Below are 70,809 nucleotides of genomic sequence, written 5' to 3'. Positions count from 1 at the left end.
TTGAGGATGAAATTAGTGCTCCTAGGTTGTGGATAATATTTAAATTTTGAAGCATTAGTGGATATGAAATTATGAGAAATTTTAGTTACATGCCAAAGCTTTTGATATAATTTTCTTTTACTAAGTAAAGATAATGGATTATTATTCTTGAGGTAAATTGAAGCATAAAGGTAAGAGTTGAAAGACAATATGATACAGTGATATAATATAGTGACATGATCCAAATTCAGATTCGGCCAACAACCTCAGTGTTGGAACTGTGGCAAGACTGGCCACTACAAGAAGAATTGCAGGGAACTGCGGAAGGAGACTGAGAATGATTATGCAAACGTAGTGACAGAAGAAGTATATGATGCCCTACTTCTATCTGTTGACAGTCCCCTTGATTCTTGGGTCTTAGACTCAGGAGTATCTTTTCATACGACAGGGATCCGTGAAATTCTCGAGAACTATGTTGGTGGAGGTTTCGGAAAGGTGTATTTGGCTGACGGAACGGCGCTGGATGTTGTGGGCTTAGGCGATGTTCGCATTAGAGTTCACAGTGACTCGGTATGGAAGCTACAGAAAGGTCAGGCATGTTCAGGAGTTGAAGAAGAATCTGATTTCAGTGGGACAGCTTGATGAGGAAGGGCATTCAATTCATTTCCACGATGGAAAGTGGAAGGTCAGCAAGGGAGCTAGGATTTTGACTCGTGGTCATAAGACAGGTACTCTCTATATGACCACAAACAGCAAGGATACAGATGTTGTTGTAGATACGACTGCTGACTCAAAACTATGGCACCTAAGGCTTGGGCACATGAGCGAGAAAGAGATTAAGGTACTTATGTCAAAAGGGAAACTACCGGTGTTAAAGTCAGTTAAGTCTGATTTGTGTGAAGGTTGCACCCTAGGGAAGAAGAAGAATGTGAGTTTCGCGGAAGTTGGCAAAGCATCTAAGCTTGGAAAGCTGGAGCTGGTATACACGGATTTGTGGTGTCCCGCACCAGTGGCATCTCTTGGAGGCTCGCAGTATTACATCACATTTATTGATGACTCAAGCAGGAAGGTATGGGTTTATTTCTTAAAAAGTAAATCTGATGTATTTGAGGCTTTTAAGAAATAGAAGACCATGGTTGAGACTAAAACGGGCTTGAAGCTCAAGTGTTTGAGATCAGACAATGGAGGAGAATACGAAGACAGGGGGTTTAAACAATTTTGCGCAGTGAATGGGATTAGAATGGAGAAAACAATCCCAGGAATGCCGCAGCAGAATGGCATGGCTAAGTGCATGAACAGAACTCTCAATGAGCGTGCTAGAAGTATGATGTTGCATGCTGGGTTACCAAATACTTTCTGGGCTGATGCAATTAGCACTGCTGCATACCTGATAAATAGGGGGTTTTCCGTTCCCCTGAGCCATAGACTACCAGAAGAAGTCTAGAGTGGAAAAGAGGTAAATCTTTCACATTTGAAAGTTTTTGGTTGTGCTTCATATGTCCATGTTGAGTCTGATGCTATGAGTAAACTAGATGGTAAATCTAGTAAGTGTTTCTTCATTGGATATGGAGATGAGGCCTTCGGTTATCGATTTTGGGATGATCAAAATCAAAAGATCATTAGAAGTAGAAATGTGACTTTTAATAAGTGTGCTATGTACATGGATGGGTCAAGTGCAGAACCTGAAGTTACAGAGCATGAACTGAAGAAGCCTGAGTTTGTTAACTTAGATAAGCTTTCTAAGAGTACAGTGCAGAAAGAGAAACAATTCGTAGAGGTGGAGCTTGATAAACAATGTTCACTCACGGATGAATGTGATGACAGAGAATCTTCAAGAGACTTACAGCACCAGGAAAAGTCTTATTCTTTAACAAGAGGCAAAGAGAAATGTAATCGAAAAGCAACCAAGAGGTATGGTGTTGAGGATATGGTTTCTTTTGCTCTGACAGCTAGTAGTGGAGATCCATCGTCTGTTCAGGATGGTATGCCGAAAAAGGTGGAGTCACTACGGAGTGGTAAAGCTTGGGAATCGGTAAAATTACCCAAGCGAAAGAAGGCTAAAGAATGCAGATGGGTCTACAGGAAGAAAGAGTCATCAGATAAAGCTGTACGGTCGACGAGATAGATAGGGAGGCATGTTGTTATGTCTAAATCAGGTCATATGCTCAAGTTCAAGAAGCGCTTGGACTTGAAGGACACTTGTGGAGTGTGAGTGCCTTTGGGGGCTGAGGCGGAGACATCCGGAGGAGACACGTTTTGTTAGACTTGATGGGATTCAAGTCAAGGTGGAAATTGTTAAGTATGACTTGAATTAAAAGTCTTGGTGGGACCTAGTGGTTTGTCTCCTTCTTCAAGTAGGAGAGGTTCTTGGTTCAACCGGTTTGCTCCTTTACATGTGGGTTTTGGAGTCCTTTTCCTATGTGTAATTGGACTCCTTGTTTGACTTATAGTAGAAGTCCTAGACCAACATGTAAAAGAAGAGTTAAGCTTCTATATAAGGAACAAAGCACAAGGTGAATGGGTGTGTGCCAAAAACGTGAAGCACCAAAGGGAGGAGAAAAAAAAGAGAATTTGAGAGGAGGTACAAGGGCAGCAAGGGTGTTTTCTTCTTGGTGGTTTTTGGAGGAGCCAAAAACAAGTTATTAGAAGAAAAAAGGTGTTGCAGAGTGAGAGAAGAAAATAGAGATCAGCCACCATCCGTTCCAGCAAAAGAAGAGTTTGTACATCTGTCTTTTGTATTCTATTTTGGGACTAATCTTTCTTGTGTGATAGTGAGATTTAGGTGTATTGGGGCTTTGGGATCTGAGTGATTTTCTTTCTACTAATTTTGTACTCAATCTTTTGATAGTGAATTTTCTCCGGGTCGTCTCCGCCAGTGGATGTAGGCTTGTTAAGCCGAACTACTTAAATCTTTGTGTCGTGTGTGATTTGATTGCCTAATCTTTATTATTCCGCATTCTTCTTCTTTTTCGCATCTCACGGGTCTTGGGAAATAGGATTAATTTCCTAACACATCACTAATACACACCAAAGTTTCATGTCTTCAGGTTTTTCCAATGATATGTTTACAAGTCGCTTTGGCCAAGCCATGGGGGCCTATTAGCCTCACGACACACATGGTTGTAGTTCTAGTTTGAGAAACACCGAAACACAGTTCTCGTATCAGTCACAAGATGTCCATACCCGTGGGTGAATATCCATATTCCGCATGTAAAGTACTGTGAAATTAACCCACGCATTTTTAAGTTTAAGCAATAATGAATTATCTGGGCATTGTTTCTTCGATGCCTTGCGGGAATCCATATTCAAATGACAAGGCAAGCTAGCATTCCACAAGATATAATCAGCTAATTTAGTATTTAAAATCTCAATTTATATGTTCAAAACTTATGATAGTTTATTAGAATCCGTGGTCTTGATAACTTGGATCGATCAGGCTTATTTATCACATATATATGCTGACGCTTATTTATTCCATCAAGTTGTGGCTAAAGCAACGTACAGTAGTAATTGTGGGAATTATAACGCCACCAATTATTGTAGAAAACAGAAAGAACAATAGCATATATCCTCTTAAGTAAGTTCAATCCACAAATATTTTGCCATTCGATCGTCACCAATATTCATTGTCAGATCGAGGGGCCAGCAGGCAACAGCTTCGATCAACACGGTGGCATGTCCGGTGGTGGGGGGATGATATGCGCCTTTGGGCCTTTCCCATTTTTCACTACGAACGCCATGTCCATGCCCCATGTCATGTGCCTATCAAAATGGCAGTGCATAAACCAAACTCCTATATATTCACACAAAGCATAAACATTAATTAGCGTCATTCATGTAATTGTAATAATAGGTCCCCAAGAGATAGCTTAATCGGCTAGAGACCACGCCTTATGAAGCGAAGGTCACTAGTTCGAATCCCCCCTCCCCCCATCTTGTGTGGACATGTCAAAAAAAAATAAAATAATAATAATAATAATAGGTTTAAGTTATAGAAAGAGTAAGGTAACTTCACTTTAGACTTCTGAATTACTATATGATTTAAGAAGCCCCTTAATTAAACTTCAAAATCTCTTAATTTAGACTCTGAACTTTCAATTGCAGTCAATTTGAATCCCTCTGTCAGATCTAGCCGTTAACTTCCCTGATCTACCCCTAAAAAGACCAAAATATCCCTGATTATTTATTTATTTATTTGAAATTAAGGGTAAATTTAAAATTTTATAAAAAAAATCATAGGTATAAACGTCATTGTCTCACTTTTAACTTCTAAAATCTGACGGAAGAGTTCAAATTGATTGCAATTGAAAGTCCAGGGTTCCAAATTCAGAGGTTTTGAAGTTTGGGAACTTCTCAAATCACTTGGTAATTGAGGGGCGTAAAGTGAAGTTACCCCCAACGAGTAATATTATTTAGTAGATTATTATAATTTATATATTTTATGATGTAAGCGAAAAAAATTAACATATATATATATAGTAATTGTAGTGCGACTAACCAGGATTGCTGGCCTTGAATCTAATGGTAGTCCAGCCGTTTAAAGGGACAGCAATGGTGTTCTGAAGAGGAGGGTCAACAAGATTATATCCCAAAGGGTCCTTGTCCTTGTCAAAGTTTCCAAGACCCGATCCAACAACGAAGAAACTAAATCCATGGAGATGCATTGGATGATCATTCCCACCCACCAAATTCGTGCCTTGAAAAACAATCTCTACGGTCGCGTTATAATCCAATATCTTCACCTTCGTCCCACGTTTCGGTGTCTCTAGGTACAACGGCAAGTCCTCCGCCGTGAAATTGAATATCAACGGCGGGAAGTCTGGAAAACGAGTCCCAAACACTCCATTGATGTGGTAATAATAAGCTTGCAATATATCGATAGAGGGGTTCACAAAGCTTATGTTGTTGATGCTAGTAGCTAATCGTGTCCTATTAGGCCCTTCACATGAATTGTTTGGACACGGGAACGTGTTGACAGAAATCGTGAAAAACATTTTTTTGGTTATGTTTGTTGGGACCTTAATGGGATGATTTTTGTCGGCTAAGCTTCGAAGGCTTCTGGTGAAACTAAGTTCGGCGTTGGTGTCGTTGTAGTAAGGAAGATAAGGTAAGGAAGGAGGTGAAGATGGTGTATAGTTTCCACTGTAATGAACAACAGCAGTGGTGGTTGTGTTATCGAAGGCAACCGCAGAGGGACCGGAGTAAACTCTAGCAGCCATGTAGTAGTGGTCAGGCTGCTCATTAGCTTTCAACAAAACGTCGAAGGTCTGGCCGGGGGATATTGCGACGTAGGATGTTTCTAATGGCTTGGTGTAGCTGCCATCTGTCCCGACCACAATAAGGTTGTGTTTGGCGACAGCGAAAAAGAGAATTTCTTGCACGGCAGCATTTACTAGGCGGAGTAGATATGTCTTGCCGACATCAACCTTAAGCTTGAATGTGTCTGCAAAAGGTGAATTACAATTTTAGAAGTGAGGATTGACTTCATTTCTTTTCTTTTTCGTATGGTTATCGAAATGGTGACTTTAATATTATTATTCTCATGATGGATCAAAGATTCAAACTTGAGCTACACGTGCGCTAGCAAATTAAACTGGACCAAACCATGTGTACGTTTGACCTATGACATTCATTGCCAATTGTAAATTCTTTCAGAAAAATTGTCTCATTTATGGGTGCTACTACTTACTAATTTAATTCATAGATCAATCATATCCTCTATAGAAAAATCTAAACTCTCAAGTAAACATTATTTGACGTGACAATAAAAATTATTAACAAAATTACTAAAAAACCCATTATTCTCTTTTTTTTTTTTCAACTTAATTAAAACAATATTAAAAAAAAAATTAAATTAAATGGGTGGCCAACCACCCACTGGGTGGGTGGTCGACCATCCATTTAATTTTTTATATTTTGTTTGTTTAGTCTGGGGTGGCTGCGGCCACCCCAGAAGCCAAATCTAGGGTGGCCAGGCCACCCCTAAAAAGCATCAATTGGGAGTGGCCTTAGCCACCCCGAAACTCCACGGGGTGGTCGCACCACCCCCGGAGCGCCTAGGAGACCACCACGATGGGATCTGGGGGTGGTAACGCCACCCCTCCACCCACTTTATTTTTCATTTTTTTTTTATTATTATTTCTTTTATAAGATTGGAATAAAAAGGAAAAAAAAAAGGATATTGTTTTGGAAAATGCAATCAATTCCTTAGGAATAACTATTCCTCTCATTTTTTAGAGGAATGGCTATTCATGTGTGAAAGGGATTAGTGATTCCCATGGAATAATTATTTCTAGGAATAGGCCCTTACCAAACAAAGGAATGCATGGCTATTCCATAGGAATAACTTTTTCATTCCAAGGGTCTATTTCGCAAATCAAACGGGCCTTACTTTTTGTATTTTTATAAATACAAATAAATCTGTGAATTTTGTTTTTAACATTTTATTCATATATTTTATAGTTGACAAATCAATCCATTTACTTGATAAAGATCACCTTTAACTATAGAACAAAGAGGTGAGAGCTGGCTAATTAAGGACAATTTATAGTGCTTGAAAAAATCTCATGATTATTGATGTCTGAAGACGAGGAAATAATTAAATAAAAGAAATCTAGCTAGTTAGCTCAAGGACAATGGTATAAGCTTATGAAAAATTAATAAACCAAACTTGAATATATATAGTCTTCTTCTTTTTTCTTCCGGGAAATTTATAAGCATTGTTTCCCGCGCGATTAGCAATCTACCTATCTCCTTCCTTCACTGGCAATATTTTTCCCATCTTTTCATTTTAGTTACTAATTAACTTCAATATTAATACTAATTTGTACAAAATATTAAAGAAATACTTAATTATAAATACGTTTGACCTGGTTTTGAGCAGGGATAAAGATCACCAGGTTGGCCATTGATACTAAAAGCATCAGAAACATTGGGGGCTCCTCCCGTTTGAAGAGCTTCATCATAAATCTCCAGTATATCTTTCTTCCACCATTCTCCTACAATACCAAATTAAATTGCCATTAATTATTTCTATTAAATTTGTATAGATTTCCATTGAGATCGAAGACTTTTTTATTATACCTAAGATGATGGGAACCTCTGCATGAGGAAGGGGGAAAGGATAGCTGGTTCCATGCTTAGGATATATGATTATAGCACCGTGAACGGTATCTCTCCACCACTTACTGTGGGCGTGCCACCATAGAGTCCCTTCCTCTATGGAAAATATAATCTTTTGGCGAAATCTACCGCCCGGTTGAATTGGGCATTGTGTGATATATTCAGGACCGTCTGACCACGGATACCTTGGCTGCCTTACTCCATGCCTGCAAAATTATTACTTACAAATAATATTGTCATATTATAATAAATTAACCAATTAATATAAGAAATGAATCATTACCAATGAATAGTTATGTTATGATTGCCCTTGTTATAAACATCAACAATGATTGTGTCTCCTTTGTGGACATGTAGTGTTGGTCCAGGAAACAGGCCATTAACTGTCAAGATGTTCTTTGTGCTGCACAGTCTCACGTATGGAGTTTCTTCTACCTACAATATTATAGATAACTCATAACCAAACATATCCATAGATTAATATGTGTACACGCAATTAAGACATATATATATATATATAATCATAAGTAATAGTTCATCTTGTGTCCAAAAAATTCGATGACTTTTAAAATCATCATTTAATCAAAACTTAATAGTGATCAATCATTATAAGTTTAGTAGTGATTTTAAGAGCCACACAAGAAAGACTTCCAGCTAGCATTATTCGGGTTTTTTACACCCCATTAATTCATCTCGATCCTGAGGAAATTAGTAGCATATATATATATGGATATTAGTTAATTACCACAAAGGTATGATGAACCGAAGCTTGGGATTGGATCGCTCCGACAAAGAGGATCCCTAAGACTTGGAAGATGAAAAGCTTGAGGATGAACCACATTTTTTCTTGTATGAATATTTGTAGTACTGAGTGTGAATTCTGGATGTGATGAGAGCTAGTGGTGTACCATTTATTAGATGCATGCATGCTTAAATACATTGGCAACACCAGGAAAGCACGCATCTTCCCCTAAATTCAACTTTAATTACAATTTATAATTACCATATATATATATATATATATAAGTCTTTTTCGTCGACCCAAGTGGCCAAGTGTCTTGTTTCTAGCTATTTCAATTTACTAATTGTGCAGCTTTCATGTCAAACACGTTACACGTGTTCGTAAAAGTCGACATGCATTTAGTGCCATAAATCAATCTCGTAATCTCTAAGACAACTAATTGAAAATTGATTAGTAGGTATATATCTTTTCTTCTAAAAGCATCAATTGACGGTTGTTTATGTTTGAACTTATTATAGATTGGAATTATATAGACCATGGCCTCTAAATAATTTAGCATGTTGACCAACCGTGACACAATAAAGGTTGGGGTAGATGACACGTATAATATTCCTAAAGGTCACCATTTCTCTACAAGACCAAAATTGCGATAAATTTATTGACAAAAACAAATAAATGAATTTTATTTTATGTCGGAAAAGTTGATGATAGAAGGAAGCTTTTGATTGGTGGTTTTCTTAAGTTGAAATGTGCACTCAAAGGACTTGACCAGCTAGTCTTTTTATTATTATTATTTATTTTTTAAAATAAGGGTGCCATTTTATGTACTTTTTAAGAAGCAAACAACACAAAAGACAATTCATGATAAAAGGTTTGTTTGTTCTCTTAGTTTTTTTTTTTTTTTTTTTTAATTAAACAATGACGAGTGGGATCCCTGAGTGTTCCTACTTCCTACGAATTGGTCAATTGATCCCATCGTCGAGGGTATTAATAATACGACGTTGTTTCTTTTTGTTTTCTTGGTTTTCTTAGATGGGTTTATTTCCGTTTTAGTACACGCAATTAGGAAGTCAATACATATCTCTTATGTGGTCCAATAAATGCACATTTTTTCCTGAAATAAAACCCATACACGCATACATATATCAGACAAAGTTTTTCTCCAAATTGGGTCGGAGGAGTTTCCTTCAATGTAGTCTATAAAAGTGACATATGTTACTTTTTTAATAACAAATGAGATACACATGAGTTTACATATATGGTAGTCATATACATAAATTTCCAACTGATTTGTAATTTTTTTTTAACAAACCAAACATGTATCCAATATCAACATGCGAGAATCACATTTGTTTTAATAGCATGTGTTTTCACATGCCTAAAAGACAACATGTCATTTTTAAAGGATGATTTGTAGGCTCTACAAATCCACAAATCATTATAGACGTGAATTTTCTCCAAATTAGGCGAAAGAAAATAATCTTGCAACCCATTTAAAATAGCTCAAAGTATCTATAAACATTTAAAATTCACATGAAATTCTTAACGCGTCATTAATAATAGTTTACTAACTTAGACTAAATTTGATGAGGGATGATAGACACCCAACTATTTTGTTCTACTTGTGTCCAACTTTTGCCTTCTTTTTTTAATTTTCGTTTTTTTTAAAAAATCAAAACTGAAAAAAATGTCTGAAGCAATAATATCCATTTTTGGCCCTTCTACTATTTGGTATTTAAAAAAAAAATAAAAAATGGTATTTTTCTTCATAATAATGACATTTTTTATTTTTTTTAAAATAATTTTTCTTCATAATAATGACATTTTTTTAATAATTTGGGCCTTTAACATTTCTCAAATTTAATGTGCATTTTAAATGTTTATAGACATTTTGCACTATTTTAAATAGGTTAAAAAATATTTCCTCCAAACTGGTTTAGAAAAAAATTATGTCCAATCATTATTGCTTGAAATTAAAAATTGCTATCACACTTCACGTGCCAAATATAAAAAGAATAAAAATACAAATAAAAAATTGTAATAATCATTAAAATACTAATTACTAATTAAATGAGACCTTTCTTCCTTGCATGGTTAGATGATCCAAGGCGAAAGTCGTAAGTAGTTGTGGCGAAAGTCATGATTAGTTGTTTGATTACGACACATGGTTGATTTCCTTGTTGATGTGTCGTAATCAAACAGTTTATTAGATATTATAGCACACAATTTGTCAGTCAAATCATACTTGTTTTTCTTGGTTACCACCACAAGAATAATTATCAGCATTGCACGTTAACTACTTCTAAAGGAGGGCCATTCCCCATTCCAACACGAAATCATGAAAAGGGTCGTAGCCCATCAGATTAACTTCCAACCATTTGGACAGGAATTTCATTCATTGATTCCTCCCCCCCCCTGCTCCTAGTTTAATGTATTTTTAGTAACAAATATAAAGCTGTCTAGAAACAAGTAAAAATATCACAAAAGGAAGAAAGAAGAAATGAAAAGTCTGCATCTAACAACCTGAGGTAATCTTTATTCTTCTGTCTGCGAAATTCTAACTCAAGAGGCCATGAAAGATCAACTTCAAGCAGGAAGCTTAAGCTTCTCACGGTTCTTCCAGCTGAACACAAACCAGACAAAGTTAGCTATTTGGAAAGCAAGCAACCTACAAAAAGCCAGTTTTTAGGTGTTTGTTTCTATCAAGTGTCATTTTCCAGCAGGGGGGAAATCACATTTAACCTTTTTACTGAAGTTGCTACATTTTTCTCTGGACAGAAGGAAAACATGTCATGTTGTTGTAGCTTTTGATACTCATTCCAACAAACTTTTTTTTCCCATAGGGAAACAAAGCCAATGGTTACTGTAAAAACAAGTGAAGTGGGAAGGAGAGGAAAGGGAAAAAGTGGAATGTTGGCAAGTACCTCTTGATATAGTAGTAGAAAAAGTCAGCATAAAGAGCCGTCTGAACCAAGCCCGATATCCAAGCTGTGTATTTGACAAAAGCTCATTAAAAAATATTACTGTAAAATGAGCTGGTAATTAAAGTGCAAGCAAAGGCAAACTTACGTATCCAGCGATATTTGTGATTCTCCATGAAGAAACGGTAAACCCAATTGAGGATATACAGAGCTCGATAAGCGCTACAAGATTATCAGACAGGAATGTCACCACACAAAACCAGATTTCATGGCAACAACCAAAAAAAGCGTCAAGTGAACCATATCAATACACTCAAATCCTAGATGATTTCAGCCAATATTTGACGTATAAGTTAGATGAAAGCTGCAAAGCATCATTAATTTAAAAAACAAATAGTAAAAACGAAAAAGGTTGTCCTTAACAAAAAAAAAAGAAACTACATTAATGGACATCTGGAAATTCCTCAAAAGAGAGAGTCAGTCCTCAAGCTTTGTACAAATATAGAGTATCGAAGGTAGGAGAACTAAAATTGCCCTCATTTCACCTTTTCTATAGTGGTCTCCCCATACTTCAATTAAAGGAAAAAAAGATGCTCACATATACTTGAGTATTATGTAGTGGTCTCTCCATACTTCAAAAACAATATGTTAACATGTGGCACAGAACATGTTGGATTAGTTCAGTTATCCATATTAGTGTGCACAAACTATGCAAAACATGATTTATTAGTTTAAAAAATCCATTTTATACTACCAAATTGTGTCGAAATACTAAGAAAAGTGCAAAATCATTTCCTGTGAAAATGGTAGTTACCAACCCCAGAGTGAAGTCATGACATATGAGGACAATGTAATGTACCACGTTGAGATTCTTAAAATGCATTTAATAGCTCTCTCTATTTCCCTATAAAAATTAAGAAGTCTACTACTGCTTCATCAATGGAAATAGGATTTTCTCTATTTCAAATAAAATGGAGATGAGTCATTTCATGGTCAATATTTGCGACAAAATCTCACAATGAAAGAGGTGAACAACAAACTCCCCACTTTTGTTACACATACACCACCAATTCACCACAACATCCTTCTTTTGTAAATTATCAAAAGTTAAATTTTCCCTAAGCGGAACACAAATATACTACTCAAACTATTTATGAAACTTGAGATACTATAAATTTCACCAATATAATCTTAATTTTTTGGGCAAAATCTCATGGTTTTTCAAATGCCCTGGAATTCTACGTAACCACAAAAAGCACAGCAACCTCCCCCATAATGATTGTTGGCCATAACATTCAATTGATGTTCCCATAGGCTCATGAAAAATGAAGATGAGCCCATCTCATGTGACCAACATGAACATTGAGTGGTGGGCCAATCAAGAATTCTTTCACACTTTGGCCCAAATTCCTTCAGTCCTAAAGGGGATAGATATTTTGTCATTCATGATAAACCTTTCATTAGGCCATTGGAACTTGACTTAGTCCGTAAAAGAGCGGGGAAAGATATTAGGCACATGTAATCAAAATTCTCAAGTTCTACCTAAGGGCCATAGAAAAAGAACACCAGCCTACAGTCAACCTAACCAGAAAATTTATCTTTTAATTCCTCACTATATGTTTGGTCGACAAATGCATAGCTCAAAATCCTACCATTTTCCTTTTTGGAAAGATCTACATGCATAGCTTATTTGGTTACATCATGATCTCCCAATCCTTATTATGGAGAATAACTGTGTGTATGCAGAACCATTTGTGTAGGCACACCCTAAAGTTGGAGATCTACATATGTGTTGACACACACTAAAGTTGGAGACATGCCCCTTACGGTACAGTCAGACAATATGAAACATAGAGAGCACCAAAAACATGAAAAAAGAAAAAAAAAAATTTATAAGTAACATGAAAAAAGAAAAAATTGCTTTATGTACAATGAATAAATCCAAAGCAAAACGAAGAATAAATATAATTAAACTAAATTCCCTATGCATTAAGATCACTAGGACAGAAAGAATATATCCCAGCTTCTGCTAAAGAAAATAGGTGACATACCCAAGAAGAAATACATAGTCTCCAGTTAAGGTGTCAATGTTCCTTGACTTTTGTAGTAATACCAATTGCGGTAAGATTGCTACTGCTTCAAGGTATAGTGAAAATGTCCACAGAACCTTCAAATTGGGTCAACATTCCATTAGAAATTATATCCAATTGCAAATAAGTACAACATTACTTATCAAAAAAAAAAAAAAAACTGATAGTTTCCTTTAATCAAGCACCAGAAAAGATTTCTAAAAAATAGAAATATCATTAATGATTAGTGTTAGGGAGAGAGAATGCTATGCCATGTTATATTCTTCTAGAAGATAACTATGGTGAGGTGTCCCTGTACAGCTGTCCCTACCAGCCATCTCTTTCCTGAATATTCTGTCATATTGTCATATTGTAAATGTATGATTCTCCTATATATATGGAATGACTGGAATGAGGGCCATGACACAAAAAAAGTTCTTCCTTTTCATAGAATTGTTTCCTATTGCATTAATAATTAGTAAAGACATGATAGACGTGTGATTATTATTAGTCTTTCATAAAATAATTGCTTGTGGCACTAAAACCAAACCCAACTTTGTGAAAGATGATTGTAAGTATCTTCCCTCCCTTGATGTGGTTGCAAAAGCTGGTTTTCACCTCTTATAAGGGCAAAGATCACAGCCCTTTACAAGTGAGTAATTTCCACTCAAGTTCATAACAGTACAAGGATTCCTACTGAATTTTATTAACACCTGCTTCCTTCCTATCTCTGTTTGCATCAGTAATTGTTCATTACCCTGAAATTGTAACATTCTTTATGTTACCTCATGGAACCTGACTTATTTGTTGATATTTTTTAACTCGATATTAATATTCATTTTTTCAAGGATATTCCACAGACTAGAGATGAGCCATTCCAAGAAAAGATTCACACACACACACACACACACACACACACACATTTTTGTATGTATTTGTACTTTCCTCAGTGTGTGTGCGTGTGTAATATGCATATGTACACTCATTCCAAGTATGTATGCATATATGTATGTAAATGAATGGAAACATATTAGCCATTGTAATTCACATAACGGATCTTGTGCTTTCATCAAATTTTTATGGCATGCCTTGAAACTACAATTATATTGGTTGCTTTCTTTTAAACTATGTATGTGTGCTAAAATGAAATCAATTTGATCATTCCAATATATAAATTTGAACAAAATTTCTGAGGAGACACTTTTACTGACTGGAAAATATTATCCTCATGCTGGATGTCCTCCCCATAGCACTAAATCATTTGTATCAGTAAAATGTCTTTTCTGGCAACTTCTATAGATGCTGTGAATAAAGTTATTCTCTGACTTTCCAATGAAATCTCTAAAATTGTAAAGCAAATACTATGTTGCTCCAAGAAAAATTATCACTGCAATTTTTTAGTCGCTACAAGAAGAACTATAAAACTAAAATGCCATATTTCCAAAAACATGAAAGGTCAAACCCAAATTGTTGTCAGAGCACCATGTTTGACCTTAGTTCAAGGGTAGATTAAGTCTTGAACAATTATTTGTAGCACTTGTATCGAGTAATAATTTAATATGATTCTCTTTGGATGCGTTTATCTATAAAAAAATATAGTTAAGTAAAACAAAGACCAAAGTATTCCTTACCTCAATTACATCAAAAGAACGGTGGATCAAAAGAGCCAGTAGAACAGATAGCAGTATAAGAAAGTAATGCCTAAAGGTATCTTCACCCTTGCTGTATGTTTGCTTCACTACTTTGTGGTACCTCATATACCAGACAATACCAATCGAAGTTCCGAGAAAGACTAGCTTCATAGCCGTGTTATAGACAGAGTAGTACTTCGTGAACAAGTCTAGGTATCGAGTAAGAAAGACTATGACATACAGTTCTTGAGTCTTAAGCGAAATTCCTGGGGCAAGTAAAACTAATGTTAGCCTTACGAAAGGGTTAAAAATATTCATATGGTTACAGGCCAAAAAATTGATAAACTATGGATAAAAGAAGTATATGCATTGTTGCCTCTTGCTTGCTTTAAGGTACCACCCACTCTTGGAATCCCTTAACTGGGTTCCTCTAATTGAAGTACAAAATGCAGCAGTGTAAGTTGCAAGTTGCTCATCTATTCCAAATCTTGTTTTCAGAAAGATTTACAACTATGCAACCTTATCTTCCACTCATTCATATACTAATCTCAATCCTGTTCCAAAAGGTTACCCAGATGCCAGATGATTTTCACCCAGCATAACATCCAAAGATTCACTGTATTATTCGTAACTCTGGGTGTTTAGTCAATAGGGAAAAAATCTATATAATTGTTACATTTTTATTCCAACACAAGAATAGTAAATATACTTGTGTGTCTGTCTGTCTGTCTGCGTGTCTGAAAAGTGCATTACTTATTGAAGAACTTTGCTTAAAAAAAGAAGGGTATTTAGAAATACAAAATTTCCTCTATCATTATTCAATTGAAACAGTATTTCATTGAGAAAAATAAGCAGTAATAAATACTAATAGCATAGAAAAACAGGAAGAACAATATGGAAATCAGGGAAAAGGGGATTTTATATGCAGTTTCAAAAATTAACATCTGCAAAACTAGCGACACACTACCAATTAGAACAACAAAATGCTTTAGCCAAATTGTTACTTAGATCAAAGTTCCAAAAACACGTTAACAAACTGTTCTTTCTACAATCAGAAACACTGTTTAGGAAAGAAAAGAAAAAAAACCCCATTTTGAGAAATGAAAATTTAGAGAATTTGAGAAATAACTTTCTTTTATCAATATTGCAAATGAAAAGCTTTTTAAATGAACAACCATCAACTATCTATCACTTGTTCTAGCTAAAATTAAAACTATATAAGCACCAAACAACAACAATATTGTTAATGAGAAAAAATAAAATAAAAATTGGTGGGTGAATAAATTTCACCAACCCAAAATTAAGTAAACAGCTCAACACAGAAATTATACAATGAAACAACAAGAAGCAACTCAGCCGCTCACAAATGCAAGCAAACGACTTGGGAGGAATAGGAAATTAAGCTGAAACATATATAGCATGAAGAGTATACCAGCACAAGATTTCATGGTGCGGATCTTAAGGAGCAGGACCACAATGCTGAGGAGGTGGGTCATGTCCCCTAACAATCTGAAAAGGTTCATGATTACTACAGCCGCAACTCTTTCTTTCCCCTTCCTTTCTCTTCTTCTCCTTTATCTTGATTTCTTGTCTTTCCGTTTCTTTCTTCTTCGTCTTTGTGGGGTTTTGAGTCTGCACGCGTGTCGTTGACACACCCTTCTTCCAAGTCGCGAAGTCTATTCCGTACTATTATTATATTATCCGAGTCCAAAAACATGGATATGGATTATGGAAGACTACGACGTGAACGGGTTATGACCCGTTTAACCAGAACCAAGACAAACATATGTTGTGTTTCTTTTGCCCAAACAAAGATTATGTTTTTTTTTTTTTTTGGCCAGACAGACAAAGATTATGTTAAGTACGTGTGAATGCTATTTTAGTAATGTAAATTTGTTAGGATTGGTTTACTGCAGCGAGAATGTGCATGACAAACCGGACTCGGATATGATGTAATACTTTTTGTTGTCCTTGCTTCCTTCATTTTAAATGAAGGGTCCAAATAATAACATTAAGATATTAAACAAAAAATGAAAATGCTATATCAAACGATGGTTGCAGCCTCTCATCATTCTCATTGCTTTTAACTCGGTTTTTAAACTAATATGTGTCCATTTTAAAATGGAGTACTAGACTTCCAACTATTTTACGATTTTTAATACGTGTTAGTATTTGATTCAAATATGTTAAAATTATTATTTTAATGGTTGAGATTTAGAAGTGTGTGTGACAATCTTGTAAATGTTGGATGCATGTCATTTTAACATATAGTAGAGGGTATTCAATAACGTATGTGTTTGCTAAGATCATGCAGGATTTAACATATTAAAAGTAACGTAAAGTCAGCATCTTATTATTTATTTAGAGAAGTCGTTAAGCCTGTCATATATAGTGTTTGAATTGAGAAAATTTTCAATTATAACTATGATATTGTAATTAGTGAGCAAATAGCCCTCGGTTCATCCCTTTATTCATAAGAATATATTTGTTAAAAAAGAAAAAAAAAAATTGTTGGTGTACATTGACAAAAGATTGTAGGAACATGACACTAAGGCCAATAAAAAATTGCAGGAAAGTTTTGGTATTGGTCTTTTTTTTTTGGGTGGGGTTGAAATCTCAACATCCCCGTGAAAACTAACTAGCCACTTAAATGTTCACCATTTGACAAGTAATATTAATTATTGGCATTGTAACCCCCGAGTTTAATAAATACGAGACAAATAGAAACTTAGAATTTAATAAATAAAAAGCCGAGCTAAGCAAAAATTTGGTTGAGCACGCGGAGGGTCGTAGGCATTTGATAAAATACAGGCAAAAGAATTAATTAAAAAACACTATAATAATTTTCGCTACAAAGGTGTGGCGTTCGAACACGGAGGATTTGTGACAAGTCAATTAGGGGAGCGTGCGAGAAAACAAATGACCGTGATCGGTCAGGAACGAATCTTGATTGACCACTTTCGAACGGTATATTGCTTTTTAAATTTTTAAAGAAAACTACAAGAAACAAAGAAATAAGAGCAGAACATAAAGCTAAAAGGGGTGGATCTTTTTCACTACAAATGGGAAAAGAAGGAAGATGGGGTAGGTAGGTGAGTAAGAATTCAACCGAAGAAAACTCTTGTTGTAGCCCAATAAATCACATGGTAAGCGCAAAAGTTAGCACTTTTGTTAACTTTCCTTACCTTCCAGGAAGAGGAGAAAATAATGGAGGAAATGGAGACCGAGATGATATTCGCAATTTTCCAATTTGAGACCATGGAAGGGTGGAGAAGAGCTGTAATAATCACCTAAGAATCACCTTCCAAAGAGAACACTGGGAGCTTCAGAGATGTAGACTGAGAAATTGCAAGAGAAGCTGCCAAGGCTTCCCCATATGTTGGATTAAATAAGGGGTTGATTTGAGAAATAGCCTTTATAATTCTCCCATTCGAGTCTCGGTAAACAGCACTTTGAGTAGAGAAGGACTCACGAATTGCTGTATCAAAATTTATCTTGAAAGTATTAGGCTTTGGAGGGGACCAAAGTTCAGCAGGGGAACACCTTTTCCAAGCCTCAAAATGATCATAAAAAACTTTTTGACAGAGTAAGAGAGGGACTTTGCATCTGGGACTACGCCATTATGAATTGCTCGGTTTCTGCTGAACCACATTAGATCACAAAAAACATAAGCAAATATTTGAAATAAATGAGCATCTTTTTTAGGGATGCCCAGACCAAAACAAGGATTGATAATACAATTTAACCAATCTAACATATTTAAGTTAGACCAAACTAGAGAATCAAGAGGCCAAAAAGAGTCCATGTGTCGTTGATGGTGTGGGTTGGGTGAAACACGAAACAATATAACGCGTATCAAATGCGTCTAACCTTATCGCATCCAAACAGTATAACATGCCACTCAAGCGTACAAGGCACCTTGTCAAATGGCGTCAACCAAATTGAATGAGTTAAAAGCTGCAACTGCAATAACTATTGGACAAGAGTTTCATCCACTCAAATGTATCACTATGGGGAGCCCTAATACTCTTTGTGTTAAGAAGAATGACAAGTCTATGCGAATGTACGTAAACTACTAGGAGTATTTACTCGTGAACATACTCTGGTTCAGCTCGACTAAGCTAAACTCTACAATTAAATGGGCTGATCGTGAACACGTATTCCACAAAGGACATAAATTTCTTGTAATACAGTCTATCAAACTGTCATGTATCACAATATGCGGCAAACATATGATTTGAAAAACATATATTATTTTTATAAAATTGTTAAAAACATTGTAAAAAAGAATACTTGCCATTTTATGTAGATATACAAGTCGGTATCAGTTATCACTGTACCAGTACCATCCCTGGCCTAATCCCATTCTACCAAGCCCATGCTTCGTGTAGTTTTTCGTAGACGGCTTACAGCTACTATGCTATATAAATAAATCCCACAATTGCACGACAACCCGGGCCGACCAATAAAAGCCCATCTAAATCACAAAGACCCCATAATGCCCCTTTAAATCCCACATTTCCCCCCTCTCTCCCTGCCCCCACCCCCACTCCCACGCCCAATTTTTGATATTCTGGCCTTCTAGGGGGCCCGAAACGCGCTCTCTCCAAAACGGCAAAACCTCAAGTCATCACTGATTAGAGTGAATACTCACACTCCCCCACCTATAAAAACAGGAGGGAAGGCGAACGATCAAAAAAAAAAAAAAAAACAAAGAAGAAAAAAACAAAAATCGCATTTCCAATTGAATCCCCTCTCCCTAAAACTCTGCTTCATTTTCAAGCTATCTTTTATATATAAAACCCCGGCCTCTCTTTTTTCTCTCTCTTTAAGTAAATCCTCTAGAACATCTCTCGCTCCTCCTCTCCGTCTCTTTCTAGAACCTTTCTCTCTCTTAGGGTTTTCGGTTCGGGTGTTTGGCTCAGTGCGGTGCGTACGGCTCGCTAGGGTTTATCAGTGGGGGTGTGTGTGTTGTGTGGCGATGGCGGCCGAGAAGCTCAGGGATTTGAGCCAGCCGATCGACGTGGCCTTGCTCGATGCCACCGTGGCGGCCTTCTATGGCACCGGATCTAAGGAAGAGGTGAGAGATTGTTCCTCTTTTCTCGCTCTCGTTTCCGTTTGGTTCTCGAGAAAGTGCGGGGAAATTTGGGGGGAAGTTGAAGCTCTAGAGTCCTAGGGTTTAAACCATGTTAGAGTTTACTTGTAAGGTGCTATTTGACTACTTACCTTTATGTACTCTCTCTATCTTGTTCTCTACTTTCTGTATGGCTCCTTAGAGTGAGGAAAAATGGAGGGAAATTGACACTTTTCAATTTTTTAGGGTTTAGTACTTATAAGCCTTTGGTCGTGGCTTATACGTGTTTATGTTTCGCATGTTTTCTCAGTAAACAAATCAGGGTTTTAGGTTGGAGTCGGCATTCGATCTGGGTTTTCATGTTCATTTTCTACAGATACTTGTTTCGTTGTTTTGGTTTACAAATTGATAAACATTGACTAGAGTAGAGCCTTTCATCTGGTGCAGTTTTAATATTTGTGCCTGCATATGAAGAGTTCTTACTTTTTAAATTGAGTAATGCTATTTAGTAGACTAAATTGATGATGTGGCAGTGAAAATTAATCTTTGGATTATAGTTCTTTTTTGACAACCAAACAGGCTTCAACATAACAAATGATAACTAATATGTATAATGTTGGGCTTTGTTTTAATGGTTTTAATTGTTGAGAATCCCTATTTTAGTAGGCAGATATTCACAGATTTCTTATAAACGAAATAGAAGAATTATTTTTTGACTGAAAGTTACCTTTGGTGGGACATGTTGTGACTCATGAGCACGTGATTTTGGCATCCTGTTTTTGATAAATGATGTGATACCTTGATAACTTATATTATTCTTTTAATATTTTTTTATATTTTCCTTCTAAATAAAGTTACCATTTGGGAGCATGATTTCTCAAGTGGCAATTGTTGTAGAACCATCATTTAAGTCAATCTTGACTATTATTTCTCCTAGTATATAGGTCTTTAATTTGGGTGCTTTGTTTTTTGATAAGTGGATACATCAGTAAAATGCAGGCTTAATTTTGGTATCTGTACTGTTTTGGTCAATTGCATATCTATTTGTCTCAATATGTTTTTTTTCCTGTTTGCACTGTATGCCGGTGACTCAGAGGACAGCCGCAGACCAGATTTTGCGGGATTTGCAAAACAATCCAGATATGTGGCTCCAAGTTATGCACATTCTACAAAATACAAAGAACCTAAACACCAAGTTCTTTGCCTTGCAGGTTAGTTGTCTTTTTTCATGAAACACTATACTAGTGTGTCAATTATGTTTTTAGCACCTTACTGATATAAGAAAGTGCTTTTAATTCACCTGTCATGAAGGTAAAAAAATTATCTGTCTCCCTAAAATTTGAATATTTTCAATCACCAGCAGTATCATTGTTTGTTAAGGGCCTTCTAAAGGATGCCACATGGTTGTGGGTGAGATTAAGTTTGATATATCTACCAACATAGTTTGCTGGTATGACTGTCTGCCTTGTAGAAACAATTGATCATGTTTTTATAATGAGTAATGCTATTTAGTAGGCTGTTATACGATTGCCATAAATCTTGAGGATATGACGGTGAAAATCAGCTCTTGGATAAGAACTTATAAAAAAAATCAAAGGGTGATTTTACTATTATATCATTCAAGTTGTATGACAGTTGTATAATTGTCTACTAATAGCATTACTCTTTTGTAATATATGTGACTTAGGAAGGGCCTTTTTGAATTTGCGATTTCAAAAAGTGTGATTTTAAAATATCGATTTAAAAATGTGTGATTGGAAAAAACGATTTTGAAAACTTAGTTTAAGAGTTATTAAAATTGTAGTTTGGCCTTTAAAATTGCAGTTTAATCTTTAAAATTGTGTGTTTTTTAAAAGCACTCCCGCCTATCGTAATATTTTTAAAACGCATTTCCAAACAATACATTTTTTGTGATTTGGTTTAAAATCACATTTTTGGTCTACAAAATGGTAGTGCCAAATGCACTCGAAGTATTGGATGCTCTGGGATAATAATGATTGATTAGCCGTGAGTGTCTCTTATGTATGTGCTATGTTACACTTCTAGCCTTAATCTTAGATGAAATGAGTCCTTTGGTTAATTTACATGTCATTTGTTATATATATTTTTTTTCTTTGGGTTTGTGTGGTCTTTGGATAGTACTCTAGCTCCTTTTTGATTGTCCTGCTGAGATCATAGCAAAAATTGTCAAATCTTTAGGGTCGTATGTTAGCCTCATTGTTCCGAAAATGATGGCAGGATGCGAACTTTGTTGGACTTGTAGAGCTATCTTAGTGCAACTAAGAGTATTTATTGGTGGAACTATTCGTGTTACTGTTAGAAAGATGACCATGTGGCTCCAGGATAATTTACAAGAATGGTGGCAGTATTCACAACCTGGCTACCACCACCAAAGGAACTTTAGTAGTAATTCGTTAAGTCCCCCGGCTTTGTTTAATGTCATCATCTCAAAATTTTAGATTTATTGAATGGAAAGCTTGGATGTTGTAATGTTGGCTTCTAGAAAATTTTATGAATTGCTGTTGACCATTGGATTTTGCAAATTGTTGGTCAGGAACAATCTTCTTATTTTTAATTTAAGATGAACAATCTTCTTCTTGTCTTTGATGAAGGCCAAAATTTAGATGAACCAGGAAAGATGCATTCTTTTTAGACTTTGATGTTGGATATGTGATGGGAAGGGATTGGCTCATGTGAGATGGTCAAGATGCTTTTATTTCTTGCGTTTTTTGTAAACACAATTTGTCTTTTTTGACTAACATGCTATTGTTCAAATCTTGTTGGCCTGCTGCTTGGTGCTATGTTATACTTGAATTTGTGCAAAGATGGGGGGTGCTGTGAGACCCTTTCAGTTGATTTTTTATTTTTTTATTTTTTTTCTATTGATTTTTTAATTTGCCCGATGGGAAGGGATTGGTTCATTAGAGGGCGAAGATACTTTAATTTCTTACGTTTTTTGTAAACATAGTTTGCCTTTTTTTGCCTAATTTTAGTTTCACAGAAGAATGATTCTGCTTTTTTTTTTTTTAATTTTATTCTTATTTTTATTTTGTTTGAACCAGCCAAATAGGGAAGAGCATCTTCCTTGTTGGATAGGAAAATCACAATCGGTATAGTGGACCCAAAGTGGAACTTGGGTGTGGGTCCTTTCTGGAAATATAATGCCCTTATTTATTGTTGTTTTTTGAGCTAGAGATTTTAAGCATGATGAATGCACTAGTAATGGATATAATATCGATATTGAATGCATGGCGATGAATGACAGAAGTTTTGTGGTTTCTTTTTGTCGGTGAAAGATAATGCATGGAAATGTAATGGCCTTAGAATGCTGTTGTGTGAAATAGCGTCTTTGTGTTTTTTGTGGTGTCTATAGAGGGAAATGAATGACATAAGTTTTGAGGACCATGAATGGACATTGGTAGAGATTAAGTTTTTATTCTTCAATACTCTTTATCTTTTTCGATAGCTGCTTTTGCTTCTCCTTTAGTGATTAGTTATCATAATTTTCTTGTTATTTTTTCTTCTTATAGTTCGGTGTTTTTTCTTGTATACTTCATGTGTATTTTTTATTGATTTGTTATGTCATGGAGGCTTGAGTTGGACAGCCGATTGCTTTTATTTGTACTACCATAAAATGCCTTAACAATATCTTATAAAAAAAATAGACAGTCAAACTAATTTCTCAATGTGTACGTGCTTCTATTGCTCAAGATTGGAATTGGGTTCAAGCTTTCCCCATCAATGGCATACAATCGCATATAATGGAGTGTGGTTTGTAATGTTTTTCTTGGATCTGATTGGTAGTATTGTTGACATTTTTTTTTTCTCTATAACTTTGTCTTCCAAGTTTACTATGAATTGGACTTTATGGCCTACACTAACTTTTATGTGATGGGGCCAATCATCCTTGGACCACATGGCATCTCACTTCTCAATTAAGGGTGTGAAGATGAGATCATGGATCATCCATAAACTTTCATTATCTTATGTCCTAAAAATAAAATAAGAGTATTCATTTGATGGATTAGTTGCAAAATAATTGATGCCTGCCAATTTTACTGGCATGACAGTTTTTGCTGGAAAGAAATTACTATTAGGTTTCAATTCTATGCTTGTGAATTTCAGATGTAGTGTATGTAGCTAAAATGAAATGACTCAAATTCTTGCATGAATAAGAGACCTTGTGCGTGAATCTTAACAAGCATTTTAGATTTTCACAATGCTTCCCCGGGATTGCAAGATGATTCTTCTTGACACGTTGTCCAGATTAGTCTTGCGGGCCTACCTGTTGCAAAAAGATATTGTAGAAATTCCTCTGTAGAGCCTATACAGGCATAGTAGTTCATGTTGATTACTTTAGGAGCAATAGTCTTTTCATATTAAGGTTATCAATTAGGGACTCCTGCCACAGTTTTGTTAATGTTTTTAATTTGTTACATATGCATTCAACTGGCTAATTAATGTGTATATTTATGTTTCTGAAAAATGGAGGTTTTTCTTTTTTGCTAATTTGGCTCTCTTGTATACTCTTCGTGTACAAGGGATTTGCCTCTTTTTTTTTTCTTCAATATTATTATTATTATTCCTAAAAAAAGGAGTTTTTTATTGACATTTCAAATCATAATTGTGAATGCTGATCAGCATGTGCTTTCTGTGCTTCCATTATAGGTTCTAGAGGGTGTCATTAAGTATCGGTGGAATGCATTGCCTGTTGAACAGCGAGACGGAATGAAAAATTACATTTCTGAAGTTATTGTGCAGGTATAACTTATGTAGTAAATTTTTTAGGAGATGAATTTGGCTTGTGTCACCTCTTTTTGGTTGGCATTGCATGCTTTCAAAACTGTCTTGATACCTCTTTTATTTTTGCATAGCTCTCAAGTAACGAGGCCTCTTTTCGAGTGGAAAGGCTGTATGTCAACAAACTCAATGTTATATTAGTTCAGGTATATTCTGGTCTATCTTCCCAAATTATTGTCAAAAGGAGTTGATTACTACTCTTTGGTAATTCCTAATCTCTTGTAGTGTGCATGAGGATTATGATCTCCAGGGGATGCTTTTTGTTTTTATTTTTTTGTTGGATGGGTTTTATCTTTTGCATGTTTGTAGCTGTAGCTGAAAAATAGTAACAGTGGCTCCTTTGCAGTTATTCTTCTAATTGAGTTGTAGATGTTGTGACCTTCTTGCCTCTAGTTCTAGTTTTATTTTATTTGGATACATGTTGGCTTTAGTTATGTTCTAATCATAATCAGTACTCAATATACAGATATTGAAGCATGAGTGGCCAGTCAGATGGCGAAGCTTTATTCCTGATCTTGTAGCAGCAGCTAAAACTAGTGAAACAATTTGTGAGAATTGCATGGCTATATTGAAAGTAAGTTTATCATTGTATCCCTGTTCATTTAATTTGGTTGTGGAATATGCGTGTAACGTAATATGTTGTCTTTCAGCTTCTAAGTGAAGAGGTTTTTGATTTCTCAAGGGGAGAGATGACTCAACAGAAGATCAAAGATCTCAAACAGTCATTGAACAGGTAATTGCTGGATGGCTTTTGGATCAGTAGGGATAATGTTTCGTTAACTGCTACTCTAGGTTGTTGTTCACTGGGTTTTGCTTGGGCTGCATCTACTTGGACTGGTTTTACCTTGGGAGCATTACGGGTTTTACATTGGGAGTTACTCAAGTATAAAAATATTTTTTTGTCGCTCAGCTTTTTTGCTGAACCTGTTCTGAATGTTTGAATGCCTCTATTTGAGCTGCCAGAAAATAAAAAAATTATGTCAGTAAAAGATGTAGGATCTGTATTTTCTTTATCTGTTATATGAGCAGAAAACCAAACTTTTAGCATCCTTTTCTCCCTGCACCTCAGGGTTGAGTGCAGGATGCACTACGGCTCAGTTGCATCATGAAGTGATGTTTCTGAAATTCAACGGTGAGGGTGTTTTGGAAGATTAGTTTTTTCTTTTATTATGCTATGCGGGCAAGATACCAAACCTTTTAGCATCCTTTTCTCCTGCAGCTCATGCTTGAGCATAGTACTCAGTTGCATCATAAAGCAATCTTCTGAAACTTAACTGTGAAGATTGTTTCAAAGCAGAAATATTATTTTGACGCAAGTGCTACAGGGTTATTAAGAAGGCCCAACACTGTTCCATTGGTCATTTGAACAGAATTGTGGCATGAAGCAAATCTATTACACATTTGTTGATGCTGAACTCACAAATGTGAACTAAATGATCTCCTGAAGTTCCTAAAAGTTATTCAAATGTGACGCCAAATGTTATCTTTTATTTTGAAGATACAATTGAGAACATCTTGAATTCTTTGCCTGTCTGACATATTCACGTGTTTGCAGATTATTTTCCTTTCTTTTCAAATCAAATTAATATCAAGTAAAATCAGCGTTTAGTGCCTCGGGTGGTTTTGGGATTTGTTGTATTTGTAGGTTTTGTGTTTGAGGGCTTGTCGGGGTTTGGGTTGTGAGGGCTTGGGTTTCTTGCTCGTTTGGAGCCTCGTGTATACTACTTAGGGGTGCCTTACGCTTTTTAATAAAATACATTACTTATAAAAAAAAGATGATTTTTAATTGAAGTGTTCTTTATGTGTATCCACTGATGTTATTGTTCCTTGTTGTTGACATGTGAATTTTTAGATTTTTTTGTGCCCATATTTATAGTTGATATATAACCTTTAGATCTGCAACTCACCATACTTGGCTATCAATCTTTTTCTGACAAATGTGTTTTGGTTACTTGCAGCGAGTTTCAACTCATTCATGAGTTATGCTTATATGTACTATCAGCATCTCAAAGAGCTGAGCTTATACGTGCTACGTTGTCTACATTGCATGCTTTCCTTTCATGGATTCCCTTGGGTTATATTTTTGAGTCCCCATTGGTATGTACAAGATCGTGCATAGTTGAGTTTTGTCCTATGTTAGAAATTATATTTACTAACATCCAATATCATCTTTGTCTTAGCTTGAGACACTCCTAAAACTTTTTCCTGTTCCATCATATCGGAATCTTATCCTTCAATGTTTGACAGAGGTACATCGGTCTTCCATTGTTCTTGAGTAATTCTAGTTTTTAATCTTTAATTGTTCAATGGTCACTGTTTATTTTGGTTTTTGCAGGTTGCAGCCCTAAATTTTGGGGACTTTTACAATGTGCAATATGTTAAGATGTATAACATATTTATGGTGCAGTTACAGGTCTGTCAGAATATAATTACTTTTCAAATTTTAGCTGCAATTGAATTTTTGACTGTTGAGTTTTGTAGATATATTCTTGAGATTATTCCTAATCATTTTTAATTTCCTTTAATTGAAGTTTTATTTTCTTGGGATTTAAAAAAAAAAATTATATAGGCCATTCTCCCCCCTACTACAAACATCCCCGAGGCGTATGCACATGGATCTAGTGAGGAACAAGTGAGTGTTTCTAATGCTCATTAGGACTTGAAGCCTATTGTTTCTCTGTGCTCTTAACTAAGTTTGCTCTTTTGTTTTTACTTCAGGTATTTATTCAGAACTTGGCACTGTTTTTCACCTCATTTTACAAGGCAAGTTTCTTTTTCCTAGTCACATGGAGCAATACTATACAATAAATTTTAAGCCAGATAGATACGAGCTTCGTTGATATGAAAAAATGGTGGTGATAATGGATAAGGTTTGTTTTGGGTCGGAACTTGGATGTTCTTACCTTATGGTGGGGCAGAGTAAGTTTTATGTAATTTGGAGAGGTAGAGGGCCACACACAAGACTACCTTTACGCATGAAAAATAAATACTTATGATATTCATAATTATTTTCAACTGTACATCGAGTCAGGAAAAAAGTTAAAGGTGCTTTTCCAGGAAGTATGGAAGTTAAGTACATAAAGATATGGTTATATATTTATACTCACACGTGTGTGTGGACGTATGTACGTAAAATTGTGTGCTTGCACACACACAAATATATGTGTTTGTGCGTGTGAATGCTAGTGTCAATTAATTTTATATGGAGCATGTCTTTTGTGTTTCTTTATTCTCTCTCTCTCCCTCTTTAATACCGTTGTTCTGGTATTACATTTATCCATATGTATCTCTTAGTTGACTTGAACTGTGTAATGAGTGCATCATCTTTCCGTTCTTATTATTGAATTGAACTTATAAAAAAAATTGTTCTGATTATTGAATTGCTGAAATTTTATAGTTGTTAGATTGACTTGAATACATAGTCATAGTGCATAGGATGTGCCTTGAATCTTCCTTTACCCCAATTGCACCTTGAGCCTTTGATATTATATTGCTGAAGAGCGCCTTTGTCTTTGATAACTATGTTCTAATTATTGAATTGCTGAAATTTTCTAGTTCTTAGATTGACTTGAATACATAGGCTTGTTGCATAGGATATTCCGTGTATCTTCCACTACCCCAATTGCACTTGAGCTTTTGATATTATGTTGCTGAAGAGCTCTGTTGTCTTTGATAACTATGTTTCTGATGACCTCATTTTGTGCAGTTTCATATTCGAGTGCTGGAAGCCACTCAAGAGAATATAGCTACCTTGCTAATGGGTCTTGAGTATCTTCTTAACATCTCATATGTGGATGACACAGAGGTCTTTAAGGTCTCTCTCTCTCTCTCTCTCTCACTCATTGCCACACACACACACACACAAAAACAGAGTTTCCAAAGCTATGATATTACTTCTACTTTGCTGCATGATTGAACAGGTTTGCTTGGACTACTGGAATTCCTTAGTTTTGGAGCTGTTTGAGGCACACCATAATCTTGAAAATCCTGCAGTAGCAACTGCAAATTTGATGGGTCTGCAGGTATCAAATATATGTTCAGACGACTTTTTTGTCCCTTTGGCATAGGAAGAACTACTTTCTTGAAGTTCCATCTTAGTTTCTCTTATAATACTTGTAGCGTGTTTACCGATTTTTCATGAGCAGATCTCCTATTTTCTATTATGGAGCCCTTGTTTTGTTTGATTCCCAGCCTTTCTTTTAGATTTTAAATGAGAAATCATGGGTCCATGTGGTGTGTTATGTTGAAGATATACTGTGACCTATTTCTGTTCTCAAGAAGATTTGTTCAAAGAAATACTGTTTTAGTATCTTAGAAATCTTTTTGTTCTTGGACGTGATGCAAAGAATTGTGTATCTTTTTTGTTTTTTTATGTCAAAATTACACGCTGATTTGTTGTACATTGTGTATACGTTATGCCTAATTAAATTTTGATGGCCTGAATTGGGTTAGGAGAAGTGTGTTCCTGGTTTTGTTGCCTGTAAGAGGTTCCATGGTCTTTTTTCTGTGTAAACGTTCATGCAAAGAATTGTTGGCATAGTATGTGCACACTCAAAAGTTATATGGCTAGAAATGGGATAAATGAGTTTAATTTCATTATCATATGTCACTCTTAGCTGTAGGATGAATTTTATAGGCCGAGTAGCTGCTGCTGATCCAAAAGAGTTTGAATTTCTTAGTTTTTATGGGGCTAGAAAAGAATTCTTGAATTGGAAAAAGTTTAGAGAACCAAAAATAAGTATTTTTGAATACCATGAAGCATTCGAAATTCTTTTGTTTTAATTTTTTTTTGGGGAAACTACATTTACCCCCCTCTAGCTACCAATTCTTTTTTACCTATATAAAAAAAAAACTACATATTCTTTTTCAATGATCCCCAATGTTTCAAATTTTGTAGTGTCCCTCCCAATCTATCATTGGGGTTGCAATGTTTCCCTATTGTAAGGAAGGTATTTTTGTCATTTTGGGTTGTGAAAGCTACCAATTCTTTTTTACCTATAAAAAAAAAAAACTACATTCTTTTTCAATGATCCCCCAATGTTTCAAAATTTGTAGTGTCCCTCCCAATCTATCATTGGGGTTGCAATGTTTCCCTATTGTAAGGAAGGTATTTTTGTCATTTTGGGTCGTGGAAGGTGGGCATTGAAACCCCAATGGTAGGTTGGAAAATTGAAACATTGGGTAAAAAAATGGTAGTTAGAGGGGGATAATTGTAGTTGGCCCTTTTTTTTTGGTATTAACTACATTCACGTTTGCAGTTTCTATCATACTATTTCTATGTTGTATATGCTGTGCACTTGCTTTTTTGTTGGACCTCTTTTTGCTCGTTATTCCTTTATTTTCCCTTTGTCAGTATTATCGAATTGTTACTTATGTTGGCATTCGTTGCTGTAATAAATCAAGCAGTTGCCATTGCTTCCTGGTATGGTTGATGGCCTTGGTTCGCAACTTCTGCAGAGGCGGCAGCTATATTCTAGTCCAATGTCAAAATTGAGAATGCTTATGATCTGTAGAATGGCTAAGCCTGAAGAGGTTCTCATAGTTGAAGATGAAAATGGGAATATTGTTCGTGAAACCATGAAGGACAATGACGTTCTTGTTCAATATAAGGTAATTGACTTGTTTTTGCTGATATCTGAATATAGTCTCTAAATTCTTGAATATGGATGAGTATTTTCTTTCATGTGAATTTCATGCCTCATAGAGCTTACATGCTGGTCCTCTCCTCCCCCATTGCTGTGTTCAAAAAAGAAAAAAGAAAAAAAAGAAACCATATTTCTTATGCAAAGTCCATTTAGCAGAATATAGAGTATAGTTTTTATTAGCTAGCCACAAAAAAGTGTTTTGCATCTTATTTATGAAAAAAAGAAGCGTATTGCATCTTAAGATATCTCTTGATATGAGCTAAACATAAGTTCTAGGACTTGGAACTATATCCAATCATATGGGGTATCACCATGTCTTATTTGTTGGCTTTTTCAGGGGTCAAGGGATTGATATTAAATCTGTTCAACATGAGAATATTAATTGTTGAATAGAATTTTTATTTTACTTGACATTTTAAAGTTATAGCGGGTTCTGCATTGGAGTAATCACTATGCATTTTAAAGTGTCTTTCTTTTTACCAGTTTCTATGGTTAATCAAAGTTCACTGGTGCAGATCATGAGGGAAACACTTATCTATTTGTCACATCTTGATCATGAGGACACTGAAAAGCAGGTAAAGTATTTAATGGCAATTGGTACTTTTTATGTTTCTCGGAATCATAATAAGCAAATACTATCATGATGTGCCCTCTTTAGATACTTTTTGACACATATCTATATTTTTGTGGTACCAACAGCTCTGTGTGCTCAAATAGTTGTGATTATTATCATTTTGTGGCACAATGATAAGTACGAACAATGTTCAAGCTTCTCCTTTTTTTTTGGGATAGGTCTTTGTTTGCAATCTGTCTGAGAAAAAAAATTGCATTGACAAGAAACTGAATGTATATTGTATTTGAAAAAAATGGGAGTAGAACGTTCTATAGAATGTTTCTTATTTCTCTTGCTGAACCAGGCAGAAATTATTGGCCCCCTCCCCCCTCCCCCCCCCGAAAGACCCACTTCCAATAAAGGAATCCGACATGTAAGAGGTGTGGGGAGACCATTAATCGCCTTCTCCTCCACGGTGAAGTGGTTAGAGATTTGTTGGTTGACTTGATCTTTTGGCTTGGTGTAGAGTGAGTCATGCCTTGTAGGGTGGTGGAGTTGTTGGTTAGCTAGAGAGGTCAATTGGGCGGTTAGAAGTTTCGTAGCTCCTATGTTTAATGTTTAATGTGGTGCATTTGAAGAGAGCGGAATATGAGGAGCTTTGAAGATTGTGAGAGATTGGTGTTAGAGTTAAAAGCCATTATGTTCAAATTTCTTTATGCTTGGATGGTGGTGTACAATAGCCCTCACTTTCTAGCTTTGTGGACTATCTAGACTAGTGTCTTTGTTTTTCTTAACTGGGGGTCTCTCTTGTATACTTAATATGTACTTGGGGTTGCACCCCTTTTCCGTTTCTAATGAAATTGATTTACTTATCAAAAAAATATTTGTTCTTCTTTATGTTTTGTTGTATAAGCAGATGTTGAAGAAATTAAGTAAACAACTGAGTGGTGAGGATTGGACTTGGAACAACCTGAACACATTATGTTGGGCAATAGGATCTATATCTGGCTCCATGATGGAAGAACAGGTATACTTCATCTTCCTAAAAAAGGGGAGATTAACTCTGTGTTCGTTGTGATTTATGAGAATTGTCTGTCTGAAACAAACTCTTCTCTCCTTCCTAATTATATGAATGTGTGTGTTGCATCTTTGATGTTGTATCAAATTTCAAATGGTATAGAGCTTCAAATAGATATATGCCGTAGTACCTAAGTTGCCTAAAACATTGATCATTATGGTTGTACATGATGTGTCACTCACACTGAATGTGGTAGACTTGCATAGAATAGAAAAATTCATATATAAACATGTTCATCATACACATGGAAACACATGCATATATTGTTTGGTTAGAAGTATAAATATGGTAAGTTTGTCTTCAAGTCAAAGTTTCAAATCACTTATCAAAAAAAAGTCTAAAGTGTCATAATTATTGCCCAATGTTGCTAAAAGACTTGATAAAAGTTTAAGTATTACCATATATATATATATATATATATATATATGATCCTTTGCTTGGTTCTTTTGGGTGGTAATGTATTGTAGTAACCCTGCCCATTACCTTTCTATGCGACCTTTGATTTGTCAGCACCACAATTAGATTAGTTGTATTCATACCCGTTATGCATTGGGTTTGTCATTGATAAGTTTCAGGTAATTTTTCAAACCATAATCGCATATTTTTATTTTCTTAAAAGGTATTAGGTACTGGGATAACATTTTATGGCAGGGATATCTCCTTGTATCTGGTCAAGTCGACTTTTGATGAGTGTGGCATGAGTAAACATATAGTTTAACTTTTGCTTGACAACATATAGCAAATAAGCTTGTTATAATATCATTTATGTTTCAAATTTTCCTGTGTACTTTGCGCTTTTCAATGAATTACTTATTTACCAAAAAAAAAAAATGCATGCAAACGCTTATGTTTTTTAGGCTCAGCTGTATCCATTTTTGAAGATTCATTAATTCACCAAATATGGTCATTCACATCTTCTATTTTTTATTGGTTCTATAAATATTTGTCTTAAATTCCTTACCTTCACTTTCTGGCAGGAAAACAGATTCTTGGTGATGGTGATTCGCGATTTACTGAACTTATGTGAAATCACAAAAGGGAAAGATAATAAAGCTGTTATTGCTAGTAATATTATGTAAGTTATTGGGCATCTGCAACCGGCTCTCGCCCATTCCTATAGTTACCAACCAGGCATACCACATTTTGGCACTTTCATTGTTTCAGTAGAATGTTTTAGATAATAGAATTTCTTAAGTACTTGTCTTTTCATTAGAGCAATGTTGCAGTATCTGTGTGCAATGACATGGTATGCCTCAATTGGAAACCATGGGACTTGCTTGGTATATGAAGTTCCTAATTTTCAATTTTGTATTTGTTGGTTTTGTTGGCAGGTATGTTGTTGGACAATACCCTCGGTTCTTAAGGGCCCATTGGAAATTCTTGAAAACTGTTGTTAATAAATTGTTTGAGTTCATGCATGAGACACATCCAGGAGTTCAGGTTCGTTTTGCTTTTATGTATTTTTATGCAGCATCTAGATGTTATTGCGCCTAATAGGACGAGAGTTGTATTATATCCAGCTCAAATGTCTCAAAAGAAGCCTTTTGTTTTATCTTTAGTTTTAAGCAGAAATTTTGGTTTAATATTTAATCCATTCTGCAACTTTAGTTTAATATTCTTTGAAAGTTATGTACTTGCTGAGTTCCTCAAAAGTTGTGCTCTGTGTTAAAATCATAGTATTAGGAAATTTTGTGGCTGTCAAGGTATGTTATGATTTATTAGTATGTCTGATTTGTTATTTGTTAAACAAAAAACTTGAATGATGGTCAAGTCCAGTCTAAAAGTAAAGAAGTTCATATTGTCATGGAAAATGCTCATCTCCAGTACGTACTGCAGTTAGACTATGTGGGCATATATATATGTGTTTTATTGTTGTCCCTGATGCATCTGTGTAAATGTTGTAGATAAGGTGTAATGTCTTTGTGCATGATCATATTTTGCAAAACCTTCATTCTACTTCTAGTAGGGAAAGAAGAGTTTTCTTATTACTTGTTGGGGGAAAGCACTATACCCTTGATTTGACTTATAGTCGTGGAAGGAGATATGCGTTGTTTGAGAGTCCTATCCTAAAGGATAAGGAGGAGTAGGAGCTGGATTTAATTAAAGTAAAGATGGAAAGTATCACATAACCTTGGATCTGCTCGAGGTTATTCCTTCTGACAGTTCTGATGTAGTTTGGATTCCGTTTTGAATCAAGACGTGAGTAATAATAAATTCATATGTCCGATTTCTGATTTATTCAACAGCATAGAACATGATTGTTGAATTCCTGTTGGAGAGTAGTTTGATATGTATTATATAGTTACCCTTAACCTTTACAATATACCAATAAAGGCACTGCTTTCTAAATCAAAAAATTATGCTTAATTTCGATGTCTGCTACTCTGTCCAGGCCGTCCCCCCTGAAGTGTCTATAAGATAACACTTTGATATTAACGATGAATTTATTTTACACAAGTACAAAATAGGACATGTCAAAGGTGTGTCCAATATGTATTCTGTTTTATTAAGTCATATATACTTTATTTTATTATGTGTTCAATTTTGCATGGTTATGTTTTATTTGAACCTAGATATTTAATTTGTTTCAGGATATGGCCTGTGACACATTCTTGAAAATTGTTCAGAAGTGCAAGCGTAAATTTGTTATTGTGCAGGTACTCTTTTGATTCATAAGTTTCCATATTTCACTTACCACAAAGAATTTTGTATTGTTTTTGTATAATGATTAATTTATTTTAATGAGGGTTTATGCTTCCCCTCCCCCGGGTGAAGAGGAGGAGGGGAGTAGATATATTTCCATGTTATCTGCACATTGATGGTGTGCTTCTCTTATTCTCAGGTGGGAGAGAATGAACCATTTGTATCTGAGCTTTTAACAGGCCTTGCGACAACCATTGCTGATCTTGAGCCGCACCAGTATCATACGTTTTATGAATCTGTATGTATTTTACATGCCCCTCCTAACTCTACAGTGAATTTATTCTAGCTCTTAACCATTTTTGTTTCTTATTTCAGGTTGCTCACATGATACAAGCGGAATCCGATCCCCAGAAACGGGATGAATACCTACAGAGGTTAATGGAGCTTCCAAATCAGGTTTTTTTTTTTTTGGAATTGGAATTATCTTGTTCAGTAACAATCTGTATCTCACTCACCCACTCTATTTTACACATGCAAGCACTGATACATACACATTTTGTACTAGTTGTCTTCATAGCTTGTGGCTTATGGTATTGCCATCCTTGTTTGGTGTAGAAATGGGGTGAGATCATTGGGCAGGCACGCCAAAGCGTTGATTACCTGAAGGATCAAGAAGTAATCCGCACGGTGCTTAATATTTTGCAGGTATTCTTTCTAATCAATTGCATATACGTATAGACTAATGTCTGAATTCCTTTACTGGCTTTATGAGGCTTAGTGGTGATTCAGTTATAATCTATTAATGGCAATTCCACCTGTTTTACTGTGAGTCTTGGTTTTGGAATGGGGGCAGTTTTAATGGCTACCAGCTCGGCCCCACCCTAATTATACTATTTCCCTTGGTTGTGTTTATATTTCGTTCATACTGTCACACACATTCTATTGCTTGTATTTTGGTTCAATTGGGATGACATCATTGATAAGTTAGAGCGCCATTTGGCTGTGGAAAATGATGTACTTGTCAAAGAGTGGGAGAGTTACTCTGAATTAAAAGCACTTTATTTAATTTGCCTACCTTCTTAATGTCTCTTTATCCCCTCTCGGTTGGTGTTGCCAATCACTTTGAGAAGTTGCAGCGAGATTTTTTTTGAGGTGGCATGGGTGAAGAATTCAAATATCACTTGGTTAGCTAGACCAGTTATTTATTTATTTATTTTTTTCACCTTGTTATATTCCTTTAGAGTGAAAGGGGGTGGTGAAGACAAGCTTTGTTGGGTACCCTTTCTTAGAGAGTTTGATGTCAGATCATACTATAATGTTCTCATTCCTCATGATAGTACTCCTTTTCCTTGGAAGGGTATTTGGAGGAATGAGGTTCCCTTGAGAGTGACGTTCTTTGCTTCGATGGCAGCATTAGGGAAGATCCTCACCATGGACACCCTAAAGAAATGACATGTCATTGTGTTGAATGATGTTGCATGTGTAAGAAGAATACTGTCTTCAGCAGTGTGGGGTTGGCTTGGGTTATACCTAGTCGGGTGGTAGGCTTCAGCTTGATGCAATTTGGAAGATGATTTCATCTTACCTTATGTGGTGTCTTCGAAGATAAAGAAACGATCAAAGCTTTGAGGACCTTGAGAGGACTTTGGTAGAATTAAAGGATTTATTTGTTAAGACCATTTTTCGTTGGGCTGCAGCACTTGATTCTAATACTACGAACTTTCGTATCTTTTTAGATCTTATTTCTACCACTTGTTAGGTGTCTCTTTTGTATATTTACTCTTTACTTGGGTTGTGCCTTTGCACTTTCCAATAAAATTGCGATTACTTATCGAAAAAATAATTGTTACATTGTAGACAAATACCAGCGTTGCCACTTCACTTGGAACACATTTCTTATCTCAAATATCTCTGATCTTCTTGGACATGCTTAATGTGTACAGGTATTGTTCCCTACACATAAGTTTATGTTTAGTTCTGTTGCATTTGTTCTCAGCTAGTATGAGTTATCCCACGGGTTGTGCCTTAGCACTTTTTAATGAAATTCAATGTCCCGGGTCCTTGTCTTTTTGTAACAGAATGTACAGTGAGCTTATATCAAGTAGCATTGCAGAAGGAGGACCGTTTGCATCTAAAACATCCTATGTGAAACTTTTACGGTAAATGTCAATAATATGTAGATTATCCTTCATTATGATATATATTTATGATATTATATGTCCCATCTTCAATTTGCTCCATGAATCAGGTCAGTTAAAAGGGAGACTCTTAAGCTCATTGAGACATTCTTGGACAAGGCCGAAGATCAACCACAAATTGGAAAGCAATTTGTGCCCCCGATGATGGATCCGGTTCTTGGTGACTATGCTAGGAATTTGCCCGATGCTAGAGAATCAGAAGTTCTGTCACTCTTTGCAACAATTATAAATAAGTATGCCATTATTTTCTCATTTGTTGTTTTGCACTTGTTTCTTATTTTATTTTTAATTTTTTAATTTTTTTTATATAAGGGAGAAGCAATTTTTTGTGGCTGCAAATGGAAATGTATTACTGTATTAGACGTGCAGCATGTGATGCCATTATCCATTTTTTTGTTTCAAGTGAGAAAAACAACACTAGATGAATTTATCCCCCTCCCCCACATTTTTTCTTTCCCTTTCTAAAAGAACGAGGTAATATAATTGAATAACATTTTTGGGAATGCTGTAACACTTAATGCTGTTGTACATTTAAATTCCTTTTTCCTCTTGTTATTGTCCTTTGTTTATGTTTTTTTTTTCCTTAAAAATATTGTGTGCTTGTTACTTTGATAAAGTAAAAGGCCCTCACCCTTGGAACCATGTCACTTTATACTAATCCCTTGTTGCCTAACTAGGCAGTGGACATTCTTTCTACTCAATGTCTTGATTCTAAATAAATATATTATTCACCAAGCGTCTCTTTTTTAATGGTTCGTTTTTCCCGTCTTACACATTCAGGTACAAAGCTACAATGATAGATGATGTGCCTCGCATATTTGAAGCAGTTTTCCAATGCACATTGGAGGTGAGGGTTTTAGTTTTTTTTTTTTTTTTTTGATTTTATACATTTTTAGGGTCCTTGTAAAGATCACTGTTGACAACACTTCCTAATAGTGGCCAAGATGTTTGTCAGAAGTAACATTGAGAAAATGGGTTGTTAGAAAATGGGTTCTTGTGTACCTGGTGCGCCTGATATTTCGATAACTTATAAAAAAAATCAGAAGTAATGTAGCATCTATGAGATATTCCTAATACCGAATACATTATTTTCCGCATTTGATATGAGCTAAATTGAACAGCATTCTGTAGTTTGATAGTCCGTCGAATAGTTTGAGGTTCAATAATATGTTGTCCCCTTGTTATGAAATGTTCTATCCATAAAGTTCAATAATCTGTAGTCATTTATTTATTTTTGATTTTTTGCAACCCTAATACCAATGATGTACCAACAGTACAGGATGTTACTTCATTGCATGTTTTGCACAAACTAGGTTATGTGGTGGGTGGTATGTATTAACATTGTCTCAAAAATCCCTTGATGTTTGCCCTTACTACATGATATGATGCATAGTGGAAGGAGGCTTGCATCTTATATGTGATGGTGATTTATGTTATAATTCAAATGTTGGGAACCATTATGTGTTTCGAGAGGTTACATCTAACTTTAAACTATGTAAGTTTTGCTTCAATTGTTCGGCTAACATGTTTAGTTGCTTTGCCCTGCAGATGATTACAAAAAATTTTGAAGATTACCCAGAGCATCGCCTCAAGTTTTTTTCTTTACTTCGTGCGATTGCTACACATTGTTTTCCTGCATTGATTCGTTTATCAAGTCAGGTTTGTGTTAAAATTTTCCCCGTCTTTAGAGCAGTCTTCTCATATTGTCTTTGAGAAGACCGGAGCATAATTTTGTAGGATTTTGTTTGATGCTTCACGTTATTATATTGTTTTCAGTTATTCCAGTGGGCTTACCAACTTATTCTTGGCTCTCTCTCTCTCAACAGCAACTTAAGCTTGTCATGGATTCCATTATATGGGCGTTTCGGCACACAGAAAGAAATATTGCTGAAACTGGGTTGAACCTTTTATTGGAGATGCTGAAAAACTTTCAGGTGTAATTTATTTATTTTGTTGCATTGTTAAGGTTATAAACTGTCGGATGCTAACAGTATTTTTGATAAATTGACAGAACTCCGAGTTCTGTAATCAATTCTACCGGACGTACTTTTTGTCAATTGAGCAAGAAATATTTGCTGTCTTGACGGACACCTTTCATAAACCTGGGTTCAAGTTGCATGTCTTAGTGCTACAGCATTTGTTTTGCCTGGTAATGTATCTTATAATGCCTTTACTGATCAGGGAACTTTGCCGATCGGGGAACAGTGTTCATATTGATTGACCTTTCCTTTTTCTTTCTTCAGGTCGAGTCTGGTGCATTGACGGAGCCTTTGTGGGATGCGGCTACAGTGCCTTTCCAATATCCAAATAACACAATGTTTGTGCGTGAATACACCATAAAACTTCTGAGCACATCGTTCCCTAACATGACTGCAGCAGAGGTTTATTAAAAAAATTTCACCTCTTTCTCTCTCTCTCTCTCACACATGCACTTGGCTCCATATTACTAATTTGAAGGGATTTTTCAGGTCACTCAATTTGTGAATGGATTATTTGAGTCGAGAAATGAGCTTTCGACTTTTAAAAACCACATAAGAGACTTTCTTGTGCAGTCGAAAGAATTTTCAGCTCAGGTAATGCTCTAAAGATTGTGTAACATGCCTAGCAGTTTGGAAAATGCACATATTCTTCTTCCTGTCTTATTTGTCCTCTTAGTCTTAGAGATTGAATTACCATCTCTTTTTTATGCAAGTATTTAATCTTGTGGTGCTTTAGTGAAGTTTCATTATTTGTAGGCAAGTCTTATTCACTTGAGATTATTTGGAACTTTGGGTCCAATAGTAAGTTTATATATTTAATTTAGAGCACATGGTCGAAAACTTATTTCACCTAGCTGTCTCATTTTTTTTTAAATTTTTTTCCATAAAAAAAAAGACCAATAAGAAACTTGAGGTTTGCATTTTCAGTTGTGTTGTTTTTTTAGTATATTTACTACAAATCTTGCTGTATTTCTTTTTACTAAAGTATGTGGTTGCTGAATTGTTATGTTACATGTGCTATGCAATCTTACTTGTGTGAATTTGGTGTGGAGTATGCAATGTTGTGTGATGAGGAACTGCCTTGTCTGTTTGTTGGTACAGATATGTTAGGGTTTTCATGATTTCGCATTCAGTCAAAGTTTCGCCAACTTTTTAACTTGCCAAATGGATGGTCAAAACATCCTATCAGAATCAGAGTAACATGGAACACTCCATTAGAAGGGTCTTCTGGGTTTTTTTTCTTAGGGTCATTCTTTGTTTTGTTTACATGGTGTTTGCATGCATGGCTAGGCAAGTTATGTTGTGTACAAACATTTTTGTCTTTTTAACATTTTCTTAAAAAACTATATTGAAGTTTGTACTGTGATTGGTCAAAATATCCTACAGGACAACAAAGACCTTTATGCTGAGGAGGCTGCTGCTCAGAGAGAAAGAGAGCGACAAAGGATGCTCTCTATTCCTGGACTTATTGCCCCCAATGAGATACAAGATGAGATGTTGGACTCATAGATGGCTAACAACGGTGTGGAATCTAATCTCTTGGACTTCTATAAGTCAGATGCGCAATGGGCACCTCGATTGATTTTACCAGATTCTGTAGATGTGAACAGAAAAAAGAGCAAGCAATTTTCCCTATTGTGTCCCTCCTGTTCCCCAGAATTTTCTTGTTGAAACTGGTGCAAATATCTATAAGGTGCCTGGGCGGAAAGGTTTGGCTGCTGGCGATACTGCCTATTTGTCTATTGGCTGGATGTAGATTATTTAGTTGCTAATGTAGGGACAAATTGAGTCATTGTAGGGTTTTTGCTGGATCCAGCTTGATATATTGTATTTGCGGCAAGGACTGAGATGCAGACTATTTAAATGGCTCATCGTCAAGTATTGATGATTCATCTTAAGTGTATCGTATACTAACCGTGGAGGCCTGTGCAGAAATTCCTTCGGTTCATAGAATGTGATATGTTTTGGTGTTTGGTTAAGGGCTGTGTTTTTTCCCCACCCCTTCAGCTTTTAGTGAAAAATTCAACGAGTCTTCTGTTTTTCATTTTTATCATACTATTGTTTCTATTCATTTTTTGTTATCGTACTATTTGGGTTCACCCTACCTTGTGTTGGTTATATTTGTCTGAATTACCTACAGAAATCTATTTAATTATTCTATTGAATCAGTGACTCCTGTTAAGTGCAATCCCAGAAATTCGAGCAGCATGGCACATTGATGGACTATCCCAAATATCAATGGTTATATATAGTCTGGCTACTGTGCGCGCCTGGGTCGGTTCAGTCACAATTAGGGTGGCAAAACCAGAACGTTAGGAAACCCTAATTGAATAGAATATCAGTTAATTCAGTTAGCAAAGCGGAGGTAGCTCAATCGGCTAGGAACCACGCCTTATGAAGCGGAGGTCATTAGTTCGAATCCTCCCTTCCCACTCTTGTGTGGACATGTCAAAAAAAAAAGTTAGCAAAGCCAATTTTGCTAGTGCTTGTACAGAAAATAAGAATTATATAGCTACGCACAAATTTAAGGACCAAGTGTTTGTTTTTAGTTTAGTTTTGTTTTTATTTTTATTTTTAAATTTAGGTTAGTTTTTATTTTTTATTTTTTATTTTTTTTAAATACGTATGAAAATTAAAAAATGAATGAGAATGCATGTATGTAATTATGAACACATTAATTTAATAAAGTAAGTTGAAGAAATTTTCTCCAACACAATTTTAAAGGACTTTATCCCAAAATCAGTAGGAATATTTTGAGTTTGTTGAAATCTAGAGTCACCTTTGTGCAGATTCCATGGTTATTCCAGTATATCCTTATTAAGTCGATAACTATATATATCGATTTTTTTTTTTCTCTGAGCAAAAGAGGAAAGGCATCACTTGTTACAGAGGGAGATGACGTCCTGTGAACCTCTGACAACACACACCATAGAAAACAAATGAAAAGAAAAAAGAAAAAAAGAAAAAAAAAGAAGCTATTGACCAAAAAAAGAAAGAAAAGAAGGATAACAAGGCATAAGTACCTTCACTACCTTGTGAGTTCTGAGTCTGACTCGGTATTAGGCACAAAAGAAAAAAGAAAATGAAAAAAAAAAAAAAAAAAGAAGAAGAGAATATTCTATTTTGTTTTGTTGAATTTCTTCCTTCTTTCTTTTATTTTTCCCGGTAGATTTTTAACAGAAAGAAGCTGCAAGGAAGGAAAAGTGAGAAAGAGGGGAAAAAGCAAACGCTACCATTCTCCAATCGAATCAAATTAGAAACATCTCCTTGTTGTGATCGATGAGCTTTTAAGTTTTCGCACAACCCAGATAGATAGAGAGAGAGAGAGAGAGAGAGAGAGAGAGAGGCAGAAGACGGATTGAAATTCCAAATGGGTCAAGCGTTTCGGAAGCTCTTCGATTCCTTCTTCGGCAACACCGAGATGCGGGTACACACACTCACTCACTCTCTCTTCCATTTTTATTTTTTCTCAAAAGATATGTGCTTGATGATTTTACATACTGGGGTGTGGATGGATTAGATTATTACAGCTCAATTTTTTCTTTTTTGGGTTATGCCTAGGGTTGTTATTGTTGTTGTTGTTGGGTTTTTTTTTTTGGGTTGATTCTATGTGATTGTTATTAGCACGTATTACAAGCTTTTATGGTTTTTGCCGATTGTTTTTGGGGAAAGTGCAGTTACAGCGAATCTAAAATACTACTCTTACTGTTTTATATCTAAAATTATAGCGCACTGCACAATAATTTAAGACTACAAGTATGCATGTGCTTTGCGAAGGCATATGCAATACAGTAATTTTTTTTTGCTTTCTGATAAGTACCAATACAGTAATAACACGAACACAGTAGCTCATGGTTGAAAGGTGAAAAGATAAGCATCGGTGAAAATTAATGAAAGCGTTTAATGCAAGATTTACATCAATGTGTTGTAGAGCAAAGCCTTGAATTCTCTGAAAATCTTGACAGGCAGAGAATCGTACTACCGATGGAGAAGGAAGAGGGCAGGTGTAACACATATTCTTTCTTCTTTAACTGATAAAAGCTACCTCTTCCCCCCACAAAGAAAAAATGATAGGAGTTACACATACTAAGTAGTGGTTACACACCTATGTAATGACAATAACCGGTTGGGGGGATATTGATTGGTATTCCTTAGTCAAAGAACGCTAGTAGAATGCAAATTTTGTTAGCAGAATATTAGCAGCAGGCCTTGAGAACACGACTGCTAATAGAGATTAGACATTTAGCATTATAAATTTATAACATACTTCAAATAAGGAACTAATCAAGGTTAAAGGTGCTGGAGAATTGGTGAAAAATGCTGCTCTATGTCTCCAATTCCTTCGACATATCTTCCTTCCTCATCCTTTCCTCCTCTGCTAGACCACGACCCTCTGCAATTTCATCAAGATTCCGAATACCCTCCAAAAGCTCCTTCTTTTTCTTTCCGATGGCACCCAATACCTCTTCATTTCTTTTTTTTTTTTTTTTTTTTTTTTTTTTCAGATTTGCCTTCATGGCTTTCAACTTACTAGCCAATATATAACTTGGTAAACCGGAGAAGTTATAGGACAACAGTTTGCATATACGTAGTTGAATTAGTGTCTTATGACTTGGTTAATAGGACAGAAATATATTTGTTTGCAGAATATTGGATGGTACCATGGAGGGAATTATGATAATGAATGTGGAGTGAAAGGGTCCTTTTTTGAGCCTTTGGATCATTGTTTCTAGTTCTTCCATGGTCATATATAAAGTGGCTGTTTTCACTGCCAATGGTTTCATTTTTTCTGTGGCCTTATGAGCTTAAGAATTATGTCTTAGGTCAGCGTTCGTTGGCTCTAAAAGAGGTTCAACTTCTGCTAGGAGTGTTTGTTTATTTGAGGGTAGTGACAACTGTGAATCTAGACAGGTTTTTGTTGTATACCCTAGATCAGAGTGAGACAGCTATTTGTTACTGAATCACATACCATTGGAAGGTTGTCTGCTCCTATTTAGATTCCATTGTTCTGAAACTTGAATATTTTGGTTTGTAACTTTTTAAGCTTACCTTTGTGAAATTATTTGTCTAATATTCCAAATAACTGAAGGTTCCCAACAAGCAGAAAAATTTCTTGTGTTGCACAGTATGACTAGATGTGCTTGTTGAACTTGTCATTCTTCCTGGAACTCTCCTTGTTATAAGTTTTGATTATAACACCTTTGGAAACATATTATTTGTAATAGTGGTAACGATGATAATTAAATTGATTGTCAATCTTTACAATTTACTGCTGACCTTGTTGATGTTGCCCATATCATTGGTTTTCGTTTATAGGGCTACAATTAAATTTTTTTTTTTGGGTTAAAACATGGTGGGGGGGAGTTGATTTTTATGTCCCATTCTAATGCTGTATCTATGTTTTACCTTTTTCTTTCTTTTCCGTGTTTCCTTTTGCCTTTCCATACACATTTTCCTTCAGCAGCATATTAAACTCACACTTCTCTCTCTCTCTCTCTCACACATTTTTGTTTTTGGTTCTTCTGATTTCAGTGCACCATATATATCTGTGTGTGTGTGTGTGTGTACATTTTATGAATACTTACTCGTGGAGTAATCTTTCTCTCCTTTTTATACCGCATCCCAAACACATTATGCTGTTTTTTGTTTGTTTGTTTGTTTTTTTTTTTTTTTTTTGTTTTTTTTTGTTTTGTTTTGTTTTTTTGTTTTTTTTTTCTTTCTTGGTAGGCCCGTTTGTTATGGACAATTTATTTTAAGCATCTCTTTTCTATATGCCTAACTTCTTACTTGTTTACTTTGTGGTTATGCCATGATATGCACACAGTTTATTATTTAGCATATGTCCTGCCTCTCTTCTTATTTGTAATTCTTATTTGAGCTGGGTTAGGTTGTGATGCTTGGCCTGGATGCAGCTGGAAAAACAACTATACTGTATAAGCTGCACATTGGGGAAGTTTTGTCAACTGTTCCTACTATTGGTAAGTCACATTGCTCATGAAACATGATTTGTTGACTGTTAAATAAGGCTTATGATTTGATCATGTCATCTATACGTTCAACAGCTAGTGAAGTTTTTCTTTCCCTTTTGTGAGCAGTCTAATGATGTCTTATTTTGCTATTTAGTTTCTGATCTTATGTTTTGGTTGATGGGAAGTTTAGGTTGTTTTGTTCCTCTTATTTTGCTGTTCAGTTTCTGTTCTTATGTTTTGGTTGATGGGAAGTTTAGGTTGTTTTGTTCCTCTTATTTTGCTGTTTAGTTTCTGTTCTTATGTTTTGGTTGATGGGAAGTTTAGGTCGTTTTGTTCCTTTCCCAAGTTTGCCAAAACGATATGAAGCTGTCATAAATGAAACAATTGGAACTTGGTAGAAGAACTTATGTGAAAATATTGACAAAAGCTTCCCTTTTTCCTAATATAGATTCAAGGGAAAACATGCAGGAGTGGTGGGAAGAAATAGATGACAAAAAGAACATAAAAAAAGAAAAAAGAAAAAGTGTGCTTGTTTGAACTGATGAAATTGGATCATTCTTATCATCTAAGTAGAACCATGGGATCTTGGATAGCAGCACATAATAATTTACTATTTTCTAGTTTTTCTGATTTTTTGAACTGTTCTTCTTTTTCTCCTGAATAGGGGGTTCTCTTGTATACTTTTTGTTCTGCGTTTTTCAATGAGGTTCTATTACTTCTCAAAAAAAAAAAAAAAAAATTATTGGTTGCTTAGTAAGATGAAAAGAACACTACAAATCTATTTTCTTCCACATTAGTTTGAGGTAGTGAATACTCGAGATTTAGTGATCCAGTCAAGGTTAATATAATATTTTTTTTCTCTATTTCTTTTGTACTATGAAGTGCAAGAAAAAGAAAAAAAAAAGAAAAAAAAAATCATAAAGTTTTCCCCTAATTTTTGCCCTAAATGTTTACAAATTAATCCTCATAAATGTATGTAGGGCAATTCTCACAAAATATTGAAGAATATAGTTTTCATTATGCATTAGTAGTTTTTTAAAGGTTAGGTGGTTAAATAAAAAGAATCGATGTTATTAGAAGTCTATGCATGGAAAAAAGAATCATGACAAGTGTATTCATTAAAAAACAAAGTAGCTGAACTAGAATTTTAGTGATTATATTCTGAGCAATCACAAATTCAAGCATATTTCAGATGTGCAAGGTGTCATAGTATATTATTGCCGTTGAAAATAGTATTTGGAGCTCTACACAAGAATGTTGTAGTATAGGGTACACTTTTCTTGTCCTCGCTTGGCATTTCTGATACTCATCCTGCATGGTTATCTGTGGAGGTAAAAAAATATTTAAACGTCTCAGATAATCATGCAGGGATGATACTAGGTTTTTCCATTCTGTTTGTAAGGCGGTTAGGCTAATAATCTATTTTATTCTTTTCAGTTAGCACTGCAATTGAATTATATAATTTGATGACTTAGTTAATAGTTATCCGAAGCTTAGATTACTTGGGAAGACAATCTAGGGAGGTTTAGACCTGTTTTGGTGTTGCCATCATTGTATTAGTACCATCATTCTTGGTTGTAATCTAAGTATCTTGTGACGGTAAGACATGTTGTTCTGTCAGATATTTTGGTGGGATAGAATGTCTCCCTATGCTTTAAGTTGTAGATTCCTGTCCTCTGATTCTGCTTTTATGCATATGTATTCATATTGTATACCATCTTTAAAATTTTGACTTTTTTTTTTCCTATGCCAAGTGTTGTTATAAGTTGTAAGAGCAACTCCAGCAGATTAGCTAAAGGGCTCATAATAGCTATATTTAGCTATTATGAGCACTTTTTCGTCTTCAACAGATTAGCTCCAGAGTAGGTAAACTACATATTTTACTACAGTGAATAACAACTTCTTGCTATTGACTGTAGCACAATGTTCAAATTTTTTAATATATATTTTTTTCTCTCTCTCTCCTCTCTCTCCCCCAATGTTTCTCTCTCTTCACTCCCTCCCTCAACGGCTTGGTTCGCTTCAGCCTTCGTTAGTCCTTTGGAGACTCACTTTCTCCAACAAGAAAGTTCATCTACACTCTGTTTTTGTTGAGACGTAGGCAATATTTATTGGTTCCCATATTGTGATTCTCATTTCTCAAAATTATTGCCATTGTTATTGTTTTGATGCCGTTCTTGCTGCCACGAGTGGATTTCAGGCCAAGAGAGCATGACCCCAGGGGGCATGGATTTCTCGACTGCTTTGCTAATCCCTTCTCAGCATGACCCAAAAGGGCATGGCTGGTAATAGAAATCATACCGAGGAGAGGAGGAAGGGGTTCATATAGGAGCTGAGAATTGGGAATTGCTTTAGATGATGAACAGAGGCTAGAAAAAGAAAAGAATAAAGAAAGATTAAAAAATATTATTTTAAAAAAGTATAGAATGAAATAAAGAATCTGTTGGAGTTGGTATTAAAAAATGAGTAGCAAAAATAGAGAATTGTGCTTTTTGACTAGGTAGTATACCTCTTACTGCTGGAGACGCTCTAACCAATGGAGGGAGGCTGTCTACTCTGGATTCAGTGGCTTCTGCTCTCTACACAAACTTTAGTAGGGACTCCATTATCCGAGGAATATCACCAAAGGAATTTTTATGATGTCAAGACTCGCCAAAATGTGCATGTTGGAGCCATTTCCAATACAAATAGCAGTGTTGCTAAAAAAATCATATCAAGCGCCAGGACTTATGATAAAGTGTGCTTATTATCTATTGGATAATCACCTGTCTGCCCTATCGCCCCTCTTTAAAGCATCCTCATGCTGAATTGCTGTCTGCAAAAAGCTAACAGCATGACATGGCCCATGTGATTTTGTTATGGGTTTTTCATCTTGGAAATTGTTGTGTTTTTTTTTTTTTAAATGTAATTTGTCAAACATTTCAGTAGTTTTTGCATTTAAAATCTCCAGTGATCACCATTATGTGAAGGTTGAAGTACAATTTGATTTCCTGGTTCATTGCAGGTTTCAATGTGGAAAAGGTTCAGTATAAGAATGTGATATTCACAGTTTGGGATGTTGGTGGTCAAGAAAAGTTGAGGCCACTCTGGAGGCATTACTTCAACAATACCGATGGGCTGGTAATGATTAATTTCTATGGTCTTTTCCCATAGTATTATTAGTTTATGGAGGCATCGCCGCCCCCCACCCCCCTACCCCCCTCTTTTTGCATCTAGCGGCAAAAAAAGTGTTGCAATTTTCTTTGTGGTCTCGATAAAAGAAATAGTATTTTTAAGGAATTAGTACTTCATTAGAGAAATAAGAAATTGTTGTTATTGATCCTTACATATCTACACTCGCAATGCGGAAATAATTCATGTTATCTGTAAAAATATGTCTTGGTGCAGATCTATGTCGTTGATTCCTTAGACAGAGAGAGAATTGGAAAAGCAAAAGCAGAATTTCAGGTTGTTTATTCTTAAAGATTTAATAACTTAAATACAACTTTGTGGCTAATAGCTTCTCAGTTGACCTACTAATTTTCTTTCAGGCCATCATCAAAGATCCATTTATGCTCAACAGTGTTATCTTGGTATTTGCCAATAAACAAGACATGGTATGTTTCATCATTAATATCTGATATTCTTTCTTGCATCTGAATGATATGAGAATACACGCTTGCATGGGTTTGTGTTGGATCCATTAGTTATGCACATCTCCTAATCAGTGCCTTGCAGTACAAAGCGTTTGATACATGTTCTACAGTGATCGATACATAGGAGATTCTAGTCTTCACTATGCTAGTTTGGAATTCTTATATATCACCCTTCACACTGATAAAATAGGAAGTTTATACAGAAGTCAGAAAAAAGCATGGTATCATAGAGAAAATATATTATAGAAATGATTGGTACTCCTGTGTACTTAGGGGCGCCTTATGCTTTTTAATAATATAAACTTCATTCCTTGTCAAAAATAAAAAAATAATAAATAAATAAATAAATGATTGGTACTCCTGGACTGGCACTTGGCACTTGGCACTTGGACCAAGTCAATGTTCTATCAGTTAGATTGGCCTGTCTGGTTTGGATTATATAACATTGTTAACACCCTTTCAACTTCCCAAGCTTTTCTTTTGGAATATAATTAAGAAATATACTAAGCATGGTTAATGAATTGATTGCATTAAATTTTAGAGAAAAAGCAAAATAAGGAGCAAATTTTTTAAAAGGCCTTTTGTGACAGCAACAAATTATGCAGCTTGGCACATCTTATAATTGGTTTTCATGATTGGCTTGGATCACCATAATATTAGAAAGGGAATGTATATGGAAATATATGCTATGTTGACATATTTAACAACTAAAAGTTTGTTTTATTGGTATGTGTCTGCTAAAACTTTGAACTCAAGTACTTGTTTCACCCCACACCCCCCTCCCCCCCCCAACACACAAATCCCCACCTAGGAAAAAAATAGAGAAAGATTTAATGACATTTTTTCATGTGATTCTCAGAGCTGGCCAAACATTTTTAACTTTTGAATAATCTCAAGGACAATTTGGTGGTTGTTTTATACTTCATTGAGGCTTTGCCATTGCATACGTAATATTAGTGGAGGACACTAAAATATCTTTGGAAGTTTGTTCACAGACTTCCCTAGCTGGAGATTTTCTCCTCATAACCTTACTTGCAGAATTAATGATTTTTATGGCATACAGACTTCCTTGTACAGACAAATAAATAAATTAAAGAAGAAAAACATATTTCACTGAGTAGTCCTATGCAACATTATATTTACTTGATGATTTTATGCTTTCTCCTCCTGTTCAGAAAGGAGCAATGACGCCAATGGAAGTATGTGAAGGACTAGGTCTCTTTGATCTCAAAAACAGAAAATGGCACATACAAGGGACTTGTGCGCTTAGGGGAGATGGCCTTTATGAGGGCTTGGACTGGTTGGCTGGAACTCTGAAGGAAATGAAAGCTGCTGGATACTCTTCAGTTGGCACCTCATCTTTCTAATAGTCCAGGTTGAAACCATCTACCTACTTGATCAAAAGAAGCAAGCCATAAATTTCATTTTGTTCTCATTCACTTTTTTCAGCAGGGTTTTATGTGGGCTTGGTCCTGTCAATTGATAAAGCTAAGGAGTACGGGAGTTGGACGTTGGAAAAAAATCCTGACATGTATCAAAAGTTTTGGGCAGTTCTAAAGCAAACGAAGTTTAGTAGGTGCTTACTTCTGGCATTGACACTTAAAACATGTGTTTTCTACCAATGTAAATTGCAGATGCAGGTCCTGCCATTGATAAATATAATTGGAATCTGGGAATCTATGTATGCTTTGAATGCCCCTAGAATACTGTTTGCATATATTCTTAATACTATATAGAAAACCGATGGCGGTTCTTTCTCTCTCTCTCTCTCACTCGTGAATTCATCCATGAATGCTTTGTGCTATGTGCTTGATTCTTTAATGTAAATACCAAAGACTTGTCAAATCTTAGAAAGGATTTTATCCATATATACCGAATGATATATGGGAGGTATCCCTAGTGAAATTGAATTGGGTGTCTCAAGTAGTCGAGCAAAAGCTCATTTGTTGAGGGTTAAGGGGGTTCAAGCTGCCAGGGTTGCCCTCAGCAATTCAGGATGTGTTTCTTGGTGATTATGCCCAAGGAGAAACTCAGGAAAGACCTTTGATTTTTATTTATTTTTTTAATTAATTAATTTTATTTTATTTTTAAAGATTATTTTAGTGCTGGCATTAGTCTACTCTTACATGATTTTCACCATCAATGTATTGATAAGATTGTGACTAATAAGACTGTTTAGTTAAATCTACAATTAAATCTTCGCGCAGATAACATCCCAGCACTCTAAAGATCAATTCTCTTCGCATCACTTTTTCTGGGCAGCTTCTTATGAAACGAAATTTTCTATTCAAATCTCTTATTCTGGTCTCCTTGGAATCGTTCAAACATATATTTTTTTAAGAAATGATGCAACTATATAATAAACTCTAGAGTTTTGGGGTAAATTATTGAATTCGATCATCCTTAACATTTGGATTTGTATCATATGGATGGGTATAAAAAAAGTATTTTAAAGATTCTTGCGGTATGCACTCATTAAATCGGTTATTCCATACAAATTTGTCCACTTTTATTCTGGAGCCCTACAAAATTACAATTCTACATTCAAATAAAGAACTACAAAAAAGCGAAATAAAAGGAAAAAACAAAGAAGAAGGGGTTGTTGGGTGGTCATCTACCTCCAAATTTAACATTTGGGGTGGTTCGGCCACTTTTAATAGTGGCTGAATCACTTACTTTTGGAAATTGTTCACTCAACTCTAAAAGATAATTTGAGTTTAGTTGATCATTCTTACTAGCTGAAAGCTACTATTAAATGTCAGTTTAAAGGTGGTCAGACATCCATAAGGAAGGCTGAACACCATTTATTTATTTATTGGGAAAATGTATGATAAATCCGTGAGTTAGCCATTCAAAATTTTAATATCCTTAAGTTTTTTTTTTTTTTTTTTTTTTCGAAAACTTAGTCCATAGGTCAATTGAAATGACAATAAAATCCCTGCCGTTAAACTTTTTTAACAGATGTTAGGAAAACTCAAAACGCACCGTTTTACTCCATTAAAATATTAATTTTTTATTAATTTAATTAAAAAATTTTTTTTTTTTGAAGGAACCGACCCCCTGCAGCCATCCCCTGGGTGGCAACCCACCCCAGGGGTGGCTTGCGGCCACCCCCAGGGGGGGTTTGGGGTGGCTGGCAGGCCACCCCAAGCAGGCTCACCCAAACCGCACCAGCCAGGGTGGCTTTCAGCAGCCACAGGGTGGGTTGCCATACTAGATTGGTACTTGGAAGTCGGTTCTAAACTTTAAGATTTAATTTTTTAATTAAATTAATAAAAAGTAATATTTTAATGGAATAAAATGAATGGATTTTGAGTTTTCTTAACATGCTGTTAGAAACACAATCCTTGCCGTTAAACTTTTTTAACAGATGTTAGGAAAACTCAAAACGCACCGTTTTACTCTATTAAAATATTGATTTTTTATTAATTTAATTAAAAAAATTAAATCTTAAAAAAAAAAAAAAAAAATTGAAGGAACCGACCCCCTGCAGCCACCCCTTTTAACGACAGAGATTTTATTGTCATTTCAATTGACCAAATGACTAAATTTTTGAAAAAAAAAACTTAAGGATATTAAAATTTTGAGGGACTGACTCAATGATTTATCATACATTTTTCCTTATTTATTTTACTTTATTTTGTAAGAATTTAGCCAAACAGTTTTGCAGGCAAAAAAAAAAAAAAAAAAAAGCCAAAAGAGTTTTGTCGTCAACTTGACTACTATTCATACAAAGAAGCCAATCGAGGCACCAACGGATATTAGTACAAATTACTGTTACAGTGTTACCGTAAATATTCTCTCTCTCTCTCTCTCTCTCTCGCTCGTGCTTCCAAATCCCAAAAAGCACAGAGATTTGAGAGATACAAAAATCATTAGGATTCCCTTCCACTCATTTCCCAGCCACACATTCACACGAATCACACTCACTCTCTTCAAACAAAAAAAAAAAAAAAATGTCCCTCTCATTGTTATTCCTCTTTTATGCGCCAAACCAAACTACCGTAACCACCACCCACCCACCATGTTCCTCTCAGCCCACAAGACGCCGCCATTCCTCCACACACTCCACCGCCTCGCCAACTCTCGGAATCTCCGCCGCAACAACATGTTCTGCCGAGTTGCGCCGGGGCTCTCCGTCTCGTCCTCCCTCGGCTCCGTCTTTGCCTCCGGAAACGCGATCGCCGCCGCGGCAGGCTCGGGCTCCTCGCTACACGGGGCCGTGACGTCGGCCATCACGCACGTGGCCGTCACCGCCGTGGCCATCGCGTCGGGGGCTTGTCTATCCACCAAGGTCGATTTCTTGTGGCCCAAGAGGGAGGAGCAGCCAGGTGCGTCTTGGTGTGAGTTTGTATGTTTGCTTTGGTCCTAGACGAGAGGAAAATTGCAACGAAACTACACATCATTCAACCCTCTCAGGCTCAGCAGTGTATTTTGCGATTCTTTTGTGCCTTTTCTTTTGAACTAAACAAATTTGAGTTTAAATTTGAACTGTCTATACTAAATATCAGTATGTTTAATTTCTTAAGAAAATATTTTTGTCTCTCCGAGCTTCATTTCTGCTGCTGTTCCAAATTGAGATGGTCTTGACTTGATAACCCTTCTTTTCCTTATTGCATTGACTACATTATGATGATTTAGGGCAGGTTTATAAAATTATTCTTGGCACAGCATCCCCCACTTTTTTTCCTCAATTCTCGTCTCTCACTGGTGGTTCTCTTGAAAATGTTTAATATATGAATTTTTCAATTGTGGATCCATTTTCTTCTCTATTTTATTAAATTAAATATTAATATCATATTGTGTTGCAGGTTCCTTTATACTGGAGGGAGTAGATGTAACTGGGTATCCTATATTTAGTGATCCAAAGGTTTACCATCTATACTTGAATCCCAACTTGCTTATAGTCATTTGCTGCTACTAAAACACTCTATCTGTGAAGGCAGGTACAAAAGTCAATTGCATTTGCGAAAAAAGCTCACTGTGGCCAATTTCGGAAAACAGGAGACCCTTATCTAACTCATTGTATTCATACGGGAAGGATCTTAGCAATGTTGGTTCCATCAAGTGGCAAACGAGTATGCAATCCTGTTTCTATTTAATATGGTTTAAGTTTTTGGCTACGAAAATGTTTGTGTTAATTTATTCCTACAATATTCACCATTTTTTACTATCTTTTTCAGAACTGTAATAAGAGAACTTTCTTCTTATACCGAATGTTCTATATTGTGGAAGACATGTATTAACTTATTAATATTATTCTCATCTTTTTTTTTTTTTTTTTTTTTTTACTTATAAAAAAGATATTCTCGTCTGCTTTTTTTTTTTTTATTAAGTAAACTGCATTAGAAAGGCGTGAAGTGCAAGCCCGGTATGCAAGACTTATACAATGGAGAACCTCCTTAAACAAAAAGTGAAAGAAGAAAGATGAATTAAGGAAAGAAAATTAAACTCAAGAAACACATAAATCCAGACTTGACAAATCTTAGTCTTCACCATTATGATCCATGCATGAGTTAACATGCTTATTTTTTGCATGTGCTTGTTGTGTAAGGGACATGCAGTTTTTTAAGTTTCCTATTTTCCTCATATGTAGCTGAAGGGATGCATGAAAATGACCATATCAATGGAAAAAATATTCTACTAGTAGTCTGGACAGTGATGGTGGGAACCTCCCCATTACGGTACATAGGGTTAGTGACTAGTAGACCATAATCATAGCCATTCTTTGTTGTTTTGAATTAATTTGAAAAAGGTTAGTTCTAGTTTTGGGTAACAGACCCTCCAAGGCCAAGCTGCTTAAGTAAACATGTGTCTTATTTATTGCTTATGCAGACAAAATATGCATAAAAAGAAAATAAACAGCAAAGGACAGAATATTCATTGCCTATCATTTTGAATCAACAGTATATGCCCTTAACATGCCCTATCAATCAATGGAACTCTAGTACCATATGCAATAAAATAAAACTTTGTTCTCATTTTCATGTACGTTGGTGCTAGAAAATTATCTTTTTGAAATTTAGAGTTCCCAATGCTCTTTCTTTTTTCCCTTTTCCTTTTTATTTTTATCCTTTTTCTTTGATTATTTACCCTCCTAAATCGGTGGTTATTTATCCTTTTTTATGCCTGTGTTGATAGTTTTGCTATCCAATTTTTATGGCAAAAATATGTATTGCTACTAATTTTTAATTATTTGTTATTAGATCATGAAATTAATGAATAATATGCAATAAAGCAATATGACTCAACTGGAAATATGGATTCACTGTTTGTGTATTATATTGTTGCATATTTAAGTAGCAGTATGTCACTTAATTGTAGAAATTGAAAAACACTTTCACTGTTTAAAAGCACATTTTCCATTTATCCCTTCATTAAGATCGTAAATTCTCCTGCAGGCTGTTGATACAGTTGTGGCCGGGGTTCTCCATGACGTAATTGATGATACATGTGAAAGTTTGCACAAGATAGAAGAAGAGTTTGGTGATGATGTAGCTAAGTTGGTAGCTGGTGTTTCCAGGTTAAGTTATATAAATCAGGTATTATTAACTGGTTATGACTATAAACCCATATCTTTTGGTTCCAAATGAAAATATTTGACGCCGAGTAGAATTAGAATTGTTCTGATAATGTATGATAGTAAACAAAAGCCAAGTATTGGAGGCTGTAAGGGTTATTTAGAAAGAGAGAAAATAACGGTTTGGGTTAATAAAGGACCCTAACTGCTCAAAGAAAACTAAGAATAACTCTAATAGTACTAGAATATTATTCAATTCTGAATGAAGAACTAAGCCCACAAGCCATGCTTATATAGTTGAAGCAAACCAACTTTTTGCCAAAAAAGACAAAAGTCTAATATTTCATAAAATCAAATTGCGAAATAAAATAAAGATTCTGCCAAAAAATTTGGCCAAATCTAGTAATAAAATCACTTCTAATATGAGAAAATAAATATGTCCTAAAATGGCAAAAAGTAACTTAAATAGTGATTTGGAAGGAAACATAGTGGATTTTGGGCCAAAAAAGGGCGCTCACTAAGGGTTGTTGGGTGTCCATGACGTGCACCCGAAAAGAGCTTTTCAAATTGGGATCAAATGCGCAATTGTAATACTCGTACGAAAAGTTATACCCAATTTACTGCCTAAAAGCCTAATGTGCAATATTGCCCCAATTATGCCTGATTCGACCGATTTTCTCTGTCAAGATATTCTCACGTCATTAATTCAGTATTTGACAATTCAAGTCTGTGATTCTCCTGTATCAAGATTCAATTAGGCCTTTATGTGTTGAATTTAGTAAGTTTCAGAAGCTTTATGACGCTTTTGAAAAACGGTTTTCATTTATGAAATTGGAAACAATGAAAAACTAGTCTAATCATGCCTTTTCAGTTTTCTTGCCTTGTTGAGCAGCCAGGAATAAAATGCAAGAAATAACTGTCACTGAGCAGCTGGAAATAAAGTTGTCATTTTTGGGAAACAATTTTTTATTCAGAGATTTTATTGCAAGATAGTTTCTAATTTTCTTTGCCATAGTTTCTAATTTTCTTTGCCTAGGTTATTTCCACTTCAGTTTTATATTTTCCATTTTCAACTGTGGAAATTTTTTTTCATTTCATGTTGAATATGTGGCGAGTACAAGGTGAATAAATGCCACATGGAAGTAGAATGGGAAAAATATTGCAGATTCTATTTAAAGGAGAAGTTGTTGACATACATGACCTAATCCACTTTGCTCATTTTGTTGTCTTGCTACCTTGAGGTCATGTTACAGAGTCTTTATTACTGTTCTTTAGGTCACATTGCAAATATATACGGGAATTCTGTTAGTTTCCTCATATTGTGTTCCATTCCATCATATACTTGCAGTCCCTTGATTTTGGCTTCCGTGAGATTCTTTCATTTCTTTTTCCCCTTTCTTGTGGTGTTCTTCATGTTGTCATGTATTTTGTTTTGCAGCTGTTACGGAGACACCGCAGGATAAATGTGAACCTGGGTACCCTTGGTCCTGAAGAGGTATAAAACTCAATTGCTAGATTGTGATTGCAATTAGCCATTCTATGGAAGTTAATAAAGAAATTTTATTACACAGTTGAGTCACAAGTGACCTTAAATGTAATGTATAAGAACAAATTATGTTGATCTAAATATAGATTGGAGATTTTTTCATATCCTTATTTGGTTCTGATTCTAATGTATGAGCTTAGGACCATTACTTCTAGAAACTTGTGGTGACACTCACCGGTGTGCATTGGTGCATCTTACTAGATGCACCAATGCACAACATGAATAATAATTTATTAAAAAGAAAGGCAAAGCTTGCTTACATGAAAAGTCCTAAGACATCATTACTGTGTGTTAAACGCTGCTTAGTGAAAAGGAAACTTATATGCAAGAAAGGATGGGATGGTTTTTATTTGTATTGAGTAAATTAATTGTAGCTTTGTAAGTAACTTTATCAGTTCTTTTTCTGAGATAAGCAACATACCTTAGCTGCAATAGTTTTTTATGATTCTCATACTTTAACTGTTCATCTATTAGGCTAATAATTTACGAGTTATGCTCTTGGGCATGGTTGATGATCCACGTGTAGTGCTCATCAAGCTTGCAGATCGACTTCACAACATGAGAACCATGTATTGACTCTCTACTTCTATTAGTAAATTTTGCCTGTTTAAGGGTGACTATTTTGTGTTCATTTATGTTTTGAATTAATTCCTAAATGATTACAATCACTTTTTTCCTTTCATTTTTTATTTCTATTTCCGGGGTTAATTGTAGCTATCCATTCAAATTGGGTCCTTTTCAATGTTTCTTATTGTCAAATCACCATTTATCATAAAAGCTTAAAAGCTCATTGGAAATGATAAATTTAATCATTTAATTAATACTTCAATACTCATTTTCACGTGTCAGCTCAAAATCTCCCTCAACAAGTGAGGCCTAACGCGTGAGATATTTAATTGAAACATGGGGTAGATTGTGGAGTGAGGGTAACTCAGGACCCATGCCTCTAATACCGTGTTAAATCACCACTTATCCCAAAATTTAAGCTCATAGGAAATGATAAATTTAATCATTTAGTTAATTAATACTCATAAATTACAAATTTTTGCAGTCAACACTCTAATTGAAGATTAATTTGCGTTGTCCACTCAATCATCCAAATCCGTGTCAAAATTAACTGAGTGGTGAGGTGTGTTGGGTGGACATTGCAAACTAATGACTAATGTGTTAATTCTAACATATCGGTGTGTTAAAGTATAGATTAAGTGATTAAATTTACCTCTTCCTATCAGCTTAAACTTTTGGGATAACTGGTGATTTAACATGGTATCAGAGCCAAAGGCCCTGGGATCGAACCTTGACTTTGTCAAATCATCCCCCATTTAAATTAAATATTCCACGTGTTGGGCCTCACATATTAAAAGAGAGTTTGAGCTCATACGTGAGGATGAGTGTTAAAGTGTTGATTAAGTGATTAAATTTACCTCTTCCTATCAGCTTAAACTTTTGTGACAACTAGTGATTTAACACAGTGCATCCCACTACTTTTTGCTAATCTATTAATGTTGACATAGTTTGGACGATGGAGAGTGTTGATTGAAAAAAATTATACTGTGGGAAGAGCATTGCAAATAACCCCATAGTTTAGGATGGATGTTACAACTAACCCTTATTTTTAATTATAAATCTTTCTGCTTTCTTTAAGAGTAATTTTGCAGGTTTGAATAATTTATGAATATCCACAATCTCTGGATCAATCATGAATCTTATGGCTGACCTAACCAAAATTTAGGCTTATATTATTACCATATGAATCAAACTTCTGGATGATGAGTTATTTTACAGTTTCGTGCTGCCGTTGCCGAAGGCTCAAGCTGTTGCAGAGGAGACCTTAGTTATATGGTGCTCACTTGCTTCCAGATTGGGTCTGTGGGCATTAAAAGCTGAACTGGAAGATCTGTGCTTTGCTGTTCTTCAGGTCTGATATAATATTTTTTTCTATCACGGATCATAATGACATCCATGTTGCTCAACTGTATCATGTTCTTTTCTGATATGTAATTTGATTCTTTAATTACATGTCTCATTTTTCCTGTACACGTATGTCCAGCCTCAAATGTTTCAGAAGATGCGAGCTGATCTTGCGTCCATGTGGAGCCCTAGCAGCAGAGCAGGAAATCCTAGACGATTATCTGCGCGAGTGGGCTTGTCACCAATGGATGAAAGGAACTCAACTTCCGAATATGAAAGGTCCTTGGCAATTGATGAAGACATCACAAGCATGAAGGTAAGCAAATTTTCTTTTATATATTTATTATATCGTTAGAGATAAACTGAGCCTGATTGAGAAACTTTTTTTTTGTCATTGCTTTATTAATGCTTTTTGACGGAGATGGTATGAATACCACTGATAGTGAGGGCTTAGATGCATATTTTTGCAGGAATTTATCATGCTGAGTGAATGAGCTCTTCGCCTGATTTTTTCTATTATAGATAATTGTTTGCTTTACGGCTATGAAGTTTCCAAGAAGTAATTTATTTTTGCTTCTAGCTAGGTGTTTCTCTTATATACTTCCTGTGTATCTGGGGGTGCCTTACACTTTTATTGATATTTCTATTACTTATATGTTAAAAAAGAAAGTTTCCTAGAAATAATGAAAAATATTCTCTGGTTAGCAGTCAATGCATGAGATACATTAGGGCTTTGTTTGGTAATGGGGATGGGGTTGGCCCAAACACTGTTAATCACCATTTCCCAAAAAAATCAACATCAGAACATTCTAACTTTTTCACTTTTAATATCAAATCATTCACTTTTTATTATTATTCAAATAAAAAAATCACTATAAAACAAAACTTTTTCACTTTTTCATACCACTTTTTCATTTTTTTATACTAAACATTCTTACTTTTTTTCACATCAATCTACATCAACTACAGTGTTTAGGCCATCCCATTTGCCAAACACCCCCTAGATTATTTAAGCACCTGTAGTCTCAGCATTAAAAAAGAAAGAAGTCTGTTTTTTTTTTTTTTTTTTTTCCTACTAAATGGTCATTGAAAGATTTAAATGGTTTTTATATTTTTTATTTTTTTTATAAGTAAAGGAAATTCTTTTTTTTTTTTTTTTTAAACCCCAAGGGGTTGGCCCAAGTGGTGGAGGCCTTGGTCTTAAGGTTTGCTCCCTTCAAGGTCCAAGGTTCAACACCTCATGAGTGCAAACAATTTCTTGGAGCCACACCCCCTGGTGAAAAGCCAGAGATTTAACCAGTTCCGTGTAGGGAAACTTTCGAGGGTGCGGTGCACGAGACTGGGATTTACTCTGCAAGGGTGGGTCCGAAGGGCCTTGCCTTGGAGAGGTTCCCGGACATCAAAATAAGTAAAATAAATTCATTAAAAGCGCAAGGGGCGCAACCCAAGTGCATAGGAAATTCACTAGGTAGTGTCCTTTTTTCTTCCTTTTTAAATTATCTTGATATTTTTTAATTTCAGATTGTAACTTCTGAGACAACCTTTTGTAGATTTATTTCAAATTTATAATATGCAGTACAAATTACAATCACTGTGGTGCAAAATGAAGCACCGTGTTTCCTTTTGTCATTAACATATTTGGAGTTTTTTTGGATGATGCTTATTAACATCTTAGAGCTACTTCATTGCCAAAAATTTCAAGGGAGGGGACAGCTCAAAGAGGTAATCTGGAAAGTTATTCATGCTCTCTTAATGTGGAGCATTTGGAGAGAAAGGAACTGGAACCTCTTCGAGGATAGCGAGTCCAATGTGCTTATTCTAAAATCCTCCTTTTTGAGATCTCTTTTGGATTGGGTTATTGTAAATGTTCCTAATTTTGTCTCAGCAAATCTGGTAGATTTGATTTGCTTTTTACATTGTAGTAGACTTTAGGGTTTATGGCTCTCTTGTATACTCTTCATGTACGAGGGATTTGCCATTTTCTTTCAATGATATTAGAATTATTCATTAAAAAAAAAAGGTGGTGGCAGAAATGACACTCAGTCATTTCATATATGTGGCATTAGAAATAGGTTTAAAGAGGCAGTCTAGGATGTTCATCTACATTGACAAAAGACTTTTGTTCCTAACAGCTTGCATGCTTAGGTTACTTTTAGACACAATGGTCTCTGAAGCAAAGCATGTTGGAGAGGGTTGTAATACTCTGAAAGAATGGGAAATTGGAATTTAATGGTAGTTGATAAATTTCCGTTGTTAGTCATTCCAGTTGATTATTCTTTAATTTCAGGATCTTTTGGAGGCTGTAGTTCCTTTTGATATCTTGTTAGATCGGAGAAAACGGACTAAATTTCTCAGTAGTCTCACAAGTACTCTGGAGACAAACATGAAACCCAAGGTTTTGCACGATGCTGGAATTGCTTTAGCATCTCTGGTAGTTTGTGAGGAAGCACTTGAGCGGGAGTTAATTATATCAAATTCGTATGTTCTGCTTCTCTCGTTATCATTTGCTCCTGTGCTTGCTAAATATAATCTAAAGATGTTATTAAATTTTTTAGTTTATTTATGCATGTCTCATTCAGTGACATAGGGCCAATATTTTTTAGTTTGTCTACGGCTAAAAGGTTGTAATTTTTATTTTTAATTATTTCTTTTGCAGTTATGTTCCAGGGATGGAAGTAACTTTATCAAGCCGACTAAAAAGCTTGTATAGTATTTTCAGCAAGGTACGAATGAATTTACTTTCAAACAACTAGAGTTAGGCATGTGTGCATAAGTTTTGCATACCATAATCAAATGAGATATTGCATATTATTCTAAGAGTTAAGTATGTTCATCACTTCTGTACATGAAATGCCTTTGTTTCAGCATAGTTCAAAACCTACTCTATGTAAAGAATGATCTCAGTACGTAATTGTCAAAGTATGAAAACCTGTAAGACCGTGTCTTCGTTTTTTCCTTTTAACTGTTACAGTATGCTGTAAAGATATTGACTTCTGGTTTCTTTATAAAGTTGACTGCATATAGTATTTAAGAGTATGCTTGTTTGTGGGGTCGCTATGATATCTATTATTATGCATCATAGCACACTTGTGCTGGATTTCTAGAAGTTGTTATGAGATGTCTGTGGAGAGAAACTTTCTTACTGGAGGAAGATCTAAATTGCGGAACTCTCTTATGTTTATAGGGCAAAAACTGTGGTTTAACAACTTTATTTTTTGCCTCATCGGTTTCATTTTGTATCACAAATGGTACCTCGATAATGACTAAAAACCGAGATGGTACTTCCATTTAACTTCCATCTAAAAATTGACGGAAATCTACGTCAGCACCTTTATAAAATCGACACATGTCCATATTTCTAATTAAATATAAAGAATAAAAATTTTAAAACTAAAATTATTAAAAATATATAATTAAAAAAAAAAAACGCTTTTTTTTTTCCTCACTTTCTTTCTTTTCCTTTTACCTACGCACTTCCATCTAAAAATTGACGGAAATCTACGTCAGTACCTTTATAAAATCGACACATATCCATATTCCTAATTAAAAATAAAAAATAAAAATTTTAAAACTAAAATTATTTAAAATATTAAAAAAAAAAACGCTTTCTTTTTATTTTTTCTCACTTTCTTTCTTTTCCTTTTACCTACGCTCTTCTTCTTCTCCTCCTCCTCCTCCTCCTCTCCCCATTTTTTGTCCGGTTAATACTTCTCACCCACTGATGACTGAGGACCACAAAAATCTTTCCAAAGAAAATCATGAACACAAAAATATGTGGAAACCTGTAACTTCCCACACTTTTTTTTTTTTTTTCTTGTTTTTATTTGTTTTTTGTTGATGGGTTTTTAACTTTTCCTTAGATTCTCTCTTGTTCTTTGAATTTTTTAACACTTTCCTTTTGATCTGATTTTTTAACAGCAAATGTTTTTTTGATCTGAATTTCTCGCCAACTATTTTTCTTGTTGCAGAACATCCAATGTTCTCTCTCGATACTTTATATATTTCAAAAGCATCAGGTTTGACAACCCCCCATTTTCTCTATGTTTCCCAGACTAAATTTTTGAATGGAATTTAACGAAATAAAGTGATAAGGGGGTGGTTCCAGCCAACCCCATGGGATGGTCGGCCACCCCCATTTTTGTGAGCCACCCCTTTTCCAACATATACTAATTTTTTTTTAATTTTTTTAATAATTTTAGTTTTATTATTATTATTATTATTAATTTGGTATATGAACATGTGTCGATTTTTTAAAAGTGCTGACATGAATTTTCGTAAATTTTTGGACGGAAGTTAGACGGAGGTACCATCTCGGTTTTTAGCTATTATCGAGGTACCATTTATAATACAAAATGAAACCGAGGGGGCAAAAAATAAAGTTGTTAAACCATAGGGGGTCAAAGGTATTTAACCCTATTTATAAACTTGAAGCTCTCTATTCTGCGATACAAATATGAGAAATGATGTGAACTTTGCCATTAAATGCCTTATTCATATAATGTACTTTAGAAAAGAAGCATGTGGTGCTCAAAAGTGAAGAAAAAACTTCTGTTTTTTCAGCTGCTACATCAAACTAATAAAACCATTGAAATACTGAAAATATTATAATATTATAACAAATTGGCATGAAGTGCTGAAATTGCCTTTTATATTGGCGGAGAAGTTTCCTTGGATACTGTGCTGGAATTCATCTGAAATCTTTTTTTAGCTGCAATCTCTCTTTCTCTCTCTCCCCCTCTCTTTTTAAATGATTGATAAGTTGCATAGCACCCTATAACTCCTGACTTTACCCTCCACCCTGTTCTTAGAGGGGAGGAGATGACAGGCTAGAGCTCATTGGCAGAAGTAATGCAAACTATTCTGACTTAGTGATCAGGATTGTTAGAAAATTTGCCATAGATATTTGGGACAGGTGGCACAGTTTTTCAGATATCTCTAATGATCTGTTCTAGAACTCTTTCTTGAAGTGTATTACGGAGTTGAGTTTATGGTGGTTGTTAATCTTCATCTGTTTGGATAAGCCTGAAAACTTTGTCAACAGACCATTATCTAATCCAAAGAAGTCAATCTCTTCTCCCTCCATGCTTTTTTTTTTTTTTTTTTTCTTGGTAAGTTGGGTGGGGCCTGAAATTTTCAACTTTCTGTATTCTCTAGATTTGGTGGAGGACGACATCATGTGTTTGATTAATCTCTCTCTCTCACTCTCTCTCTTTTACGAAGGAACTTTTGTAGGCTCATACCTTGGATGTTTAGGCCTTGTCCCCCTTTTATCTTTAGCACACATTTTACTTAGACTTTGGAAATTTCTTTCCATTCATGAAACTCATTAAAATTGGAGAAAAGGTGTTATAAACGTGATGGTTGAGCAACAGACGCTGGATGTCAAAGTTTGGAGTCTGCATCATAATCTAGCTTCTATTGGTTACTACCTATCTTTAATGCTTTTGTTGACAATTATGTTATATTTGCAGAAGTCATTTTATATTCATTGGTCTTAGATTGTTGGAAAAAATCTTTAAATAGAATTCATTTTGATGTGATTATGAAAATTTATAAATGTATTTTTACCTTCCTTAGATGAAACGGAAAGATGTCAGCATCAATAAAGTATATGATGCTCGTGCATTAAGGGTAGTTGTCGGAGACAAGAATGGAACTCTGCATGGACCTGCTGTTCAGTGTTGCTACAGTCTTCTCAACATTGTGCACAAGTAAATCAATTGAAATTTCTGTTCTTCAGTTTTCCATTGTTGTTTTGACACTATAACCTAATTTATTTTAGCAGCAATTTTTGCTCTCCTATCTTGGGCAGATAGATGGGTTTCTTTGGTGCCTCAGTCAGGGGTGGTACTACTGGAATAAAGACAATTTTTAGTAAGACACATAGATGCCCCCCGCGCGAAAAATAATATATATTACATATATGATCCAATAGTTTTAAGTTACAAATAAGTTATCCTCTAATTTGTCCCCCCCAATTCTAGAATCCTAGTTCCACCCCTATCAGTAGTGTATTTGTAGTCTCGAGTTTAAAATATTTACAATTTTTCTGATTAATAGAATTGCATAAGATTGTGACTAGATAATGGACCTTTTTCTAATTCTTTCTTGGCATTACAGGCTTTGGACCCCTATTGATGGTGAATTTGATGATTACATTGTTAATCCAAAGCCTAGTGGTTATCAGGTTATATTTCTCTACTCAATATGAAATGATAAATTCATGAAGTCTTGTTGTTGTTACTATTAAGTCCTTTAGTCCTTTGTTTACTATTGCCGCCATTATTACCACCTTCATCATTGCCACCAACATCGCTACTGCTGCTACCGCTGGCACTAGTACAACCACTGGCATATTCACCATCATCATTACTGCCACCACCACTAGTTGCAGTTTCCATTGCCACCACTACCACCAACAACCTTACACCATACTACCATCATCACTAAGTCATTGTTGTAACGGTTACCGTTATCATTGTGTAACTAATACAATACTAAAATTTTTTAATTTTTTAAATATACTTTTTTTTTTTTTTTTGAAACTCCTCCAAGGCAAGCTGCTTCATGTACCCACCCTTGTCGGGTAAACCTTGGATTCGTATAAAGTGCCCTATTCACACGGAATGGGTAGGCTGGCCCCAAAGAATTATTTGCACTTAAAGGGATTCAAACCTTAGATCCGATGGAAATGCCACAAAGACTAAGGCTCTTACCACTTGAGCCACCCCCTTGAGGTCAATTTTTTAAATATACTTTAAACAACATAAATCTAAATTAAAATGATTGAAATCTATCAATTAAGTTCTGTGATATTGAACATTCTATTTTTTTTCTTTTGAATATTTCATCCAAACACAACCTTATGGCCACACATCATAATTTCATTCAAGGTTCTACAATTTAGCTTAATAGAACCATCATAGCAGGTCAAATCTGCTTGAATTGAGCTTTTGATTGGCTGGCAACCTTATTGTGTTTGCGTTCAAAATCTTAGTAAGGTTAGAATGCATGGACTCATGGCTGTCTTACATAAGGTCCATGAGAATAAAGCTTGATGGATGTTACATTGGTCACCTAGTTTCAATGTTGGTTTCATACTGTCATGCTATCCCTCCCTAAAGCTCACATCCATGAGGTGCATTTCCTTTGGATGAACCCAACCATTGCCAAATGTCACCGTATTATGCTACAATGCTCTCCTCTAAGGACTCTTATCCCCCTTTTCAGATCTCCAACGCATTTCCTTTGGATGATCCCAACCATTGCAAAATAATGGGATGCGAGTATAAGCTGGAAAACCAATTTCTTGAAGAAAATGTTATAACAATGTTAGCTCACTAACAGTATGTACCATTGCTCTATACTTAGGTTCTACACTAAATCGCACTACCATTGCCTGTTTTTACTCTTCCACATAACCAAATTACCATCTAAGAATGTACAATATTTTGTAGTATATCTTTTATTTGAAGGAGAATTTTTCTAATCTGCATCAGTAAAACCTTCCACTCTAAGGTGCCCATTTTTCCTATACAATATATCGAACCAGGAGCTTGCTTCAAATAACAAATATTACGAGTGACAACATCTCAATGTGGAATTCTAGGAGCATCCAAGAACTGATTCACTATGGGGTGGTTGTGCAAGTGTTAAGGGTTGTTTGACCTTTGTCTAATATGTCTACGGTGCAGCCATTATCTTAGCCCACTCTTGAAACCATAGCTTTATTTATTTATTTATTTATTTTTATTTTTTAAAATTGCAGTCTCTGCACACTGCTGTTCAGGGTCCTGACAGCTCACCTTTGGAAGTTCAGATAAGAACACTGGTACCAATCTTCTTCCAATTTTTTTGGAGGTAAAAGTTACTTATCATTGCATTTGATTTAGTTGATAGAAATATTAATTTTCACATTTTCAGAGGATGCATGAGTATGCTGAACATGGACTTGCTGCACATTGGCTCTATAAGGAAACCGGAAACAAGCTGTCTTCCATTAGCAGCATGGATGACTCTGAAATAGAAGCATCCACCTATTTCTCCAAAGACATGGACGACCAAAGTCCCAATGTAGATGGCTTGTTTCAGAAATATAGTTCCCTCAAAGTTGGACACCCAGTTCTTAGAGTGGAAGGAAGTCAGTTACTTGCTGCTGTTATTATCAGGTATATAGTTACTTCACGTTTATATGTTTACTTTTCATCATATACCTTCTACTTCTGCATCAAAATTGCGTTTGCAGAGTGGATAATGGTGGAAGAGAACTGCTTGTTGCTGTCAGCTTTGGACTAGCAGCTTCTGAAGCAGTAGCTGACAGAAGATCTTCTTTTCAAATAAAGCGATGGGAAGCTTATGCAAGGTTATACAAACAGGTTGGGATTTGCTTTACTTAAATTTGTTTACTATATTAATCTAAGTCTCAACTTATTCACTGGAAAAGCTAAAGCTGTATGGGTATGATAAGAATCTGAAATGAACTATAAAGGAATCTCTATTGCTGCATTAGGTTTGGATTGATGTATGTGAACACTAATGTTCTGATACAAGCTTAAAATATAGGTCCTATTAACGAATAATAGTATATTGATTGGTGAGGCTAGATTTGGGGTGAACTACTTCTGACCAAGTTGGGGCTTGTATATCCTGCTGTCATAATTATGAGTGAATCAGTATCTCACTTGATGGGCTGGAATAACTTGGATTGACATATTTGATTGAATTGAATCCATAGAGGAAAAGATTGAAGATCTGATCCGTGTTCAATATTTTATTGAATCCAAGAAGATTAGTTATAATAGTTTTATAATGATCAACATTTCTTCTTTCTGACTATTGGGTGAAAGGGACTTAGAACTATTATTATGTATGAAGATAACTAATGTGCATGGAAAGTTTATTAGAATATAATTTAAATAATTAAGTGTTACATTTCCAATCAACTTAAGCTTTTAAGATAAATGATGATTTAGTATGGAATCAGAACAAAGGTCCTGAGTTCGAACCTTATCTTTGTCATTCACCCTTCATTTCAGTTAAAAATTTTACCTGTTAGGTTTGAGACTACACATGATGGGAAGGGTTAGGATATAATTTAAATAATTAAGTCTATCATTTCCTATTGGCTTAAGCTTTTGGAATAAGTGGTGATTTAACAAAGTTCTAAATTAAATTTTTGCTAAAAATTTCACTTTAGACATGACAATATTTTATCAATCATTTTTCTACTGCAACGGTCAACATTTTTCCCCTAGTTTATTTTTGGTAATGGGAACATAAGGCAACTCTGGGCTTCCTACAAATTTTTATTTTCACTTGAAATGTATTTCTTATTTAGGCATCTTAAGTGCCATGATACTTTTCCACTTAGGGTTGCCTGTTAGTCACTGAGTATCATCACAACCTGACTATTTAGGCACTTAATCACATGCCTTTAACATAACAGCACTACTATGGTAAAATGCTGAAGAAATCTCCTAAAAGTGCTAATCAAGCAATGTAAATACCATTTTGATTGATCATCGTTTTGTGAGTTCTATTAATGCTCAAAGTTGTTCATATTCAGTTGTATTTTGAATAAGTTGCATTTACATATAGTGATTTGAATTATCTTTTTGTTTTACTGCTGTGGACTTGGCATTCCAGGTGTCTGATGAGTGGTGGTGTGAACCAGGACATGGGGATTGGTGTACTTGCCTAGAGAAGTATACACTCTGTCGAGATGGTATGTACCACAAGGTATGTCTGACATGCACTTCTTAAGAAAATATAATTTTTGTACAAACTTCAACATCTTAGTGACTTTTCAATCTGAATTGTCATTTTGTACTCTGTAAACATTATTTTATAAACGTTAGAAGCACATGTTATTAAAGAACAGTCTACCCAATTTTAGTTCATCTAAAGCCCCTTACTACAATACAAAATTATGCTTAAATAGACTATGGATTAAACCCTATCCCTAACCCTCGTGACACACCAAAATAACATAAAGCCCAACTAAATTAACATAACCCAAAGTCTGAAAAATAAGATATCATAACATATCAGGATCCAAACACGTGTAATCACTGCCCCGTGTCCCCATCACTATTACATTTGGAAAATATATCATTGCATATATTATTCTATGAAATTGTCAAGGAACAAAATTTCCCTTTTGTTTCAAGCAAAAATCACTTTTCATTGGATATCAACACAAAGAGTTAAGGAACATTGAAAGTCTTAAGAGTTTTTGTGCAAGCAGTGTCTTTTAGTACACTTTTGTACGTTAAAGTAACATTAATGTGTTTCTGTCAAGATATTATGCGTGTTTTGACACACCAAGCTCTTACTAGTCTTTTTCTGTCAAGATATTATGCGTGTTTTGACACACCAAGCTCTTACTAGTCTTACATATCTCTCTCTCTCTCTCTGTGATTGATTTTGAATCATATATTAAATATAAGCACATAATAGGATGGATGTATAACTGTTTGGCTTATAGCTAGCTAGTTCCTGTTCAGTGTCATTATCTCATTTTTAATTAGTGTAACCTAACTGGGATGTGTTGGCCGCAAACATACTGAATTAATTGTTAGATACATGTTCCTTAGATATAAATAGATTTTGTTATACGATTACAGTATTTTAATGAAATTTCAAAAAATTATTCTGTGTTTCCATGATGTTTCTATTTCCAATCTCACCGAAATGGTTCACTGAAATGAAATATTTTTCCTTCGACATTTATAAAGGCTATAAATATGTTTTTGACGTTATATTTATGAATTAGTTAAACTTGAGAAAATTATTGAAGGCAGAACAAAAATTTAAGGGTTATACCTATCTGTAAAAGGTAAATGGATATAATTATGCCAAAATATTCAACGGAAACCAAACTTCCTTTCATTATAGGATAAATCTCTTGCTTTTACTTCTATTGGCATCTAGGATTGAAATAGGGTCTTAACTTACTACTCATTAAGTGATTTTATTAACCCTTTGTTAGTAAATGATCCTATGATCAAACTTGCATCAGACATATGAGTTATTGAACTGTTTTGTCCATGCAGCAAGACCAATTTGAGCGCTTACTGCCAACCTTCATCCAGGTCTTTAACTTGACAGAGCAAGAAGAAACTGAATATTGGGCTGTTGTATCTGCTGTTTTTGATGGCAGGCAGGTTGATTCTGTAACATATAGGCCAAGCTTTGTATCAATTAATTCAACTTCCTTGGAAACTAGCATTAACAACAAGGTTTGTCTACAATCACCTTACCATGCTGAAAGTCAATTGTCTTTATTACTAGTAACTGAATATTTGCTTAAATTCTCTAATTTTATTTGTTTCATGCTTGCTAGTCACGCATGACTCAGTAAATGCTTCAGTTCTTAGAATATACCCCCCTCTCCCCTCCCCAATGCGTGCTGTCACCTCTGCGCATCCCCCCACTTGACCGACAGATCAAAGGCTTACTTGTTCATTTCCCTCCCCCTCCTGCTAGGCCTCTCCATAATAGATGCCCCATTTTGCTTATGGAGAGACCACAAGAACTTTGGGATGGTTCAAAAATTGCCGTTTCTAATGACTCTTTCTTAGCTGGTGGCCAAGAAACTATTGGACTAGGCCATTTTTTTTCTCGCCGATTTCCTATTATTTTATGTTCTTTTCTAGCACTATATTGATTATTTTGGGGTGATTGTTGGGGGCTTCTTGCCCATTCTTTAAATATTTTGTTTTTTCAATGATAAGCAAGCAAGGTATTCAACCGCGCTAGTGCGAAAGCCGTTGCACATTAATCTTTATTTTATTAAGAACAAGAAAAAAAGAAAAAGAAGATTTGAATTAATATAATTGTCTAGAACACCACAACGTACTATATTGCTCACATGCAGGCACACGTATACACACAAGTTTACTTGGGTAGATATAAATTGACTCTTCATTTGAATGAATGTTGTCTAAAGTAAGTTTTGAATTCCAGGTGCGTCTACTGAGAACAATGCTTCAGTGGGAAGAGCAACTACGCTCTGAAGCAAGTCTTGGACAGCCAAAACATGGTGGAAATTTTCATGTTAGTCCGGGCTCTGTTGTCCTTGGGGAAGTGGTGATTGTTTGTTGGCCCCGTGGTGAGATAATGAGGCTGAATACTGGTAGCACAGCCGCAGATGCTGCTAGAAAAGTAGGATTCGAGGGAAAGCTGATTTTGGTGAATGGCCACCTGGTATTACCCTGTACAGAGCTCAAAGATGGTGATGTGGTAGAAGTTAGAATATAAATAACTGTGTAGAGTCCATCAGTGTAAATAATAGAGGAAAAAGAAATATATTATCCCCATTTTATTGTATGCATCAGAATATTCGAGGCTGCGGTAAGTACTGTGAACAGAGTGGCTAATTTTTTATATTTTTTGTTTTTAAAATTGGCCCTCTATAGGTCCTTGATTTTTTAGTGTACATATACCATATATTCTAAAGCAGTAAAGGAAATAAAATCCTTGTTCACTTCAATTATTGTACTGCTTGGATATTTGGTTTTTTTATAGAAGATTTTCCATACCGAAAATGAAATTGCTTTTGCTTTAATTCATAGAGATTAGAGGCTGTTTATTTAGTAAAGTTACTGAAAAATTTGCTTTTGCTTTTGTCTCTATTTTAGCTACTGTTTTTTCTATATCCTCTCTAGCTAACAAATTCTCTATTATCTTCTTTATTTACTTTTAAATATCATTCTCATTATTTTCTTTTATTATATTCTTGCCAACAACTCAATCAAAGGAAAAATATTAGATTTCCACATTGAAGGAGTCAC

At 35.2% G+C, this 70,809-nt stretch overlaps 5 protein-coding genes across 9 annotated transcripts; 3 read left to right on the top strand and 2 right to left on the bottom strand.

Annotated features, from left to right (window-relative positions):
• Positions 1–3,605: 3,605 nt before the first annotated feature.
• On the bottom strand, positions 3,606–7,942 carry LOC132172489 (laccase-15-like). Its single transcript, XM_059584036.1, has 6 exons — positions 7,847–7,942; positions 7,385–7,536; positions 7,063–7,307; positions 6,849–6,977; positions 4,478–5,422; positions 3,606–3,772 (listed from the first exon to the last, which is right to left on the bottom strand). Exons 1-6 carry the CDS (start codon positions 7,940–7,942, stop codon positions 3,642–3,644), a joined length of 1,698 nt encoding a protein of 565 aa, XP_059440019.1. The 3' UTR covers positions 3,606–3,641.
• A 2,487-nt stretch (positions 7,943–10,429) lies between these two features.
• On the bottom strand, positions 10,430–15,987 carry LOC132167838 (ER lumen protein-retaining receptor B-like). The gene is made up of 6 exons (XM_059578870.1): positions 15,897–15,987; positions 14,465–14,730; positions 12,816–12,931; positions 10,913–10,986; positions 10,768–10,831; positions 10,430–10,466 (listed from the first exon to the last, which is right to left on the bottom strand). Exons 1-6 carry the CDS (start codon positions 15,985–15,987, stop codon positions 10,430–10,432), a joined length of 648 nt encoding a protein of 215 aa, XP_059434853.1.
• A 3,179-nt stretch (positions 15,988–19,166) lies between these two features.
• LOC132174079 (protein EXPORTIN 1A) lies at positions 19,167–40,538 on the top strand. 2 transcript variants are annotated; one of them, XM_059585788.1, is made up of 32 exons: positions 19,167–19,544; positions 20,633–20,749; positions 24,207–24,299; positions 24,413–24,484; positions 24,805–24,912; positions 24,989–25,071; positions 26,297–26,435; positions 26,519–26,587; positions 26,674–26,751; positions 26,908–26,970; positions 27,057–27,101; positions 28,045–28,152; positions 28,259–28,360; positions 29,745–29,948; positions 30,499–30,558; positions 31,453–31,563; positions 32,592–32,689; positions 32,946–33,054; positions 34,206–34,271; positions 34,457–34,555; positions 34,633–34,713; positions 34,873–34,962; positions 36,115–36,200; positions 36,336–36,416; positions 36,506–36,688; positions 37,236–37,302; positions 38,004–38,114; positions 38,282–38,389; positions 38,467–38,604; positions 38,699–38,836; positions 38,924–39,028; positions 39,821–40,538. In XM_059585788.1, the coding sequence occupies exons 1-32, from the start codon at positions 19,446–19,448 to the stop codon at positions 39,941–39,943; spliced, it is 3,234 nt and encodes a 1,077-aa protein (XP_059441771.1). In that variant the 5' UTR covers positions 19,167–19,445; the 3' UTR covers positions 39,944–40,538. The 2 variants fall into 2 exon arrangements, with proteins under 2 accessions (XP_059441771.1, XP_059441777.1); XM_059585794.1 differs by lacking the exons at positions 38,467–38,604; positions 38,699–38,836; positions 38,924–39,028; positions 39,821–40,538 and having other exon boundaries at positions 19,358–19,544; positions 38,232–38,366.
• Positions 40,539–41,556: 1,018 nt separating this feature from the next.
• Positions 41,557–49,797, top strand: LOC132192072 (uncharacterized). The gene is made up of 7 exons (XM_059607277.1): positions 41,557–41,861; positions 44,322–44,412; positions 47,408–47,523; positions 47,791–47,850; positions 47,934–47,999; positions 49,214–49,413; positions 49,491–49,797. Exons 1-6 carry the CDS (start codon positions 41,805–41,807, stop codon positions 49,403–49,405), a joined length of 582 nt encoding a protein of 193 aa, XP_059463260.1. The 5' UTR covers positions 41,557–41,804; the 3' UTR covers positions 49,406–49,413; positions 49,491–49,797.
• A 2,171-nt stretch (positions 49,798–51,968) lies between these two features.
• Positions 51,969–70,380, top strand: LOC132179167 (uncharacterized). 4 transcript variants are annotated; one of them, XM_059591822.1, is made up of 18 exons: positions 51,974–52,369; positions 52,850–52,908; positions 52,985–53,116; positions 54,440–54,580; positions 55,997–56,053; positions 56,579–56,673; positions 57,890–58,022; positions 58,155–58,331; positions 60,303–60,493; positions 60,672–60,738; positions 63,593–63,726; positions 64,136–64,202; positions 65,784–65,846; positions 65,939–66,183; positions 66,261–66,390; positions 67,661–67,753; positions 69,070–69,255; positions 69,983–70,380. In XM_059591822.1, exons 1-18 carry the CDS (start codon positions 52,063–52,065, stop codon positions 70,274–70,276), a joined length of 2,571 nt encoding a protein of 856 aa, XP_059447805.1. In that variant the 5' UTR covers positions 51,974–52,062; the 3' UTR covers positions 70,277–70,380. The 4 variants fall into 4 exon arrangements, with proteins under 4 accessions (XP_059447830.1, XP_059447805.1, XP_059447814.1 ...); XM_059591831.1 differs by having other exon boundaries at positions 52,287–52,467; XM_059591840.1 differs by having other exon boundaries at positions 52,353–52,369; positions 52,981–53,116.
• Positions 70,381–70,809: the final 429 nt, after the last annotated feature.

This window comes from Corylus avellana, chromosome ca1, assembly GCF_901000735.1.
Source record: "Corylus avellana chromosome ca1, CavTom2PMs-1.0".
In the NCBI taxonomy this organism is placed as follows: Eukaryota; Viridiplantae; Streptophyta; class Magnoliopsida; order Fagales; family Betulaceae; genus Corylus; species Corylus avellana.
The sequence above is the reverse complement of the archived record's forward strand: the minus strand, read 5'-3'. Positions and strand labels throughout refer to the sequence as shown.

Bases quoted from the DNA above. Each gene is read 5' to 3' on its own strand.
- LOC132192072 (XM_059607277.1), top strand. From the start codon at position 41,805: ATGGGTCAAGCGTTTCGGAAGCTCTTCGATTCCTTCTTCGGCAACACC. The intron at 44,413-47,407 runs GTAAGTCACATT...GGTTCATTGCAG, and splicing joins GTCAACTGTTCCTACTATTG to GTTTCAATGTGGAAAAGGTT. The intron at 47,851-47,933 runs GTTGTTTATTCT...ATTTTCTTTCAG, and splicing joins AAGCAAAAGCAGAATTTCAG to GCCATCATCAAAGATCCATT.
- LOC132172489 (XM_059584036.1), bottom strand. From the start codon at position 7,942: ATGTGGTTCATCCTCAAGCTTTTCATCTTCCAAGTCTTAGGGATCCTC. The intron at 7,537-7,846 runs GTAATTAACTAA...ATAATATTGTAG, and splicing joins CGGTTCATCATACCTTTGTG to GTAGAAGAAACTCCATACGT. The intron at 5,423-6,848 runs GTCAAACGTATT...CACCTTTTGCAG, and splicing joins TTATCCCTGCTCAAAACCAG to ACACATTCAAGCTTAAGGTT.
- LOC132179167 (XM_059591822.1), top strand. From the start codon at position 52,063: ATGTTCCTCTCAGCCCACAAGACGCCGCCATTCCTCCACACACTCCAC. The intron at 60,739-63,592 runs GTACGAATGAAT...TACCTTCCTTAG, and splicing joins TGTATAGTATTTTCAGCAAG to ATGAAACGGAAAGATGTCAG. The intron at 64,203-65,783 runs GTTATATTTCTC...TTAAAATTGCAG, and splicing joins CAAAGCCTAGTGGTTATCAG to TCTCTGCACACTGCTGTTCA.
- LOC132167838 (XM_059578870.1), bottom strand. From the start codon at position 15,987: ATGAACCTTTTCAGATTGTTAGGGGACATGACCCACCTCCTCAGCATT. The intron at 14,731-15,896 runs GTATACTCTTCA...TACTTGCCCCAG, and splicing joins CACCATGAAATCTTGTGCTG to GAATTTCGCTTAAGACTCAA. The intron at 10,832-10,912 runs GTAAGTTTGCCT...TCAAATACACAG, and splicing joins TCACAAATATCGCTGGATAC to CTTGGATATCGGGCTTGGTT.
- LOC132174079 (XM_059585788.1), top strand. From the start codon at position 19,446: ATGGCGGCCGAGAAGCTCAGGGATTTGAGCCAGCCGATCGACGTGGCC. The intron at 33,055-34,205 runs GTTCGTTTTGCT...AATTTGTTTCAG, and splicing joins AGACACATCCAGGAGTTCAG to GATATGGCCTGTGACACATT. The intron at 38,115-38,281 runs GTTTGTGTTAAA...CTCTCTCAACAG, and splicing joins TGATTCGTTTATCAAGTCAG to CAACTTAAGCTTGTCATGGA.